Source organism: Microtus oregoni, unplaced genomic scaffold, assembly GCF_018167655.1.
Source record: "Microtus oregoni isolate MIOR12 unplaced genomic scaffold, Mior012 000011F_ref0000422, whole genome shotgun sequence".
Classification (NCBI taxonomy): Eukaryota; Metazoa; Chordata; class Mammalia; order Rodentia; family Cricetidae; genus Microtus; species Microtus oregoni.
This window is the reverse complement of record NW_024543070.1, coordinates 16123181-16194888: the sequence shown is the minus strand read 5'-3', so window position 1 is coordinate 16194888 and position 71708 is coordinate 16123181. Positions and strand designations below refer to the sequence as shown.

General features: G+C 50.6%; 1 long non-coding RNA gene across 1 annotated transcript; it reads right to left on the bottom strand.

Moving 5' to 3' along the window:
- Window positions 1-53532: 53532 nt before the first annotated feature.
- Window positions 53533-64396, bottom strand: LOC121453655. The gene is made up of 3 exons (XR_005975039.1): window positions 63854-64396; window positions 56231-56575; window positions 53533-54607 (listed from the first exon to the last, which is right to left on the bottom strand). It is a non-coding gene; the product is annotated as an uncharacterized LOC121453655 (long non-coding RNA).
- Between the last annotated feature and the right edge of the window lie 7312 nt (window positions 64397-71708).

The following is a 71708-nucleotide window of genomic DNA, read 5'->3' as shown; positions in this document are numbered from 1 at the left end:
GGAAGTGGAGCAGATGGGGCCTGGGATTCCAGCAGGGGCAGGGGAGGAGGGAGGCAGCTGGAGGCTGTGCTGGGGCATGTGTTAGAGACAAGGTTGGCACAGAGTGCCAGGGCATGTCCTACAGTGTGAGCCCAGGATGCTGAACTTGGTTAAAGATCAGGTAAAATCAGGTGGCCCCGGGAACCTTCCCTGGACCAGCCACTAAGGTCTGAGCTGCCTCTAGTAGTGCCAGGGCCCAAAGAGTGTACCCTGTGTCAGAAGTGTGACAGAATACAAGTGAACATGACAGACCTGGCCCCTGCATCTGCACAGGGAGCTTAGTCTGTCTGCCAATCATTAAGCCTTTGATTTGGACCCTGGGAATACATCTGCCACTCAGTACCCAGGGTGGCCACTCCTTCTATGCTTGGGGTAAAAAGTTTTGCCCAGAGAAGGCCCACGTTTTTTCCTTCCTTTCTACCCCAGGAGACAACTCATTTTCCCATGCAGAGCCTTGATCCATGTCCATGCCCTCCCTGTCCTGTGGTTCTCAGGAGGCTGTGGAGCAAGGATGTGGAGACCTACAGCGAGACTCTAGAACTCTTATCATCCTGCCTCCAGCATGGACTTGAGGTCCAGAGGGGTTTTTCCTCCCCACCCCGACTTTGCTTCACCCAGCTTATTTTAGCTCCTTGTGCTCATACAGGTGTGAGAGAGGGGCCATGAGTCCACCTGGGTGAAGAGTAAACTCAGGGGCATTGGAGCAAAATTGTGCATGGAAGACGTAGTTCTGTCCCGAGGTAGGATTGAAAGCTGTCTACAAGGCTTTGGGGCAATTGGCCATCAGAAAGACGTGGAACCCTGGGCATGACTCTCCCCACCCACTGAATGAGAAGGTCTGAACAGGTTGATCTCCAAGGCCTCTTTGTTCCACCTAGCTCTGGGAATGGAATGGCGTGGGTCGGCTGTGTCGATCGTACCCCAGCTGAGGGCAAGGCAGGCATCAATCTCCCTCACTTTCTAGGCCTCCTAGGAGATCGAGATATCTGGCAGGGGTGGGGGATCTATAGGTTATCAAGATGGCATGGGGTAGAGAACAAAGTTAACTGGGCAGGCCAGCGCCAGACAGGCAGAGCCAGGAGAGCAAAGCCAGGAGAGCAGAGCCAGGCGAGGAGAACAGAACGAGGCTCAAAGCTCTGGGGCTTTACAAATGGATTTTGCTAAAATGGAAATTTCCACCCATCCCTGAAATGGAGCCTAGCAGTATGGCCAGATCTGGTGAGGGCTGCAGCAACTGGGGGACATAGGCTGGGACAGAAACCTCAAGCCAATCCATCTCTCCCCCAGCACCCTCCTTCTTCCTCTCCTCAGGGCCCCCAAGAATCCTCACACCTTTTAGAAGCCTTCACACTGTTCCCCTGACCTCTGTGTGCCTCACACATCCTCCTCCTCATCTTCAGGCTGCCTCTACCCCAAACAGCTCTCACACCTCCTCCTCCCTCCCACCCCCACCCCTGTCCCCCAAGACTGACCTGAGCAACTTCCCACGTCTACCTTTTCAGCCTTTTACCCGCCTCTTCTCACCCTCCCCCCTCACATACCCTCTCACACTCTCCCCTCAGCTCACCCCAACCCCATTCACACTGCACCCTCCTCACCCCGCTTTCTGGAATCCTCTGCTGCTCCCAACACTCTCACCCTCGTCTCCCTCCTCCTGCCACTCCATATGACGCTGCCTTCCCATCTTGAACCCTGTCTCCTACACGCTTACTTATAACCTATTAATAGTTCTAAGGGGTTGCTTTTTGGAGACTAGGTCTTGGCCCTGAAGCCCAGGCTGGCCTTGAATTTGAAATCTTGCTACCTCAGACTACTGAGTGCGCGGTGGGGGTAGGGGAGTGTTACAGGGGTGTGCTCCCACTGTCAAGTCTTTAGAGCTAAGTAGCTCCTGGAAAGGGAAGGGTTCTAGTATTGCATTCCTAACACACCCCTGACTGTTGGGTGAACCAGGAAATTGTCTGATGCCTCTGAGTTCATTCCCTTACCTGTACGTAGTGGAGTTGACAATTTACCGCCCCTGAGGTGGGGCTACTTCCTGGTGCAACACTTGCCTAGCATGCAGGAGCCTTAATCAGGTCCATTTGCTGTTTTGTAATTAATTGATCCTTAGGGGGAGGGGAAGGATGGAGCTGATTGTGCAAGCCCAGAGGGCCAGAGTGAAGGAAAACAGTGAACTGGCTCCTGGGAAATACAGATAGCCCAGACCTTAAAGAGACTTATCCAGACACTCGCCCTGGGGCATTCCAGAGAATGAAGAACCCTTTCCTTCCCAGGCCACTGCTCAACACAGCCTCCCAAAAGCTAACCTAGGAGGAGCTGGAATTGGGGATGGAGCCTGGGACATTCCAGGCTCCTTGGTGAGTGTTGCTGGACTAAAAAAAATATAGGAACCAAGAGAGCAGGCAGGAGAGGTGAGGAGTGGGTTGCCACAGGTTTCCTTGGGGATTTTTTTGCTCCAAGCATACAGCTTAAGGTCTAAGTAAAGATAGGGGACTAGCCAGCCCCTTATATGGGGTCTTCTATCAGGAGACATGTTAGAACTTCAGGGCTCCAGGGAACAGGCTTCTGCTCCTAGGTAGGGGGAGGGCAGAGTATGGAGACTGGGCAGGACTGAGCCTGGGGACTGCACAAATGCGATGGCAGTCAGAGCAGATCAAAACACTGCATTTAACCTGAGCAGGTAGGGCATTGAGGGGCACCTGGTAGGCCTTGGGAGTCCGGAGGGGCATTGAGGAGTACTTGGTAGGCCATAGGGGTGTAATATGGAGTCCACCTTCTTCTTCAGCTTCACTGAGACTTAGCAGGTGAGTTAGCATCTCTCTGACTTTTTCTAATTCTTGCCTCAGGTGTTGGGTACCAATCTCAGAGCCTGGCCTGAGCTGGGCCAATGGGTGGAAAACCAGGTTGTTACAGGGGAAAGACAGGGCCATGGGTGAAAGGTGATAACATAAAGACAAGCGAATAGTCACTTGGAGAAGTAGCCTTGGGGTCTGGGGCCTGGGAGAAAGGACAAGTAGGGAGATGGGAAAAGGGGAAAGAATACATCCTCAGAATGGCCCAGGAACAGAAACCTGGAGAAAATTGGGACACTAGCCAGGCCAAAGAAGTCTGGGGGGCTTTGGTGGGTGAGTGGACCAAGGTGGACTGTGTCTCCAGTTACTGTCTGTGAGTGAGAATGAGCATTCTCAGGACTTGTGGGTCTTGTTCATCAGAAACTGAGTTTATGCCTCTGAACACTCAAAGCTGTGGGGGAGGGGAGGGCAGGGGAGAGGAAGAGAAGGAAGTACCAGAAGATAGAATTACCTTCAAGTCTAAGGCCTAGACTTCTCCAGGCTTGGCAGGTGGACTTACACAGACATTTTGCAGAGCATTGTGGGATACTGGTTATCACTAGAGCCCAGAGGCTTGTCTCAGTTCCTCCAGCTCCATTTGCCTTTCCGTAGGAAGAGAAAAGAGGAGGTGCATCCTTGGAAATGGGGGGGAGCGAGAGTGGATTTTGACCAGGCTAAGCCTGCAGCCCCTTCATCCAGACTAAGCAGGTACAAGCCAGAATCCTGACGCTACCACACTCTAGTCTATGTGGCTTTGGCACGGGTTTAAGAGCTCTAGTACCCTCATTTTAAAAGAAGGATAATAATAGCGATAACAGCTACGTTTGTGAGGCACGGTGCTCAGCACTCTACCCTTTCGAGATGCTGAGGACCAAACCTTGTTTATTCTCACTAGGCAGGCAAGCACTCTCATTAGCTACACCCCTACCTTTGGCTTTTTGTTTTATTTGTTTTTTGAAAAGAGGTCTTACTGTGTAGCCCAGGTTACCTGGAACATGAGATCCTCCTGCCTCAGCCTTCTGAGTGCTGAGATTACAGATGTATGAAACTAATTCAGCCCTTAACCCTTTGTTACTGTCCTCACAGAACTTTATAACCCGGAGGTTTAGCAGGTGAGAAAACAGGAAGTCTGAAAGGTTAAGTGATTTCTTTTTCCTGTGGTTCAAGCACGATTAATAAAAACTCAGGGGTTCAACCTGAAGATCGGAAAAGTAAAACAGCCCACCACTGACTCTCATTTCAACCTCAGTCTGAAATGGTGATCCTGCCTCCAGGAATCTCAGAATGAAACTGTGTTGAGAGCTGTTTCCTCTTGTTTTATAATATTCTCTAGGGCTGGGATTAAAGGCATGCACCGCCCCATTTCTATGGCAACTAGTGTGGCTACTGGGATTAAGATGTATGTCACTGTGGTTACTGGGATTAAAGGTGCGCGTTACCATAACCTGATCTGTCAGGCTGACCAGTGGGACTGTTTTACTCTCAGACCTTCAGGCAGGCTTTATTAAAATACAATTGAAATGCCACTACATGTGGTCACCTGGCAAATGGGAAGGTGGGGACCCCAGCCCCAGAGCCCTGGCCTTCACACTGTCTGGTATCTTTGTCTCCGAGTCGCTGTGAGGGGTAAATGAGATAATGCACATAAAGAAGTCTTTAGCTACTGCCTGGCACACAGCAAGTGCTCAGGAACTAATGTTGTCATTACTTATTCATTGGCACGGGTGCTCCGGGTTTTTGGTTTATGGCTGGGCAGATAGCAGGGGGCTTGGGAAAGGATGGAGAAACTTTTGAGGGTGGAGTAAGTAACATAACTGTAGGAAGACTTACAGGTGCAGGGGCCTGGGCGAGGAAAGGGTGAGCCGGTGAGGCCAGCAGAGCGGAGGAAACGGAAGTGAATGGCTGTGTATTTACTTAAAGATCACTCCTGTGATCTCACTGGCCAGACATCTGGTTCTCCTGGGCATCCCCAGGGAGTGGAAGTCAGACAGCATTACTTCAGCGGCTCTGATGCCATTCACCTCAGGTCTGCTTGAACTGGCTTGACAGCTTGAGGGATCAGGCCATTTCACTACAAACTGAGGCGAAGCTCTAGGTCTGGCCCTGGAGCTTGCTGGGAGTGGCAGTCCTTTCTGGATTGGTCATGCTCTGCTCAGAGCTGGAAAACACAGTCTGCCTCCCTGTCCAGGTCTGTCCTATTATGGAAGTCGGAGGCTGCAAGGCGATGAGATGGTCACTGGGTGAATCCCCACACCTCTCCCCTCCCTGACTACCTGGAGAAGCCCCTAGGGGCGTCACTAGTTGAGAAAAGAGTATGATAATAATGGACAAGAAGGAGAGCTGCTGGGAGAGTTTTAGAAGATGTGGTTATCAGGTGAGACCCTCGCAGGGTCCAGCAGCCACAGGATGGTTCATTACTTCTTTTCTCAGGTGGGCGTCCTGGGGAACCAAACAACTCCTTGAAACTCAGTGGGATAAGCCAGGTTAGGGCCAGACAGGGACTGCCTAGCTGAAGGGGAGGGCTGCAGACAGCCTTGTTTGCCCAGTCCTTGCCCAGCGTCTCCTCTGATAAACACAGGACAAGGACTACATGAATGTTAGTTGGTTAGAAGAGGTACCAAATTGCTCCTTTGTCCTGGGCCCTAAGCCTCGGTTCTGCCCATCGTAAAAACACCATAGTAATGGTTTTCATGACCCCTTCCCGTCTTGGGTCACGATTGTTCACTCAATCCGATTCGTTCATTCTCCTCTTCCTTCATTCAACAGGCATCTCTAAGCACCTGCCTTGACTTGGCCCTGTCTTAGAACTCCTGAGACAATATTTCCTTCCTGTTTATTTTATTCCTATCAGCCACTGAACCTGTAGGTGTTTAGAGAGCTTTGTATGCCAAGCCTAGGTTAGGGAGGGGTGGGTCAGAGCAGTCCACCGCCTGGCCTCTGCTGGAATAACAAGAAACTCCTGTTGGAATAACAAGGAATCTTGGTTATTGAGACATCATTTGGGGCCTGTCTGCTGCCCAGTCCAGCTTCCCTAGTTTTTCTAGTTTTATATCCTCAGCTTTCCACACACCCAGGACTTCATGAGATCCAGTAAATTCACGCTGTTCCTTGTTGTATGTGTCTTCATGTGAATCTATATGAGTATTCATGTGCGTATTCATGCAAGTGTGTGTATGTTCATATGAATATATGTATTTGTGTGTGTATGAGTGAGTAAATGTTCCTGTGTGTGAGTGTTACTATATGTGAGCGTTCCTCTGTGTGTGTGTGTGAACCTTCCTGTGTAAGAGTGTGCCTGTGAGTATGTGTATATGTGTATGAGTGTTTCTGTGAGTGTTGCTGTGTGTGTGTTGCTGTGTGTGTGTGTGTGTGAGCCTTCCTGTGTGTGTGTTCCTATGAGTGTGAGTGTGTGAGTGTTCCTGTGTGTGTATGTGTGTGTGTTCCTGTGAATGTGTGTACCTGTGAGTGTGCATATGTGTATGTGTCTGTGAGTATGTGAGTATTCCTGAGTGTGTGTCTGTGAGTGTATGTATATGTGTGCGAGTGTTCCTCTGTGTGTGTGTGTGTGTGTGTGTGTGTGTGTGTGTGTGTGTGTGTACCTCAAGCAGGGACTGTCCAGAGGTGCATTCTCTCCGAGCAGCCGCCCAGCTGGACAGCTGGAGCGGAGAGCAGGTGATTCCAGATTCCACCCTTAGGCCTTTCTGCCAAGACCCAAAGTAGGCTGACAGTGGTTTCTGAGTCCCCGAGGGAGAACCTGTGGGAAGACCAGGAAGCAAGAGGGAGCAAAGGCAACAAGGCACCTCAGAGTGCATGACCTCACTACCAGCCCCGTCCCGGGGGTTTCATTCCCTGTCTGGGCTTCTGGGCCCTTTTCCAACCCTGAAGGTGCCTGACCCAGCAGCCTTGTCCCACAGGCCCCATTTGACTTGCAGAAGAGGCAGAAACAACCCTGGGAGGTTAGGTCTTTGTCTGCATTCGGTGGCCCTGCCTCTGCCTCTCTCCAAAATGTTCTCTGAGGAAGTGGAGTCTAAGCAACAGCTGGCCCAGCAGAGGGAGGCTGTGAGCAGCAGGGGCATGTGTGGGGGAAACTGGGGGTTGGGTATCACGTGCCCAGAAATGGGGGGCCTGTGTCTGCACAGGCGCCCCCCCAACACTGTCTGACAAAACGAGATGCGTCCTTGCCGTCTCTATTTTTAGTTGGAACTGGAAGGAAAGGAAATTCGGGGGCCAAGCCACCAGCCCCTGCTGCTGCTGCCAGCACCCACTCCACGTGGTGCGGGGGCACAGGAGGAGCCCCAAGTACCAGAGCCTTAGGGAGGAGGCACATTGCTCCCTCCCACCTGTCAACCCAGATACAGGAGCCCGATGGAGCCTGGAGTTGGGGGACAAGCTCTGGGTCACCAAATGGGGAGGCAGCGCCTCCTTCCTGCCTGACCCCTAGGCCCAGCTGAAGGTGTCCTGTCAGAGAGAATGGTAGGGGAGGATCTGGACCCAGCTTGCTGTCCTGAAAACAGAAATTTCGTAGCTCTATTTGCGGGCTCTTTGGGTGGAGCCCCTGCTGCCTTCTACAGGCATAAACAGCTTAGAAGGAGTTGGGGCTGGCTCTTCCTCAACGGGAGAATTGAATCAATAATCCCCTCCAATCGCCAGCAACAGAGTTAGGGGCAAAGGGAGGAGTGTTTCAGTGTCTCCACTAGGCAGAAGACCAACCTGGCAGAAGCCCACAACTGTCACAGTCATGACTTCTGAGTTCAGAAAATGACAGTCCAGGAGACAGTAGAGTACAGTGGTTAGAGCCTGGCCTCCACTCTGCAGACAGATAAGGGTCCAAACCTGACTCCACCGACTAGCTGTATGACCCTGAGGAGGTAAACAAACCTCTCTGAAGTTCTCTTTCCCTATTTGTAGACAAGCCACACCTTTCTTGTAGGGAGATTAAGTGGGAAAATGTGATAAAATTTAACTGTTGGCTAATGCAATTTAAAAAGCAGATCCAGAGGCTGGAGAGTTGGCTCAACAGTTAAAACCTCCAGTTGCTTTTCCAGAGGATGTGGGTTCAATTCCCAGCACCCATGTGGCCACTAACAACTATTTTAGCTCCAGTCCCAGGGGTAGGTACACGGTGCATAGAGACACAAGTAGACAAAACACCCAGACACCTTAAATAAGTAATACACAAATCTTTAAACCTTTAAAAGGAAGATCCAGGACAATCCTGGGTCTGAACCCATAGCGTAGCTAATTTCAGGTCCACATTGCAGATCCATAGCACTGGGCAGATCCCCCAAGTGACATAGGATTCCTCACACACAGAACGTTTAAGGACCTTTAAAGACCTTGACCCCAAAGTTAAGATCGTGGTGGCTGGCCGAGTGGTGGTGGTGCACGCCTTTAATCCTCGCATTTGGGAGGCAGAGGCAGGTGGATCTCTGAGTTTGAAGCCAGCCTGGTCTACAGAATGAATTCCAGGATAGTCAGGCCTGCTTCACAGAGAAATCCTGTCTTGAAAGACACAAACAAAAAAGAAAAAAGAAAAATGAGCCTGGTGGCTTCTCACTTCCTAGGAAGCTTGCTTCTCAGCTTCCCCGTTTCCTTTTTGAGAGGTTATACTCAGCTTTGTGGTCCAGCTGGGATATCCACCCTAAGGCTATGAAGTATAGCTTTCTTATTTGTTTATTTTTGAAGTAGGGTCTCTGTGTAACCAGGCTGATGTCTAACTCTGGATCCTCTTGTCTCAGCCTCCCAGGTGCAGGGATTGATAGACATGTGCCACCATGCCGTTCTTCATGTGAAGTCTAGTGAGCAATGATGAAGAGTGTGTGGAGTTGGACTGGGGGCAGGCTTGAAGACATCGGGGGAGGGCCCCTGCCTACTCCTTCCCAAGAGCTAGTATGGTCCATCAGCCAACATGTCAGCCAGCCAGCCGACAGAAACTGAGCTGCATCCCTCCACCAACCCGGGAGGCTGTTGCCATGGCAACTTCATATTTATCCACTTTAGCTCCTAATTAAGGGGAAAAGCATATAACATATTGGATGTCAAGGAGGCTTTGTGAGCCTCAATTTAGCGGCCGTGCCTGGATGTCAAACTCAAGCGTGATTGCTGTTAATCACCTCCCAAATTACCAAGACAGGTCACAACGGGAGAGGGCCCCCCAGTGGTGGGGCAGCAGGGCCCAGGGGAGATGAGGTAGGGGGCAGGAAGGGTGATCTCAGTCTCCTGACCTGGGAGACTGCTGGGCAAATGCTGATCCGATTATAAGGTATGTGGGACAGTGGCCAGGTCTGTTTTCACTGACCCTATGTCAGAGAGCTTCACCCTACAGAGTCACAAATAAAGGTCCCTGAACCGTAGATAGGAACTGGTCAACTGATGAACCAAGAGGCAAGAAAGGACCATCTGGTATGGGAAGGAAGATGAAAAGATGACTGGGAATGGTAAATGCAGGCTAACCTATCATCAGGTGGAATGATGGCCACTACATGGCAGATGGGTAATCCAATAGGGGTCCACTTAGGATGGACTGGCAGATGGGCTGGCCAATGAGAATCTGCTTAGGATGGACAGGCTGGGTGACTGCATTTACCAGTTCACTCATGCTCTCCAAAGTCATTGGCTCTTTTTTTTTTTTTAAAAAAAAAAAGATTTATTTATTTATTATTATGTACGCAACATTCTGCCTCCATGTATGCCCACACACCAGAACAGGGCACCAGATCTCATTACAGATGGCTGTGAGCCACCACGTGGTTGCTGGGAATTGAACTAAGGATCTTTGAAAGAGCCTCCAGTGCTCTTAACCACTGAGCCATCTCTCCTAAGTCATTGGTTCTTGAGCGCCAGTTAGGTCAGCTCCTGCTGTGGTGATGCTGGCCTGTGTCGTTGGGTAGTTCCTCAAAGCTATGCTCCTTGAAGCTTTGGGTAGTCCCTGGGGCCCTGTACAGGCTGGCGGCTGTGCTGGGAGCTGAGGGTACCGATAGGAGGACATTAGCAAAGACGGTAAGGGCAGAGTTTGTGTAGTCATCCTAACTATTTATAGCTGTGTGACTTTGACCACATCACATAACCTCTCTGATTCTGTGTCATCACCTGTCGGGGGGGATTGTGGCAATTCCTGTGACGTGTGTCCTATGAGGCTCTCCAAGAAAATGTCCAGAAGACACCCTGCACGTGGTATGCCCTCAGTAACTGTTTAGAGTATTATTACCTGAAGAGGCAGGCTTGGGAAGAAGGCCCAAGCGTGTGGGGATTGAGGACTGGGCTTTGAGGAGCAGAGGAACATTTCTTTGTGCCCCTTTTTGACCGACTCAGAAAGAAAAAACTCAGAAGGGAGCCTTGTTGGAAACAGGTGGAGGACGCTGGGAGTGAGAGGGAATGGGACCACTGACATTTGTGTGACCTACACGGGTGTTTCTCAGCCTACGAGAAGGCCATAGGAAGGAGGCCCTGGGCTTGCGTGCCAGCCAGTCTAGGTAGATTGATGAGTTCTAGACTCAATGAGACCTTGTTTCAAAATAGGGAGTGGAGAGCAACAATTAAGGAAAACACTCCACATTGACCTCTGGTCTCCACATGTGTATGAGCACACACATGTGCACACACACACACAATACCTGGACTGATTCTACTCTATGCTCACCACAGACCTCCTGAATAAGAATCAAGGGGTGTGGCCTTGTAACTGTTTTCAACACTCCCTGGAGTCTCTGAGACTCAGCAATGCCTGCAACTTACTGCTCAGAACTGAGAGGCCCCTGCATATCAGAGCTCGGAGTAGAGACAGACAAATCCTCCCCATGCCTGACTTTGGCAGATAGTGCCCCAGGTTCTGCCTGAAAACTTGTCGCTGGAAAAGATTCACAACAAAAACATCTGAAGCCACTGTTAGTACTGATAACCCACCTAATGGATCAGCCAGGAAAAAGCATTTAAAAAATATCTATGACGAGGATGGTGAGGATGAGGAGGAAGAGGAGACCGTGAACCAGGGCATCTCATGAATCATCTCTTTGACCATTGGGTAGGTCAACCCATTTATACCGAAGAGAAAGTGTAGGTTCAGAGGGCATGTCAAAGGTCACAGAGCTCGTCCACGTGATTCAAACCTTGGTCATCTGAATCTGTAGCTAACATGACTTCCTCTTTCTGGTCATACAGTTCAGGAAACAGGGAACCCAGAGAGCTGCAGCGACTGTCTCCAAAGCACACAGCAAACGGGTGGAAGGAGGAGGACTAGAACTCCTCCTCTTCCTCCTCTCCATTCTTCAGACTCGGTTTGCAGACAAAGATGGCCCAAAGGGAGCATTCTCAGGTCTGTACTTCCACTCTAGGTAGAGAAAGAGCAAGCAAAGTGATAGAGGGTGACACACAGGGAGAAGGAGCAACTTGGGACAAGGTGACCATGGTGGCTGTGGCAGCCTCACTGGCCTGGTAGGAGGAGTTGCGTGGCCTGGTTTCCACAGATGTGGGCTGCAGCCGCCCGCTGAATGGGAGGCTATTAAGGGAAACTGCTTTGCAAGGAGCTGAGCAGCCGGGTGCACAGACCATCGGGTGCTGAATGGGGGCTTTGTCTCTTTAGCCTCCAGCAGACGTCTGCTGCCTGGGTCTGTGTCTGGGAGGCTGGCTGGTCATGAGGCCAGAGGGTCATTCTGAGAAGGCTCTGTGGCCTCCACTTCCTTCATGTCCCTCTCCCCTGGGTGGCTCTGGGGACCAGTCCGAGGGCACATGCTATAGTTTACTGAAAAGTCCTCGGGCCTCAGTTTTGTTGTTTGTGCAATGGAACTAGGAAAGCATCGTCTTATAACCTGGAGGCTGAGCCCGAAAGGAGCCTCACTTCAGTGGTGCTGGGCGGTGGCTACAGTAGGTGTGCAGGGCCCGAGCCTTCCCCTTGATCTCGTTCCACCTGACTTATCTGAAAACTTATTTAAAGTCTCCTCACTGTTCCTCCCCACAGCAGACAGGCAGCAGCTCATGATGACCGTCTCATGTGAAGTGAGCCTGTGTGTGAAGAAAGATCAACCCCACGGGAAGAGCTGTGAAGAACACCCAGGTTCCAGGCTCCATTCCCCCGTGACTTTGGCCACCCTCAAAGGCTGAAATATACGTGGCTGTCAGCACCACAAGGCTTTAAAGATGCTGCATCCTTCATTTGAATGCCTCCCTTTGGACCCTTTGCCAAGCAGCTCTTCCCTGTGCTTTGGATGTTACAAGCTGCCTCCAAGAAACCACCCTTCAGACCCCGAGGCTCCCCTACCCCGACAAGCACCCACCCCTCTCTTTGGGGCCTGAGGTTAGAGATGTATGGCCCATGGAACAGAGCTTGGGGCACAGTAACCCACATGGAGATGTCTGCCAGAGGAAGGAGTGAATGAGAAGTGAAGAAATGATTTGACTTCTTGGTTTAGGGGCGAAATAAAGGGGAATGTCTGGTGGGATGGAGAGAAAGCCGAGGGGCTTCAGGAGATACTCTGAGCATGCCAGGCTGGGGCCTCTCCCAGGTGAGGGACCGAGCTGACCTCCTCTCCTGGGACCTGTCTTGAAGTTAGACTATCATCATAGCTGGTGATTGCTGAGGACCTTCTGCATGTCAGCCGCCATGTTCAGCATGCCGTATGTCTGTGTGTGTGTGTGTGTGTGTGTGTGTGTGTGTGTGTGTGTTGCTTCATTGAATCTTCCCCACTCCCCATACCAGGACTGGAACCCATGGCCTCAGGCATGCCCTCTTCCTGAGCATGCCCTCTTCCTGAGCACCATTGCTAGCCCGTTCCGTGCACTCCTAAAGCATCTCTGTGAAAACAGGTGCCATAATGGCCTTCAGTGTGTAGAGCAGAAGGCAGAGGTGAGAGAACTGAAGACCCTGCACCCAAGGCCACATAGTCAGCGATGGTGGAGGCACAGGTGGGGTTAGCACTCCAACCCCTGTGTCTGCAGGGTAGAGCTGAAGTCATCCCTCCACCTCCCAGGAAACAGAAATTGATGAGAGATGAAGCTGGCTAAAGCTCAGCCATTCAGTCAACTTCTGGTGAGCAACCAGAGCGCCGGGCCTGGCAGGGAACGCAGAGTTGGCAGGTAGCCCAACCAGCCAACTCTCCATCTGAGCAGACAGACAGACCGACTGACCTCAGAAAGGGGGTTGGATGATGACAGCACACTGTGTGTTGGGGGTGGGGGGGCTGTGTCAACCCATGTGGTGGCAGCAGGTGGCTTTTGTTCTTGAGGATGGACAGCGGTGAGCCCTGGGTGCAGAGTTGATTGTAGAGAAGCTGTTTGAAGCCTTTGCTAGAGACTTCATTGTGCATCGCTTGCTGAGCTCAGCCCCGTGGCTCCTTGGCACTCCAGGCACCAACAGGGCCAACTTCTTTGCCATCTCGAGAGAGGAAGTTTCCCTGCTTCTCGGGGCTTGGCAGAGCACTCCACGGCAGGCACTCTCTCCCCCACCCCCAGCCATGGGATGCCAAGCATTGCAGTAGTCTTCTCTCCTGATGAATGCCAACAACATCCTTTTAGCGAGGCAGAGCCCCTGGGTCTGGCCTGCTGGAGACCCTAGCGTCTGCAGCCTCTGATTGTCTGCTGTGCTGGAAGCACAGGCCCATTAGGCTTGGCCTCTGCCATGTGGAAATAACCCACCGAGAGGCGAGGAGCACCGTGGTGGGATGTCTTAGCCAAGGGCTGATTTCTCGCCATTCCGCAGGAAAAGCATAGCCTCTCAGCTCCGTCCTGGCAGCTGGACGCCTGTCACATGCCTCTTGCCCAAGCCCTGGTTGTTAAGATGCTAGGCACAGTGGGAGAGACCCAGGCTTGACTGTGAAGAGCCGGGAACTCGAGCATTCTCATCAACAGGAGGCATCATCCTGAGGCCTTGACTTTGCATGGCGGGCTGCAAACATGCATCCAGCCTCTCTCAGCCACCACAGAACCAAGGCAGATGCTGGCTGCAGCGCTAAGATGAGGGGCTGTTGCAGCGAGGAGGTCAAACTGGGGTTGGAGAAAGAACTGGATCAGATGAGAAATGAGGACTGGGGGTGGGGTCAAGGGCACGGCTAGGGATCAGTTGAGATGAAATATGTATGGAGATACTGGAGGTGTGCCTTGGCAGTAGAACACATCTTCAGTATGCAGAAGATGCTGAGTTCAATTGACAGATGACAAAAGGTTTATACATATATGTATATACACATATAAAGGTCTACACATACATTGGCACTGAGGTGGGAAATGGTGTTGGGATTATTGCTGTTAGCTATGGATTTGAAGGTGAATCCATTTTGATTTTAAAATCACGGGTGGAATTAGGGATTAAAGCGGAAATTGTAGTTATAACAAAGGTTGTATATAGGGCTAGAGATGCAGAGAGTCTCAAGCTGGTTGTGGGAAGGTTGCAGGCCTGCTGTTAGCACAAAGTCAGGTTTGATTGTCAGGTTTGATTGGATTCAGAATTGGGCCTGAGAGTGATTGGGAAATGGTAGGAGTTTTCTTTTTTTTTCTTTTTTTTTAAAAAATATTTATTTATTTATTATGTATACAATATTCTGTCTGTATGCAGGCCTGAAGAGGGCACCAGACCTCATTACAGATGGTTGTCAGCCACCATGTGGTTGCTAGGAATTGAACTCAGGACCTTTGGAAGAGCAGGCAATGCTCTTAACCGCTGAGCCATCTCTCCAGCCCCGAGTTTTCTTTTTTTTTTAATTAATTAATTTATTTATTATGTGTACAACATTCTGCTTCCCTCATACCAGAAGAGGGCGCCAGATCTCATAGATGGTTGTGAGCCATCATGTGGTTGCTGGGAATTGAACTCAGGACCTCTGGAAGAGCAGTCAGTGCTCTTAACCTCTGAGCCATCTCTCCAGCCCGGTAGGAGTTTTCTTGTCATCTACTAAGGTGAACACTTTCTCAGCAGGTGAAAAACGCAAAACAAGACCACAGGGATCCTCTCAAGAGTCCTCTCCCACTCCCCGCCATCACTGCTTGCCTTCCCATCCCTATCCCATCCAGCTCAGATTCTATCTCCTAGTCTTAGGTAAAGTCTGGGTTCAGAGGTTGTTTCCTTACTGCCCTCGGCAGAACTGTCTGGGTTGTGCCTTTTCTAGCCAGCTGCATTATGTAGTGTCCTCCAGGGAGGAGCAGAGTGGGAACCAAGACGTACTGGGTAGGGTCCCTCAGCTGCGCTTCATCCTAGGGGTGAGTGGGGACACGGGTGCATGATGTCCACCCTCTTCCTGCCCCCTTACCACTGTCCTGACCTCTTGCCATCATTCTGCAGAGGCCCCAGTCCCTGCCTGCCCCTTCTCGCTTCTCAGGGTGACAACCTGACATCCTCCTGCACTCAGCACTGGGGTCAGGCTTTTAAAGCTGCCATTGGGAAGACTGTGGCCCCTCTCCCCCCTCCCCTGCTCCTCCGCCTGAGTGTCCCTTCATGCGGAAGCGTGCATCAGGGCATGAAGCAGAGGACGACAGTGCCACTCTGATGCCTTTTAATGCAGGCAATTAGTGGCCGAATAAAACAGAGAATAAAATACAGAATAAGCACCTCTGCTTGCTCTTGGCACAGCCTCACTGAAGACTGCAGGATGAGGGACTCGGCACTGGTGGGGGCACAGGGAATGGTGGCCCTGCTCCTGGCCAGGGGCCCTTTGCTGGGCCCATGCTACAGAGAGAGTTAAATTTTCTCTGTAGGCTTCTCGTCTCTCCAGAGTTGGGGATGTTTAATCTATCTGGGTTTCATATAACAAAATACTACAAGCTGGGTGGCTTTAGTTCTCACACTCCGTGATTAAGACAAGAGCAGATTTGATGACGAGAGGGCCAGCTTCCTCCTTGGAAGACCTCTGGCTGTCACCACATAGGAAAGGGGCAAAGGAGTTTCCTAGATCCAGTTTACAAAGATACAGATCTCATTTCTGAGTCTTCAGGGACCTAAGGACCTTCCTTGGGCCTTGCCTCCTAAGACTTAAGGATTGCTTCAGCATATGAATTTGGGGTAGCGTAAATACTCAGGCCATCGCAAGGGAACACAGAGAGGCTGTGGGGGATCTTAAGGAATCTGGGAGACAGAAAAAGCACCAAGCAGAGGGCAGTGGCCTTGGTATATGACAGACTTGGGTTAGCACCTTGGTTAGTCATCGTGTTTGGTCTCCTTTCTACTGCTATGACAAAACACCCCAAATAGGAACTTAGAAGAGAGATGATTTTGCCTGTGGTTTCAGTCTGTAGTCACTCATTACTTTGGACACCATAGTGAGAGAAGACGTGAGAGGGAGAAGGAAAACAAGGAGAAGAGGGAGAGATTCCATTATCCCCAGGTCCCGTTTATTCCCTTCAAAGATATACAGGCCCCCAATGATCATACTTCCTTCCACTGAGCCCTTCTTTCTAAAGAGTCACTCCTATCTCAGGCCAAAGGCTGAGATGTGACGATTCCCTGCTTTTCTATAGTGCCCCAGGCTGACAGCCAAGCCTGTAACCTGTGGCCATTGGGAGGCATTCGAGATCCCAACCGTAACAGCCACTCACCACCAGCTGCCTGACTTGGGTGGCTGCCTCCTCTGTAAAAGGGAAACAGTCAACAGTGCCGCCCTCTGAGTGACTTCATATTTAAATGAGGTACTTGGTGAGCCACACCCCAAATGAGGACCCCCAGGAAGGAATGAGGCCGAGGTGTGCAGGCGTTGAGGGCTGTGCTGGGAAATCCTGGAGTGGTTAGGGGCTAGGTCATGGACATGGAGGCACCAGGGAAGCTGAGCCTACCTGCCCCCGGGCTCAGGATTCTTTCTGCTTCCCTCAGTGATGCATGCTCCTCTTGGTGTCCCAAAGAGAAACAGGTGGTCAGGCTAGCTCCTAAAGGATGCCAGAGAAAGAACAGAGACCTAATGAGCCCAGGGGCATGTTTCCCATCTGTTTTCCCCTTTGTCACCCTCTGCTGGGATGCCAGGCAGAGATACCCTCACTCCTTGGATGACTATCTTGAGGCTCCTAAATCCTAAACTCATGGAAGCTGAGAGCATCCTCACAGACCTCGGCTTTGCTGTTTTCCTGCTAATCCGCGAGTCCCTCCCACACTGTTCCCAATATAAGAAGGGCCCATGAGGGTGCTTCTCAGGGGACGGGGCTGTCTCATGAAGCAGCTACACAGATCACAGCTGGGGAACAGAAAAGGGCAGGTACTTGGCTCCTGCTCCCAGAAGGACCCCCATCCTCTCTCTAGCTCAGCCCCTGTCTTTAAATAAAAGCAATGACATCATCCTTGTGCTCAGTGGCTGAGCCAAAAAAGAGGTGATCTGAGATACTGTGGAGGAAAAACAAAAGGAGCTTGGGGTGGAAAGGCTTTGGCCAGAGGAAGGACAAACTCCCAGTCCCCTTCAGTGCTCTTGTATGTATCTCTGGAGTCCACCCACGCGTGTGTTGGTGAGTGAGAGGGAAAACTGCTGAGTCACAAATGGTAGAGCAAGGATGGAGCTCCCCAGGGCTTCTGGGAAAGCAGAGGCTCACACACAGCAAGGCAAAGTCCAAGGGATCAGGACAAGCTTCCTAGTGGGTATGCATGTCCGTTCCCTCTTCTATAAAATGGGGGGGGGGGGGGGGGACGACGCAGAACTGGGCTTGGAGGTGAAGGCCTGGCTACTTGAGAGGCGAAAGCAGGAGAGAATACAAGACTGCTGAGTGACACCCTATCTCGAAACAAAAGTTTCAAGAATGCTAAGAATATAGCTGAGTGCTTACAGTGTTCAATAGCATTCCAGAGATGCTGGGTTCAATCACCAGGACCATGCTTGTATAAGCCTCCACACACCCAAAGAAGGGAGCGACAACCTTATTGGCCCTGCAAGCACTTTGTGTGAAGGCCTGGGACATAATGGCAGCAAGCTTCCGGTTCCTAGGAAGGCTCTAGTCAGTGGTGACCACTGGGGGTGAATTAGCAAAACAACAATCATGAGCTGTGGGACTGGCACTCTGGGACCTGCTCTACAAGAGGCAATGCACAGCATAGTAAACTGTCTCCATTTGCACTCCAAGAGTCCTCCACCCCGTCACCTTTTGGCAGGGCTTCCCTTGGCCCCCTTGCCCTCCCTCCCTGCCGTAGTCCAGGTCTTATGGTCATAGCCAAAAAGCCCTCTAGCTAAATAATGCTTGACTAACAATGGGAGGGGGCCTCCGTTCCTATTCCTGTGCAACATCTAGGCCTGCCTAGCAGGAGTCTTGGGTTCCGGTTCTTAAGGGTGTGTCCCCAGAAGTTGCTTTTGGCTCACCTGCCAGCAGCTCCTGTCAGAGTTCTAGGAAGAGTTTCTGCTCTCCCCTCCAGGCATAGCACGGGATCCTTCTGTATTTTTCTGTAGAAGCCCTGGGTTTTATTTTTCTTCTGCATTTCTAGGTCTCTCCCTTCAGGGCCCGGTGGGGCTCCTGATGGTTTCTCCTCAGCTGGGCATTTGCCATCATTCTGCTCAGTGTTCCTTTTATCTCCTCCCTGTCTCATGTGTCTCTCTTTTTCTGTCTGTCATTCCTCATCCTTGTCTCTGGTTTATCTCATGATCTGTCTCACTTTGGTTCCAAGGCTTGCCTCTCCTTCCCTGTCCCCCTGTCTTGCCTTCCCCACCCCTTTGCCTCCTGTTTATAAACCCCTGTGGCCTCTCTCACTGGTCCACACAGTGTTTTGCTACATCCCATGTGGCTTTCTCCCCCCACCCTCTGCTTTCTAAAAGTTGAATCCCAAGCTTTGAATGGAAAAGACCAAAGGGCAAAGACCAGGTTTGCTATCCAAAGAGGGAAGGGCCTCTCCTCCACCCGGCTCTTTTCTTCCTCAATGTGGGGTGCAGCCCTGGCTCTCTGTGCTTCCTGAGCACGGGTGTGTGTGGGCTGAGGGCAGAAGGCCCATCTTGCCTGTCATCTGGAGAGACGTGTGTGCAAAATGTTAGTTCTATGGCTCTGATTCAGCTTCCAGGCGGCTGGCTGCAGAACACAATGATGGAAGGGGGTGATGGGGACCCAGAAGAAGGAGCTCGTGGGAATGAAGACAGAGTCCTGGGCTTTGGCCCAGATCTAAGCCTGCCAGGCCAGGACTCCAGGTGGTCTCATGAGGGTGTGGGTGGGGTCATAATACCACCAATGCAACAATATTTGTTAAGAGTCCTCGGAAGGAAGCATGGGGGAGGCGGAAGCATTGGGGTGTCATAAAGAGGTCCCAGGCTGGGACAGAAGGGACCCGTGGTGAAGATGTGGGATATCGTGTAGTGAACGTGAGTGAAAGGAATAGGTCAGACAAAGGCGGCTCACGGATGTAGACATATATGAGCGGTCAGAGGCCATTGGCTGACCTCCTTGGGCCCTCCCTCTGCTTGTCACTCACTAGTCTCCCTGCTGTCCTTCTGGCCAGCTCTCTCCCCTAGCAGTCCCAAGCCACACCCTCTCTCTTCTCCCTGTGTAGTTTATGGTTTTTGTTTTGTTTGAGTCATCTCATTTAAAGACCATTTTATTTATATAGCCATTTGTATAGCCCAGATTGGCCTGGAATTCTGGTGTTCCTGCCTCGGCCTCCCAAGTGCTGGGTTACAGGCTTCCTGTGCCGTTCTGAGTCGCTAGTGGCCTTCTACATTGATGTAGGATATTCCCCCGACATGATCTGGCCCCCACAGGTGACTTGGTAGCTCAGGATTGAGCCTGAGTTCTTACCTGGGAAGTGGCTGTTAGATGCTCCTCACATTTGACCAGGGACCCAGCGTGGAGCCAGCCACTGATAACTCAGACAGGCTACAGAAGGCGAAATTCATCACTGATTCCCATTCCCACAATCCTTTGTCGACAGGCACAGAGTCAGGAGAGGGGCACAATGACCTCTTGGTTTGGGGGGGTAGGAGCCCGATTTTTAAATATATGTTAATGATGCTGATGGAGGGTAACCCTCACTGAGAGCTCAGACTATATAGAGGATCCTTACGTTTTTATTTAAAACAGAATCATCGACTAGCTGAGATGGATCTCATTTTTATCATCACATCACAGAGAGGGAAACCGAGGCTCAGAAAGCTAACATCGTGGGCCTGGATTTGCCAGGCTGGGGCTGACTCAGAAACCAGAACAAATAACTCAGAGCTTGGGTCCTTGGGAGGTTAGTGATGGAGACACCCAAGGGTGGAGGGGTATGGAATAGAGAACGCTAGTTAGTTTATGGGTACAGCTTTGGCAGGGCTGGGCTTCCAGCTCCTACCCCAAGGCCTGAGACAGCGTCCCAAGTTCAAGAAGCATTTCCAGACCCACATGGGCCTCAGATTCCCCTGCCTCCACTGACACCCTGAAAAGTCGTTAATTGGTTACACTTGTGGCCATTGGGGGAGGGGTAGCCTATATTTAGTTCTTCTCTGGGGTGTAAATGAAAACAAGAGGTGAGGCAAGAGCCCATTCAGGGTCCGTTCCTGTTTCCCAGCCGGGTCCCACAAGCAGCATAAGCCCCTGGCACGAGAGAGATGCTTGGAGACCCTCCCCACGTGTCTCTGTGTGGGTGCACTGGGCTGCTGTGTTCCTGAGGCGCCGGTGGGTGCGTGACGATGGCAGCTCCCACCCGGCAGAGCCGTGAACAGAAGGGGCGAGCTGCCGGCAGCTTTAAATAGCTTCTTGCAGTATCTCACTTGCGGAAGCCCCATCCCCCCCTCCAGTCTGCTGCCCTAGGGAGGGGCCGTGTGAGCCCCAGAAATGAGGCCAAGATAGAGGGGCTCAGCCCCCACCTGAGAAACATCCTAGTCACGAAGCACCTGCCCATGCTGAAGAGGCCGAGCTCACTTTTTTTTTTTTTTTTTTTGAACCCACTTTTTTCAGAAGGAACAGGATCCAGGAGAATTCCCAAGACCAGTGCTGAGCAAGATGTGTTTCTGCCTGGGCATGTGTTAGGGATGTAGACCTTCCTTTCAAGGGGACAGCTTTCGCAAAGCCCAAGTACAGCCAGCCATTGCCACAGTGAGAGGCCCACCAATGCACTCCCAGGGCAGTCACTTGGGGGTCAGCTCCCACCCTCCCTTTCTGTGACCTTTGACCTCTTTCCTCTCACTGCCTCCAACCTACAGACCTCACCTGATGATTTTTTTTTTAAATACTTCCCAAATATGCCTGGCTGCTTGTCACCTGGGGACCTTTGTATTATTCCTTCTATCTGAAATGCTTCCTCGCACTTATAAGACAGGACCACATTGTAGGTTCCAGACACCTTTGCCTTTCTGTGTCCCTCTCTATTAAAAGATACACAAAGTTGGGCGGTGGTGGCGCACGCCTTTAATCCCAGCATTTAAGCAAAGGCAGGCGGATCTCTATGAGTTCGAGGCCAGCCTGGTCTACAAGAGATCGTTCTAGGACAGGTTCCAAAGCCACAGAGAAACCCTGTCTCAAATAAATAAATAAAATAAAACCTCAAATATTAGTTTATGGCCTTTTATATTACTATTACATATTAAAATATTTTCTTCAATCCCAAAGTTCATTGTTTTCTTCTCATTTTATAGGACACGAACACCTTGACAAAACTTCCCAAAGTGGGGTACCTCAGGCGCTGTGCTGTAGTCTTTTTTTTTTTTTTTTTTTTGGTTTTTCGAGACAGGGTTTCTCTGTGGTTTTGGAGCCTGTCCTGGAACTCGCTCTGTAGACCAGGCTGGTCTCGAACTCACAGAGATCCACCTGCCTCTGCCTCCCGAGTGCTGGGATTAAAGGCGTGCGCCACCATTGCCCGGCTGTGCTGTAGTCTTTAACGGTGAGTTTAAGACCAGAAAGTTCAGGGACTGCTGCCCACAAGAAAGCAAGATTCATCTGAGATCTCTACACAAGTTGGAGTTCATGAAGCAAGGATCCCGACTGGAAAGAGAAGCAGTCTAAGCAATGGGAACGTCATATACAAATAACAGGCAGCTGGAGCTGTGCTAGCCAATGACCAGGGACGTGGATGGTCACGTGAGATGAGGAGCTGGAAGTAGGCCTTGTTCACACAGCAGAGGTACCTTGGAGTCCTCACCGTGGTACATTTTCTTTTCCTGGGGAGGTCCGCCAGTGATTTTAACATATATTAAGCTTGTATTACTCTGGTGGCCTATGAAATCCCCTACTTGTCCCAACCCCCTCCTGGCATGCTGCAGCAGACAGCACTAATCAATTACAGCAGAGGTTCTCGAAGTGTGGTCTGAGACCCAAGGCATCAGCACCACCCGGGGGTCTGTTAGAAATGCAGATGGTCGGACCTCACACCAGAGCCCTCGAATAGGGAACTCTGAGGGTGGAAGCCGGCAAGCGGTGTTTAACAAGCCCTTCAGGTGATTCTGATGCAAGATGAAATTTAAGAACCATTGAACTATAACACTTTCCTGCCCTTCCCTCCACGTGGCCCTATAGGCAGTCACTACTAACCTAGCTAACTGCACAGAGCCCTGGCCTGGCGGGGAGGGCAGGGAGCTCTGAGGGGGCAGCTGCGTAGAGCATAAGAAGCTAAGGTCCTGGCTAGCCAGCAAATGGGCCAGGAGCAAGATATGGAGCTGGACTATGCTGCTGAGTATCACACAACCTCTGAGCATCTTCTCCCTTTGAGCCTCAGTTTCCTTCCCTGGGCATTGAAGAAAGTGTTACTGAGTGGAATTGTTTTCCCCGTCCCCTGGATGCCTGGTTGCCCCCCTCCCCCTGGGGAAATCCCTATAAATCCGCCTTTCCACTGCCGGGAGTGGAGCAAGGACAGAGCAGTGGCAGGGAGGTTGCCTGGAGGGTGTAAGAGGCAACACATGACTCAGCCCTGGAAGGAGACATCCATCACCCTGGGCAGCGGAAGGCAGGGGAGCACCCAGTCTGCTTCTGCTTAGGCTTCTGAGCCATTAAACTACAGGAGAGCCCTAAGCCCAGGGATGGGAAAACCCAAGATTCAGGGGAAATAGAAAGGGAGTGTCAAGTTATACCAAAGCATCCAGGATACAAAATGCATGACCCAGAACTTCCAACAGATTCTAATTCAAGGGAAATTCCTTCCCCAACCCCCATTTTCCTGGCTGCCTCTCTTCTCAAATGTCACTTCAAGAGAGTGGGCCTCCCTGATGAGCCATTTGATCACTGCCTGCTTCTCAGGGGCCTCTGAGCTTGTGTCACTCTTCAGAGTCACAGTGAGATCTGCTCACTGGCCTGTGGCATCTCCCTGCATGGCTGTAATGAAGCTCCCTGAGAGGCCAGGTCTCTCTCCTCGATGGCCGTTCACGCGCGCGTGGTACACACGCCTGGGACAGGGCCCGGTACACGGTGAGCCCTCCACACAGCTGTCTCAGTGAGCTGGGAGCCGCTGCTGCAGATGACCTACTGCATTATGTCACCTTGTCCCTGCCATCTCTAATAGGGAATGTGATCGCTATTGTTTCCATTGTGCAGATGGAAACACGGGACAGAAAGCTAAGAGTCACAGGAATAAGCGGTAGGGGAGCCCTGATTTAGGCCTCCCCTCTCTGACTCTAACGCTCAGAATATTGGAACATGAGAGCAGATGAGCTGCTGGGACGCCCCCCTCCGTGTATCTGTCTGTCTGTCTGTCTGCCTGAGACCTCCTAAGATCCTGATAAGGAAACCTCAGCACAAAGAAGGCCCTTTTCCAACTGGAATGCTTCAGCTGAGGATTTCTCGGGGGAGGGGTCCTGCTTTAACAGCTGCTGTCCACGTTCTGGAATTTGTTACCCACGCGGGGTCTTCCCAGCTAAAAATAGAAAGGAGTTCAGGAAGAGCTATGCGAAGTTAACGGATGGCAGGTCCCCAGTGGTAATTAAAGGAAGCCAGCAATGCTGCTGGGGTTGGGCCTACAGGCTGCAGGTCAGCATCATGCTGGGGCTGCCACGGTGTCACTGTAATAGATCCCAGGTGCCCCAAGCAAAAGCCATGGGACCTGGAAACGTGGAAGACACTTGGTCTCACGGTCCCAGGCTATCGCTGCCAGAATTCCTGCCTCCTCCCAGTCCCAGACTCAGATGGCCCCCTGGGCTGCGTATCTTGTCAGGGTAACTTAGTCAACTGCTTAGGTTAATTTGTATAGGATAGATGGGTAAATTGGGAAAATAGGCATATATATATATATAATTTTTTTTGGTTTGGGTTTTTTTTTTTTTTGGTTTTGGTTTTCCAAGTAGCCCTGGCTGTCCTGGAACTTACTCTGTAGACCAGGCTGACCTTGAACTCACAGAGATCCACGTGCCTCTGCTTCCTGAGTGCTGAAATTAAAGGCATGTGCCATCATCGCCTGGCTACATATATGTTTTTTTTAAAGATTTTATTTATTATGTATACAACATTCTGCCTTCATGTATGCCTGCACACCAAAAGAGGGCGCCAGATCTCATTACAGATGGGTGTGAGCCACCATGTGGTTGCTGGGAATTGAACTCAGGTCCTCTGGAAGGACAGTCAGTGCTCTTAACTGCTGAACCATCTCTCCAGCCCTACATATATGTTTTTAATGTTTTATTACGTTTTGTGTGTGTGTGTGCATATGCAAGTGTGCATGCATATGCACACACACACATACACACATGTACACAAGCGCGCACACCATGGTATACAAGTGGAGAGCAGGAACAGCTTGTGGAGCTGGTTCTCTCCACTGTACAGTTCCCATGGAGTGAACGCCAGTCCTCAGCAGGAGCCTTTCTCCCTGCACCATCTCACTGGCACCAGGTACAAGCTTCTGTAGCCCAGGCTAGCCTCAAACTCACTACGTACCCGAGGGATGACCTTGAGCTCTAACTACCTCTACTTCCCAAGCTCTAGGATTACAGACATGAATTACCATACTGGGCCTTGTTCTGTGTGCTGGCTGGTCTTAGTCAACTTGACACACAAACTAGAGTTATCTGAAAGAAGAGAACCTTAATTGAGAAAATGCCTCCATAGGATCATTTTATTAATTAGTTATTGATGGGGGAGGGTTCAACCCACTGTGCTGCCATCCCTGGCTGGTGGTCCTGGGTTCTATAAGAAAGCAGTCTGAGCCGGGCAGCAGTGGCACACACCTTTAATACCAGTACTCGGGAGGCAGAGGTAGGCAGATCTCTGTGAGTTTAAGGCCAGCCTGGTCTACAGAGTGAGTTCCAGAAGAGCCAGGGCTACACTTAGAAAAACACTGTCTGTGGGGGAGGGAGAGAGAGGAAGGAAAGAAGGGAGGGAGGGAGGGAGGGAGGGAGGGAGGGAGGGAGGGAGGAAGGGAGGGAGTCTGAGCAAGCCAGTTAAGCAGTGCCCTTCCTGGCTTCTGTATCAGCTCCTGTGTCCAGGTTCCTTCTCTGCTTGAGTTCCTGTCCGGATTCCTTTTAATGATGAACAGTGCTGTGGAAGTGTGAGCTGTTTTTTGGTCATGGTATTTTTAGCAGCAACAGAAACCCTAACTAAGACATTCTGGTATTTTCTTTGCTGCTTTTTGTTTTGGTTTTGTTTTTTTTCGTTTTGTTTTGTTTTTGTTAACATAATGGCTTTTTTGTGGGTGTTTTGGAGTTGACTTTTTATATGTGGTTTTGTTTGTTTGTTAGTTTGTTCAGTTATGTGTTGAGACAGAGCCTACCTATATAGCCCTGACTGGACTCAAACCCCTGGAAGTCTTTAGTTTTAGTCTCCAAAGTTCTAGGATTACAAGTATGAGCCATCATGGCCAATAGAAAACTTTGTGTGTGTGTGTGTGTGTGTGTGTGTGTGTGTGTGTGTGTGTGTGTGTGTTGATCACTATTTCATTTGTTTTATTTCTGCTCTTCCTTTCTTTCTTCCTTCCTTTCTGTTTCTTTATCTTTGAGACATTCGTAAATGTATCAATGAGATTTATACATTCTTCATCATCCCTTCCAAGGCCCCTATTACCTCCAAAACATCCCCTCCTAACACCAAAGCTTTCCTTTTGCTCACCCACTAAGTCCCGTCAGTATTGCCCATATGTGCACAGGTATGAGGCCATCGCTAGAGTTCAGGAGACCTACCAGTTGTCATACATTCAGAGAAGAGTGATTTGGCTGGTTTGATATTGTGGAGGTCTCATGCAAATAACCACAGTTGGTTTGGGTTCATGCATGCAATAGCCAAGCCATGCCTAGAAGGCAGACAGGCCCTCACAGCTCTCCTCCACATCCCCAGCTCTTACATTCTTTCATCCCACCTTTCTGTCATCTGAAATGTTCCCAAGCCATGGGGCTGTGGATCAGGGATGGGGTGGCTGGGTGGCAGGTTGGTGAAGATGTCCGTGGTCCTGTAGATCAAGGATGGGGTGAGTGGGTGGCAGGTTGGTGAAGATGTCCGTGGTCCTGTGGATCAGGGATGGGGTGGCTGGGTGGCAGGTTGGTGAAGATGTCCGTGGTCCTATGGATCAGGGATGGGGTGGCTGGGTGGCAGGTTGGTGAAGATGTCCGTGGTCCTGTAGATCAGGGATGGGGTGAGTGGGTGACAGGTTGGTGAAGATGTCCGTGGTCCTGTAGATCAAGGATGGGGTGAGTGGGTGGCAGGTTGGTGAAGATATCCGTGGTCCTGTGGATCAGGGATGGGGTGAGTGGGTAGCAGGTTGGTAAAGATGTCCTATTTAGGTATGAGCGCTTAGGCACTTTGACCAGCTGCACAGTTCTGCACTGACTGCTCTGCACTGCACAGACAAGCTTCTCTGACCAAGGCTGAGAAGAGCCCTGGTTCTGGGTCAGATCTGGTTCCCATCTTGGGTCAGTAGTTTCCTATGAACTTTTCAGGGGAGGGGGCAAAGCCTTCGTTTTTTCCTTATGGTTTATATTCCTTTCATTTATTTTTATATTTATTATACAAAATTCAGTCAGCAGCTCTCTTTCTCACCAGATCCAGACTCATGAATTTCAGGCCAGGGCCTCTTGTGTATAGTAAAGCTAAAACAGGAACCTGCACCCCCTCCCATGACCTCCCTCCCACTAGCGTCCCACAGACACTGTGGATCATCCCTCCCATTGTCTTCCTGCCATGGCCTTCACCTTTCCCTTTGTCTCTCCCCTCCCTCATCCTCTTCCCCTCTGCTTCCCCTGGTATCCACCTGCATCCTCGCCTCTCCTGTCCACTTAGCCAATGTCTTTCTCCTCATCCTTCCCCAGACTCCCCCATCCCTCTCTCGTGCAGTACCCAGCCCCCTCACACTTCACAGTCACCCTCCGAGCATCTAAGTCTCTCTTATCCCGGTCCCATCCACTCTCTGAAACATACACAGGCTCAAGTTGTCTGTGTTCTCAGAAGCAGTCTCTGCTGGCCCTATCCCTGCCCAGTCCTCCTCACTACCTGAAAATTCACTGGCTCCAAATCACCGGCCATGAGGAGGGGCAGGAGCTGACAGTGCCTTTGATCACTGGGGCCAACATACAGTCCCTTCTGTCAATGTTAGGATGTCAAGGCTGAGGCTGGAGCACAGAGCAGACCGTGTTTGCTATCTCAGGCTCACTTTATGAAATCCCAGGCAAGGGCAGTAATCCTCCTCACACCCCTAGACACCCCGTGTGAGGGTCTGATGGCCACCCAGGAACAAATGGCCACTGGAAGAAGCTGGCCTGAGCCTTTCTCCACCAGCTGCAGGCCGGGGCATCTGAGGGCCCAGCTTCTGCCTGGGCCTTTCTAGCTTTCACTGCTGCAGCGTTTATTTTGCTGATAATGAAGGTTCCGAGTCTCAGATATGCACACGCAGTACAGGTACCCCTTCCCACGTCATGGCACACATGCGTTACAGCAGGGCTTCCCAAACTTGAACACCAGAATCACCTGGGAATCTTGGGGAGTGCAAGGCTCCACTCTTGGCAGTTTGTAATTTGGCAGAATTCTGGTGGGGCCGGGCGGCTGCATTCAGCGACGCCCAAACCCAGTTCCTGCTGCTCCCGCCGATCTGGTTCCAGACTCTGAGAACCACTGCTCTAGAGATGCTCACTTGGGCACACGCAGGAGGGGACACAACCATGCAAAGCTTTGGCAACTGGGGAGGACTGGAAGCAATGGATCGAGGTTGAGGATTCCGCCACCGCCTAAGAACAATCTCCAAACGTCTTTCTCTCATTCTGTTTCTAAGCACAAGTCTCTGAGCTCTCGGTCACCCTTCTCCCGTCAGTGTCTGGTCCCAGCCAAGCCCCGCAGCCTCCAGGTGGCCTCCCAGCTCCTCTGCACACAGCAACTCATTTATCGCCATCACCTTATGAGTGGCAGGCAGGTGCGAGGGAAAGGTTACAGAACAGGCTCAGTTTCCAGCTAACAGGGAGCACCTTCGCCACAAGAATGCAGCCAATTATTTCCCCTGTTTAGGGGGTGGTAATCATTAATGCCACAGGAAATTCTAAACAAGCGATTAAATCATTACTGGGGAAGGCTCAGCCACCCTGTGCCTCCATTAAGTTCACTGTGTCTCAGTCTGAGGAGAGTTCACCTGAGAGATAAGGAAAGGACGGGGAGAGGGGGTGTGCCCAGCCATGCAGCGTCACCAGCAAGCAGCCAGTCTGAGAGGTGCTGGCCCCAGATCCACCAGCCCTTCTCCGAACTGCAAGGCTGACTTTACTTCTGACTCACCAGCAGCCCTCCACAATCACATCCACTTGAGGGGTCGATGCTTTCATTCAATCGACAACTATTTCCTAAGCACCTACTATGTGCCAGAGGTATCCTAAGGCGCTCCCTGGGGAGACCATGTGACGATGACAGGCAGGCCCCTATCCTCAGGAGCTCACAATTCAGTAGGAAGGGCAGATAATCGAGAGGTAAACACATAACTAAGAAATAATTACAACTGGGGCAAGTGCCCAGGAGGGAGTAAACAAGGGACTAGGTGTTCTGCGTGGAGCAGCCTGTGGGAAGAGCATAGAGGCACCACAATCAGCCCTCCCGGGGCTGGTCAGCAGTCTGTGCCCAGCTCTCAGGCCCGCAGATGATGTTCTGTATGAACATCTGCAACTCGTGAGCCTACCCCCGAGTCTCCTGCACACTATCTTTGGAAAGATAATGAGTATCTGTAACAGCTTACTGTTGCTTAGCACTTACTGTGTGCCAGGGACTGCACTGAGCAATTTATGGTCATGACGCCGTTTCATCCACAGAACAATAATAACATGATGAGCTAGGTGTTTCTGAATCCCCATTTTACAGAGGAGGAAACGGAGACTGAAACATTCGAGCCATGTGTCCAAGTCACGGTGTCAGAGGTCTGCCTCAAGCTCCAGGCACCACTTTGTTTGGACTCCCAGGAGGCCCACGACAGGCCTCTGTAGACGCCTCAGCGTTTACCGCAAAGCTGAGAGGTGTGTGGCTTGGCTTCCCTGTGGAGGTGGAACACTTTTAGTACTGGACAATGAGGGCTGGTGTGGCCAGTATAATAACAACTAGAGGCTGTCTGTGCTTTGGGCCTCCAAAATGAAGCCCCAAGAGGACAGGCAATTTGCCACGGTCAGCTGTAGAGAGCCCCACACACTCTAGATTCTCTAGGTCAGCCGCTCTGGTTCCCCAAGACAGAATAGAACCCACAGATCTCTCCAGTTCACTGCTGCACCCCAGGGAGCTCTCCAAGTGTCCCTATGTGTCCTCCATCCACCTCCTGCCCCTGTGGCCAGGCTGCACTCCCCAGGGCCCGTGGGACAGCCAGAGGCAGACAGGACCGGAGCCTGGGTCTGCGGTGACTAATCGCCTGGTGCTTGGGAGGCCATGGTGAATTATTCACACGGATTCTGTGAATTATTCAAGTTGTTATTATTTATTTTTCAGATATGCCTGCGGCAGAGCCTCCAGGCCCATGTTCAAAGGATGACATAACTCCTGACTCCTGGTCTCCTCTGTCTGTGGAAGGAACCCAACCAATCCTCAGCCTCCACAGCAGTCCCTAAACGCAGGCCCAGACACAGGCTGTTCTATGGGACAGGTTTCTGCAGAAGCCCTACCCTGGCACCAATTACTTACGGGGGCTTTGCTATGCCTCCCCCCGCAGGGCTTTCCCCAGACAGGCTCAATTGACTATCACAGCAGCTAGAGTAAAGAATACTACTAAACCCATTTTATAGATGGGAGAACTGAGGCTACGAGATGTCATATTCCCTGTCCAGGTCTACCAGTTAGAAATTGGGATCAAGTCCGGAAGTGCAGACCCTAATGCCAGTGTCAGTCATGTCATGTGTGCCCATGGCTGTTACCTTGCACAGTATCTCACCAAATCCCTCTGCTGCCCCGACTGCATCCCACCTCCACCCTCAGCTTCAAACCATGCTGAGGGCAGGCCACGCCCCTCGGCTTAACACTCTCAGAGGAGCTTGGCTCCACATCTCTATGGCAACAGTATCCAGAACAGCCAGTGCTGAGTTTGCTAAGGCCTCTGAGGAACGGAGGTGGCCTTTGCCAACAGAGGCCCCCAGGTGTCCCAGGCTCTGAGCAAACGTGATTCGGGGCTCCCTCAGGCACACCAGCCTCACACACTTCTCCATCTCCCCGACACCAGAGAGAGAGAGACATGGTACCATTCCTCCCTCGGCAGGCAGGGCAGCCATCCCTGCCCCCATTCCTCAGCCCCTCTCACAGCTCACTAGCCATCTAACTTCCATCCCTCTGAGCGCAGCTTCTTCTGGGATAGAGCCTCCTCTCCCCTCCCCACACTGCCATCAGAAGGGGGGGTCCCGAGATCAAGGTGATCAGAGATCTGTGTCCCACAGACGCTTTCTCATCCTGGAAAAACACTTGTCTTCCTGGCAGCTCATTCATTCATTCATTCATTCATTCATTCACCACTCACCCATTCATTCACGAACTCCTAGTTGGGTGCCTCCTATGTGTCAGGCACTGTTCCAGGGGCTAAAGGGAGTTTCCAGAAACAGAAGCATCCCCTTGCCAGGGACCCCTCTCTCCAGGGACCAGCACCTCCTGACCTTGGAAGCAAAATAACAGGCAGGCTGGGTTAGAGCCTGATTTTTCCAGCTCCCCTGACTCTGGATGACCTTGAACTAGCAGCCCCCTGCTCTCTGTTTTAAAAGAAGGCTGTGGGGTGTAACTCTACGTCCTAAACCCTCAGAGTCTCTCCTTTCTCCTGTGCCAGGAACTTAAGAACAGGAACAACACAATCATTTCCGTCTTACAGCTGTGAGAACCAGCACTGTGCACATGCTCCACCTCAGGTAGACTAACAACTGTCCCTCTGTCTGTGCGCTCCAAAGAGGGGTCTGGGGATGACATTATTAAAAAGCCATGGGAAAAAGGAACCAATTCCTGAATGGTGTCCTCTGACCATGACAGGAGCACCATGGCACGAGTGTACCTACACACCCATACACACACACAGACACCCTACACACACACACACACACACACACACACACACACACAGATACCCTACACAGACACACATACACAGAGACACCCTACACAGATACACATACACATACACAGAGACACCCTACACAGACACACATAGACATACACAGAGATACCCTACACAGACACACATACACACAGACACCCTACACACACACAGACACAGATACCCTACACAGACACACATACACATACACAGAGACACCCTACACACACACACACACACATACACATACACAGAGACACCCTACACACACACACACACATACACATACACAGAGACACCCTACACACACACACACACACACACATACACAGAGACACCCTACACACACACACATACACAGAGACACCATACACAGACACACATACACGCAAATATTGGATACCTATGTGCAAATATAATATTAATTTTAAAAATTTAAAGCCTTTGCATGGTGCCTGTGCTTGCCTCACAAACGACTTTTTTAAGTTTCTGCAGAGGTAGATCCTGTTCATCCCATTTGATGGACAGGGACACTGGGGCTCTGGCTAGAGAGCTGGGAAGTAGCAGAGTTGGACTTTGAATCTGGGCACCCAATAGCCCAAGCTGCTACCAGGATGGAGTGATGGGGTGTGGTTCCCTCTCCCAAACCTATGACAGAGGTGGGTATGGATGACCAGATTAGCCGCTCTGCTGGGAATTTGAAGGCTCTTGTTTTCCGCTTTCGCCGACAACTTCAGTGGGGACATTTTGGGTGAAGCCATACTGAGTCATAGGGTCTAGGAAATCCAGGTTTCTAGTTACCAGCCACTCAACATGCTGGGGTTCTGCCAGCTCTTTATCTCAAAGCACCTGGACTTGATGAGAGGTAGAGAGGTGGGAAGGAAGCACAGAGCAGACATGGACATAGAAACTGGGCGTGGGAGCATTCACCGGCCCTGCCAGTGACATTGTATTCATAGAGCCCAGTCTGATTTTCATATTTCTTCCCATCCTGGAACACTGGAGGAGATCTTGCAGGACTATGAGAAAAAAAAAAAAAACATTCCTAAACTCCCCAAGCCCAGCAATGGGGCCTCCTCTTCAGAGCCCAGGCACTAGGAAACCTAAGCCTGCATCCTAGGGCTGTTCCTCCTGAGTCAGGCGTCCTTGGATCGGCATGTCATCTATTGAACCTTCTGCGAAACTGGGATCCCTGCACCCCTCTCCTGGACTCGTGTGACAGATACAAAGGGCTCAGCAAAGACCAGGCCCAGTGAGCTGGCTCCTCCCTCCAAACTCTTCCTGTTGGCCATGAAGTGACCCAGTAAGTCTTATGCTCCTCACAATAGCATGCTGTCGAACTGCCCTTGAACAATTCCTTGTTCCCATGGCCCTGCTTGAGGCTCTGCAGAAAGTCAGCTCCAGGTTAAGAGTGCTTGCTGCTCTTGCACAGAATAGGAGCCTGGGTTCCCAGCTCCCAGATGGGGCAGCTCCCAATATTCTGTAACTATAGCTCTTGGGGATCTGAGGCCCTCTCCTGGTCTCCATGGGCACACACACAGATCTGCAAACACACACTACATTTCTTTTTAAAGAAAGAAAACTCAGTCAGGTGTGGTGGTACACACCCATAATCCCAGCACTTGGGAGGCAGAAGTAGGCAGATCTCTGTGAGTTTAAGGCCAGACTGGTTTACAAGGTGAGTTGCAGGACAACCAGGGCTACACAGAGAAACCCTATCTTGAAAAACCAAAAATGGGAAAGAAAACTCTACAGACTTGTCTCCTGCAGCCTGGGACCGGAAGGCCTTTGTGGATGGAGCCTCTGAGCTTCAGAAAGGTCTACCTACCTGTAGGATCAGGGGCTAAATGACAGAGAGATAGCTGAGGACGAGGTTGTGATTAGGAGACCCACTGGGGGCAGCAATGTTTAGGCAGAACTGGAAGCCCATCCCACCTCATTCCTCTTGCCCATGCTTGGGAAAGGACTGGTATTGGTTCTGTTTACAGGTGACAAAACCAATCAGTGCTCCATGTTTGGGGATGAAGGGATGGATCTGGTCAGAAGACAGGCTGGAACTGGAACCAAACCTTCAGAAGTCCGAGGTCAGAGTTGGAGCCTAAGCTGTCCGTGGTGATAGTACTTTTCTGAGCTCTGGTGGGTCCAGGGCCTCTCTCTGAACACTGTTCATCTATGTTCTCACCCTTGCTTCTCTTTTGAGCCCTCCTCATTCTCCTCTGCCTTCATCCTGGCATCTCAATAAGACTCAGGACTGAAGAGGTAACCCCCACCTCCAACTCCAACCTAGTAACTGTCCTTCCCACTGCCTGCAGGCCCCTGGGAACCAGCCCCTAATTGCATCTCAGGCTGGGAGGCTATTAGCCTGTGATTGAATCCCTGATGTCTCCCATGCCCCCTGGGTGTCAGTTCTCAGCTTCCATGGGGGTTTGAGATGACATTGAGCTCTAATTTAGGACCCAGCTAGCTTGACTCCCCAGTGCTCTCTCCCCAAGCCCTGGGCTGGCTCCTTCAAGGAGCTGGGTCCCCTACTGTGAGGCAGTCAAAGGCTCTGATCATAAGAGAGGGTCCTTGGCCTGTCAAACACAGAACACATCTCCACGCTGACACACATCTCATGCCCTGCTGCTGTGGGACTCTCGTGGCTGGCATCTCCTTCTCCCTTTTTCGGCCTGGGATGCCTTCTATCATGGGAGGACAAGAGCCTGGAGTGAGAGTCCCAGTTGCTTTTCCTCTGCCTGGTCGCCCACTGCCTGAGCCTTAAAAATGGGGTTGGGGGAGGGGTACTTCTGCTTTGTCTAATCTGCTTCTAGCAGGAATGATTGGCATTTTGATATGTCCTGGGGTTTCCTCCACCAATGTCTCCTGAAAGCTGGGCATGGTGCCAGGCCATGTGCGAGCCAGCGAGGCAAGGTCTTGCCTTCCCAGCGGCAGTACAGCTACTAGGGCTGGTCTAGGGGACTCACAGAGAGCGTGGAGGATGGGATGGGTGGTCTGGAAAGCCAGAAGAGGAATGTGTCCTCGCTGAGAGGTGTGGAATGAGAAAGCTTCCCAGTAAGGAATGAGAATGACTTTTCCATTTACTCAAGGGTAAGGTGTTTCTAGACATGGAAACTGGTCCAAGCAGAGGGAACAGCAGAGGCGAGAGGCCTCGGAGGGGAGGAATGGTCAAGTGTAGAGGCTGGAGGCTGGCTAAAGCCCTGTTTGAGGATTTGTACTTCATCCAGAGGGCACAGAAGAGTCATAGGAAGTATTGGGACAGGAGCACGATACGGTGCCATACGGAGGAAAGATTGGGGGCCAGAGGGGTGAAGGCGGGAGACCTTCACGCAGACTCCCCACCATCTGTCTTTCCTCCCCCACAAGTGGGAACAGCCCCGTATGTCCCCATTAGAACGGGAGGGGGGACTTCTCCAGTTCTCCTTCCCTCTTCTTCCACAGAGCCCGACTTGCATGTGTGCACACAGGCACAGAGCAAGACCTGCTGGAGAGAGCCTCTGTTGGGGGAAGGGCAGAGATGGCTTGGGGGAGGACGACACAGAGCCATCTGCCCTTTCAGAGCTGGAAGGGAAGAGGTCTGGAGGTTTCATGCCTGGGTGAAGCTCCAGTCAGGAGAGCCACTCCGTGTCACTTGGCACAGCAACACTCTTGTTCACTAAACGGTTAATCTCTGCCAGAGTCAAGGAGACTGGAGTTCAGCAGCTCCAGCAGCCTTGGGATCCACCCTCTCCACGAAAGTCCCACACTGGGGCTCAGAGAGACAGAGTCCCTCAGGGGTGGGTGCCATCATCAGATACCGAGCAGCTGTCACCAGACTACAGCTCTACCTGTGAGGACCTCCAGAAAGCATCTGTCCATTTCTGTCAACTCTACAACATCCTCCTCCTTGTCTTTCTCTCATCTTCCTGCTGCCATCCAGCCCCCAAGGCTGAGGCCACACCAGTGTCCTGTAAGAAAACTCCAGTCAACTGCTCTTCTTGATGCCTTTCTGTGGCTCTCACTGTGCTCACAGTGAGAATCAAATCCCTCCTGTAGACTACAAGGTTAGTCTGACCGCCATACCTGACTACAGCATCTTCACTAGTACTGCTAGTACTGCATAGGGATAGCCCTCATCCGGGTCTTCCTGGAGAGCTGGGCCCTCGGGGTCTACCAGTTGTCCCTCTAGGCTTTGCCCAGCGCACTCAGACTCCATTACCCATTTGTTTATCATGTCTCTACTTGGAAGTCCACATGAGGAGCCTCTGACCACCATGTAGGTACCCCTTTAGACCTGAGGGTTCACTTTTTGTTGTTGTGTTTGTTTGTTTTGTTGTTGCTTTGAGGCAGGGTTTCTCTGCACAGCCCTGGCTGTTCTGGAACTCAAACCATAGACCAGGCTGACCTTGAACTTAAAGATCTGCCTGCTTCTGACTACCAAGTACTTATATTAAAGGTGTACTCCACCAACTTGAGTGGAGCAGGGTTCCTAAAACCCTGGAACCTTGCCGACCACAGCACTGACTGCACTGCGCTCCCAATGCCTGACTAATAGTGCCCTGGATCTGGACTGTGAGAACTCAATGATGAGCTGCAAACGATCTGTCTGTGACCCCAGCTCTTGGGAGACAGAGGCAGAGGATCAGTTCAGAACCTAGAGTGGATACATATGGTTCTGTCTCAAAACAAACAAGCAAAATGCTAAACAGGCTGCTGGGTATCTTCATCCACATGGCCTGTTGTTTCTTACAGTATATTCTGAGTTTTCTATTTCTTTGTCTTAAGTAAAATTTTCTCGATGCTTTAAAAACAAACAAACCTGAGGGGCAGTGATGGTGCACTCCTTTAAACCCAGCAATGGGAGTCAGAGGCAAGTGGATCTCTGAGTTCAAGGCCAGCCTGGTCTACAGAGATAGTTCCAGGACAGCCATAGTGCTACACAGAGAAGCACTTTCTTGAAAAAAAATCAATAAATAAATAAATAATAAAAATAAACAAACCCAATAACTGTATGCCAAGCACATGAGAGGAAAGAGAATGCTACCATCATGCTACAGAAGTCAAGGGCCAAGACATTACTACTGTGCTCGGGGTAACGTGGCAGCTCTCAGCAACTGTGCCCACTTCATGCCAGGCACTCTCCAAGCATTCCCTCATTGCATGCCCATGGATCTTAAGAAGGGAGGTAGTTGTTGCTATTATCCTCATTGGATAAGCAAGGAAATCAGTTTGGTGCCATGAACTAGATAGTCCCCGCCAAAATTCATGCCAAGGCTTAATTCCCCTTGTGAAAGGTTAGAATGTGGGACTTTTTAGAGGTAATTAGACCATGAAGACTCTGTGTTAATGAATGAATGAGCCCATTGATAGATTTTTAAAAATCTCTCTCTGATGGAGGAAGGTCATTGGCTAATAAAGGCACTGCCCTGGCCCATTTTATTGGTTAGAGGATAGGTGGGAGGAGTAAACAGAACAAAATGCTGGGAGGAAGAGGAAGTGAGCTCGGAGACTCGACCGCTTTCCTCGCGGGAGCAGACGCCTGAGAGAGACGCCATGCCCTGCTCCCGGGATGAAGCTCGGACCCAGGATGGACTAGGCTAGAATCTCCCCGGTAAGCGCACCTTGGGGTGCTACACACAGATGATTAGGAATGGGCTAAATTAATATGTGAGAATTAGCCTAGAAGAGAATGGGCCAAGCAGTGATTAAAAGAATACAGTTTGTGTGTTGTTATTTCGGAGCATAAGCTAGCCATGTGGGCGGCCGGGTGTGGGGGACGCAGCCCTGCCGCCCCATATTACTACATCTCTCCCCCCCCTTGTGTGTGTGTGTGTGTGTGTGTGTGTGTGTGTGTGCGTTCAAGTACTAGGAGACAAACCCATTCTCTCTCACATGCTCAGTCAGGCTGTAACTCGTCCGCACCCCCATTCATGTGTTTACAGGATCAAGGGTAAATGGGTTATCTGCAGAGTGGGTCTTATACAGAGGGCATTTGGCTCTGTCTTCTGTATGTGTCTCTCTCACCAGGCAGTGTCCATACTTGTAGAGTCCTGCCAGCAAGAAGGTCCTCACCATAAACAGGCTCAGAAAGCTTAATACCCAAGGTTGCATAGCCAGAACATGACATAGGCTAGGTCTTCCCAATGGCTAGGGTAGGGACTTTGACAGGAAGCCCTTGAGCAATGTGAAATGTATCTGGTACTTGGAAAAAAAAAAAACTCTTCGATGTTCTGGAACATTCTTCAGGCCAGATAACTCACTGGAACACCCTGTGTCTCAATCAGGAGAAGTCCCACTTCTCTGGCCAAGGGGCCAAGGTCCCTGGGTCCTTAAAGAAGTATACCATGTGTGGACTGCAAAACCATGCAGGAGGTAGGAAGAGGCCAGCCTCTGGGGACTCCCTTGTTAACACTTGTGTCCTTCTGAGGCAGAACTCTGGGAGGTGGGAAGAACATCTTTCAACATCATGCCAGAAGGTAAGGTCCTGAATCTAATAGCAAAGCAAATTTGACTGGAAAGGAAATGAGATTTCTTTGTCAAGGTGAGGATGTCTAGGAGAGCAGGGAACAGGATGGAGTGGGGGGGACAGGGTGCTGGAGGGGCTACAAAAGAGGGAGTGTGGATATGGAATTATTAGAATGTTGATTATGTCCTCTTGATTGTTAATGAAATTCTTCACCTTGGGTTTCTGGACCAGGGGGAAAGCTCCCAGAGCTCATTTTCCAGCTGATGAGAGCAAGAGAGAGGGCAGGAGGGGGCAGAAGGCTCTCGGCTTAGGGAGAAATTAAATTCCACCTCAACAAATGGGACTGGACAAGCCTGGCCACTGCCATTGGAGGCAGAGCCCCTGGCTGACCTGAAGTCCCTGTGGAAATGTGATGGAGACCCCGGAGAGGGAAAAGCCCAAGACCCATGACTCAGGCAGCAGCGTGAACTCTGATAACAACATAACCCAGGCACAAGACTGCTCGGGAGCCTCCTGCTGAAGCACCGATAGCCCCAGGTGGCCAAAACAGCTATCGCTCCCATCCTGCAAATCTGAACACTGAGGCACAGCCAGGACCAAGTGTACCTACTCTCCCATACCTGGGACACACAAAGGCTAGTACTCTCAACCAGGTAGGATCAGTTTGTGTCCTCTGAGGTTTAGAAGATGACCAACTCTACACTGCCTCCCGGAGCCTCAGCGGTCTCCAGAACATGGAGCCAATGACATTTGTTGCCATGGAGGGCTGTTAAGAGTCAAGGGAACAAACAATAATAACAAAAGTTCATTTCAAATAAAAGTAGTATTCCTTTAGGCTGGGGGTGCGGCTCAATTGGTAGAGTGCTTGGTTAGCATGCCTGAAGCCCTGGGTTTGAGTCTAGCATCACATAAACCAGTCGTGGGTGCACATCTGTAATCCTAGCACTTTGGAGGTGGAGACAGGGAAATAAATTCAAGTTCATCCTCACCTATATCTTCGGTGAATCTGGGACCAGGCCAGAATAATAAGACCCTGTCTCAAAAATAGTATTAGGGCTAGAGAGATGGCCCAGAGGTTAAGAGAATAGGCTGTTCTTGCAGAGGACCAGGTCAAGTCCCAGCACCCATACAATGACCCATAGCTGCCTGTAACACTTGTTTCAGGGGATCTGATGCCCTCCTCTGACCTCCACAGGGACCAGGCACCCACATGTTCAACAGACATACATGCAGGCAAAACATTTATACAAAAATAAAGAAAGAAAGAAAAAATTTAATTTAATGTAAAAACTTAACATTCCCCTTTGCAGCGACCCCTCTTAGCTGATTGAGTGAGCTACTGTGACGACAACACAGAGCAGCAAGACCAAGATCCCCATCTGTGTGACCACAAGCAAGATAAACAAGTCAATTATAGCACAGCTGTAATGGTTTCACTGAGGATGTCCCTATAGACTCATAGATTTAAATGCTTGGTCCCCTGATGGTGGAAATGTTTGGGAAGAATTGGGAGGTGTGGCCTTGCAGCATGAGGTATGTCGCTGGGGGTGGGTTTGGAGATTTCAAAAGACCACACATTCCTAATTACTGCTGTCTCCATCTCTGTCTCCATCTCTCTTCTCCCCCCCCCCACCTCTCTCTGTGTGCCTCCTGTGGAGCGGATGAAACCCCTCAGCCACTGCTCCAGCACCAAGTCTGACTGCTGCTGCCTTGCTCCCTGGCATGAGAGCCATGGACTCCCCCTCTGAAACCGTGAGCCCCATTAAATCCTTTCTTCTACAATTGCCTTGGTCATGGTGTTTTGCCATGGCAATAGAAAAGTGACTATAATACCTACAGATGACGAATACAAGAGAACATGATCAAGTGGCAGAGGAGAGGAATCGTTGATGAGAAAGGTGACAATTAAGATAAGATAATTTAAGAAAAGAAAGGGGAAAAATGGAACCGAGGATCAAGTAGGTGCAAAGTCCCTGAGGTGGGCCACACCCAGGAAATCATAAGAAAGAGTAATAAAAAGAACGGGGAGTGCGGAGTACATGGCAGCTTGTTGGCCTTTGAAGGGACCCTGAGCATCTATCTTCGTGAGACAATGATGCTGCAGAGGGTTTTAGGAATCATACTCATAACTAAAGGTACCTCTCTGATGTAGCATTGAGAATGGACCACAGGGAGCCCAGCTCAGATGCAAAGGAGAGCTAGAAGGCTGTGGGCGATAATCCGGGTGACCATAAATGGCTGCTTATGCAGGGAAGCAGTGATGGAGGTGGTACTAAGCTCCCATTCTGGATGTGTCCCATGGCGAAGGTAAACCCACAGGATGAGCTGATAACACTACAGGAGAGATAAAAGGAAAAAATCTCTGGTGGGTTTCCCCCCTCCCTTTTCCACCTCTCAAACTCCTGAAGACCTGTCTCGCATAACCCCGTGGAAGACCCATAGCCTCTCACCTGTCTGCTTCCACTATCCGGCAGACCCAAGACCTAAGGCAGAAATCTGTCTGGTGGCTTTCAGGAGCTCCCTGGGTCCCTCCCCTACAGAGACCCCATTGCAGCCTGCAGCTGCACCAGGCCTGTGCTCCTGCAGCCCTTCCTGCTTCTGCTCTGGGACCTTCTAGTCATCGCTCTTGCCTGCTGCCAGCCCCTTGTCATCTCAGCAGAGCATCCATATGGCCAGAAGACCTTCTCTGGCCTCCCAGAGTGTCTGGGTACCGCCACTATCCCAGCTCTGTAACTCTCAGCTTCCTCGCAGGGGAGAGTCCCTCTTTCCTTTTGTGTTTGATAAAAGCCTGCCCTCAACTCACTGAGGGCAATCTCTTCCGTGGCAGGGGCCACCTGTGTCCTCCCTCACATCATCTGTGGCCACACCCAGAGAGACCTTAGATCTGCTGCGAATCCTTAGGCTTCTGGTAAATTAACTTTGGCGGGTGTTGAGACAGGGTGTCACGCGGCCCAGGCTGGCCAAATGTGACCTTGATCTCCTGAGCCTCCTACCTCCACTATCCTAAGTGCTGGGATTACAGCTGTTCCTCACCATGCCCAGCTGGTAAATTAACTTCACTGACCTAATATCTCTGGCTACCAGGCAAACACCTGGCACAGAGCAGGCGCTCCGCACACACTTACCGAAGGAACGAGCCAGATTCTTATAAGACCTTGTGCATGAGGCAGGTCTGAGCGTCAGTCTTTCCGTAGGTAAGGGTGGGAATAAGGATGCCAACTCCACGTGTTGTATGGGGATTGAAAACGTGAGTCATGATCAGTGCCCACGCTAGACGCTACACAATAATTGTCCCTCGAACACATTCTCATACAATTACACCTTACTATTCCCCTGTTCATCCCTGGGCCCTCCCCACCCCGTTCCATACCACCCACCCCTCCCCCACAGCCTCCCCATCCCCTCCAAAGGACTCCCAAGGGTGGAATCACCAAGGCCTCCAAACGCACCCCTTCTCCCCCAAGGTCCCCCCAAGTCGCCACTGGTTACATATTGATCCCGTTTAACTTTCCCGATGGATGATAAACATGAAATTAAAATGACTTCCTGGAATATTAATGTAGTAAATGGCCCTATTAAAAGAAAGAAAATACAGCGGAGAAAATCTGCTTTGATGTAGCAGTTCTGCAGGAGGCTCGTTTATCGCAGCTCAGATTCTCCAAATGAGATTCTGAAGGTTTCTCTGATGTCTCTTATTTTTCCCTCACCAGAATTTCAACAGAAAATAGAATTACAAGCTGGTGTCATAAAAACGCGGGACTTTTCCCTTCTCAACCAAGAAGCAACTGAAAACAGGGCAGGTAGGTGTCTGTTTCTGCAAACACAGGCTGAGGGCTCTCTCCTCCTCCTCCTCCCCTTTCCCCAGCATCTTGCTGATGGAGTCCTGATCTTGGCTGCAGCAGCAGCCTCTAAAGATCAGGGCTGCCTCAGAGATTTGCACTACCTTGAAACGAGGAAGAGGACTCAGCTCCTCCCAGACCATGTCCTGGTGTGGATGGGCAGTTCAACTCATGTACACGAAACCTTGGCTGTCACTTGTTAAGTGCATGGTCTTTGGCAAAGCGTTCAGGACAGGTAGAGCGGTGACTACCTGCAGTTCCAGCCCTTGGGGAGAAAAACGTAGAAATATCACCACAAATTCAAGGTCAACCTGGTCCACAGCAAGTTCTAAGACAACCGGTTCTACATAAAACCTTGTTTCAGGTTTTTAAACCAAGGGCATGGTGGCACACACCTCTAATCCCAGCACTCAGGTAGCAGAGGCCAGAGCTTGATGTACTTACTGAGTTCCAGGACAGCCAGGGCTACACAGAGAAACCGAAAAAACAAAAAGCAAAATCAGGTATGAATCTAGAGAGTTGGTTCAGTGGTTAAGAGTCCTGACTGTTCTTCCAAAGGACCCAGGTTCAGTTCCCAGCACCCACAAATGGTTCACAACCATCTATAACTCCAGTTCCAGATGCCCTTTTCTGACCTCTACAGGCATCAGATGGTACACATGTGGTGCACATACATATAGGCAAAACAGTCATACACATAAAAATAAGAAAAATAAGCCTAAACATTTTTAATTAATTAATCAATCAATCAATTACCTGGGCTGGAGAGATGGCTCAGAGGTTAAGAGCATTGCCTGCTCTTCCAAAGGTCCTGAGTTCAATTCCCAGCAACCACATGGTGGCTCACAACCATCTATAATGGGGTCTGGTGCCCTCTGCTGGCCTGCAGGCATGCACACAGACAGAATATTGTATACATAATAAATAAATAAATAAATATTTAAAAAAAAATCAATCAATTACCTATAGTGGTCCGAATGAGAATAACCCCCTCTGTGGGCTCATATATTTGACTACTTGGCTTCCAGTTGGTGGAACTGTTTGGGAAGGATTAGGAGGTGTGGCCTTGTTGGAGGAGGTGTGTATTACTGGGCCGACTTTGAGGTTTCAAAAGACTTGTGCCATTCTCAGGGCCTCCCTCCCTGCCTCCTGGCTGTACATTGAGATGTGAGCTCTCAGCTGTCCCTTTGCTCCAACCTCATGGACTCCAGCCCTCTAAACGCATAAGCCAAACTAAATGCTTCCTTTAGCTGCCTTGGATCATGATGTTCTATCACAGCAAAAGAAAAGTAACTAAGACATTCTGTAGTGTGGGGACATTTGGTTCTTTGAGACAGGGTTTCGCTGTAGCTTTGAACCTGTCCTGGAACTAGCTCTTGTAGACCAGGCTGGTCTCAAACTCACAGAGACCCTCCTGCCTCTGCCTCCTGAGCGCTGGGATTAAAGGCGTGCTAAGGGACATTAGTATCTTACTTGTAGGCAGCAGTCGAGATTAAGGAAGACTCCTGATGTCAGCAAGTTCTCAGTATTGTTGTCTATCACTACTGTTACTATAAATACTAATTTGTTGTTACTGCAATCATGCATCCTCCATTGAGGTGTCACCTACTCCAAGCAGATGCCCCTAAGCTGAGTTCTCCCCTGCCTGTGGGATTGTGTGTGTGGTGTGTATATGTATCTGTGTGTGCAAGTACATGTATACACATGTACACACATGTTTACAGAAGCCAGAGGTGGTGGTTGTAGTCAGTCACTGAGCATCAATCGCTCTCCATCTTCTGCTTTGAGGCAGAGTCCTTTCATGAACTTGGAGCTCACCATTTTGATGAGACTGACCTTTCAGAAAGCCCTAGGATCATCCTGTCTAAAGATATGCACCAGCGGTCCCTGCTTTTTACATTGGTGCTGGGGATGTGAACTTAGGTCTTCAAGCTTACACAAGAAGCACTTTAACAAAGGAGCCATCTCCTCAGCCTCCCCTCACTCTGGTGGTTGGCACCTCGGTCCACGTAGCAGGGCCTTTGTGTTGTAAAGGGGCTGTCATGTGGGTCTACAAGCTCTGAGTGCCCAGCACAAAGAGGGTGCTCCTGGCTTCCTTGTCTACATCTTGCCTGAGTCTCCCCTTATGTGAAGAAGCCTCTTCCTTCCTCCTGTTCTCAGAGAGGCAGCTCTGCTAGGCCCTCTAGCATAGCTCATCCCCCCCTTCTTTATCCCCTCTTACTTCCTCTGCAGAGATCTCAGGTTTCCACCCCCCACCCCCACCAGGATTTGGTTCTATGGGTCAGTAAAGAAGTGTTACCACCATCTGCCTAGGTGACCCTCTGCGATGACCTGAAAAAGCCCAAGGTATCTCACAGCCTCCCAGCTTGACAAGGCCTATCTTTGCCACCTACAAGTTCAAGGTTCTTCTGATCCTTCCCAGGCTACCAGAGAAGCCCTCTGCTGGGATCCAGAACAGTCCTATGCTGGGACCCAGAGCAGCCCTATGCTGGGACCCAGAGCATCCCTATACTGAGATCCAGAGCAGCCCTATGCTGGGATCCAGAACAGTCCTATGCTAGGACCCAGAGCAGCCCTATGCTGGGATCCAGAACAGTCCTATGCTAGGACCCAGAGCAGCCCTATGCTGGGATCCAGAACAGTCCTATGCTAGGACCCAGAGCAGCCCTATGCTGGGACCCAGAGCATCCCTATACTGAGATCCAGAGCAGCCCTATGCTGGGACCCAGAGCAGCCCTATACTGAGATCCAGAGCAGCCCTATGCTAGGACCCAGAGCAGCCCTATGCTGGGATCCAGAGAGCATCCCCATCCCTGCCTGCCTCCATGCTTCATCCAGACACAGTCACATCCAAGGAAGGCTCAGATGCTCAATCTGATAATCCCCGTGGTCACAGCCCCAGGAATCAAAAAAGAAGAAGAACTCCTGGGGACCATGCATGGGTCTGGGGCTGTGTAACATCAGCTTTCCTGCTGGAGCTACACTCCTTTGTGACCCCTGCCCAGCCAGCCGTGGACCCCTAGCAGGAAAATGAAGGACTGGAACATAGGGGTTAATTTAGGGAAAGCAGCAGCTGCTTCGATGACTGAGGGCAGCCGGAGGGCAAGAGCTGTTCTGACTGTGATAATGACCGTGGAGTACACCCCAAGTGCCTCCCCTTATGCACAGCACAGGCAAGCTGTGTATACACACACACACACACACACACACACACAGAGAGAGAGAGAGAGAGAGAGAGAGAGAGAGAGAGAGAGAGAGAGAGAGAGCTTTTTCTAGTCACTGTGTGGCTGGGGTCTCACGGCGTGCCGAGATGACCCTCTCATCACTGCACACAAACAGGATCCCTCCCTGTGAGACTGAGCAAAGACACTGACAGAAGAGCCCCAGGACTGGCTGGAGCTGTCTTTAGACCCGCTGGCCTCTCCTTACTTCTGAGGATACTCTCAAATCACACCAACTGTGTTAACCACGCCCAGTTTCACACTCCATCCCATTACCTAACGGGGCCGCCGCCGCTGGATGAGCTGGGTAGCTGGGCCTTAGGCACGGTGTGCCGCTTGGCTGGCAGTTCATTACGCATTTGTTGTTCGTGATTTCTTCTTGTGGGTTTTTCCCAACGCTGAGGCCGTTGATCATCTTCAGTGGCAGAGCCCTCAAAAGCCTTTGGCCCGGGGCTCAAGTCCTTGGTGATAGATGATAGAGACTTAGGGAAAAAGGTGGTGGGCACGGGGAGCCAGCACGATTGCCACTGGGAATCCAGCCGTACTTTAACGATCAGTCAGAAACAGCAGGCAGAGACTCTCTGAGGACCAGCTGGCTCACCAGTTGCCTACCATCTTCAGAGCCAAAGAGAAAGCCGAAGATTGTGGACCCAGGAGACTCCATGTTGAAAACTCAGACTCCACACTTGCCCTACTCAGCTGGTCCATAAATACTCCACAGACCACATACAGACATCGACATAATGTGTGGGCCCTCACACAAGCATTCTGAAAGCCTCACACCCATGTCCCCTGCACACATGCCCCAGCTGATAAGCATTACCATGTTACCTGCACACACATCTGACAAACATACTCTCCTAACTAAGTGGCCCCAAGCAGACTCAGGCGCATCTAACTCTGCCTCTAATGGAAAGCTACACCATACGGCACGGAGGCCCCCCTGAAAAAATTTGCCTGGCCCTGGCCCTTGAGTCCACACTGCAACCCACAACCAGGCACGTGGCTGCAGATGCTCATATCTGAACATCCTGCCTGCCCCCTTCCTCTCGCCCCAGCTACCACACTGCCTGTCCTGTCATGAGGAGACAGAGCATCCCAGTCCCACAGAGCCCAAGGGGCCTGATTAACAGGAAATTCTACGAATGCCAATTAGAGCCAAGTTTACTGAACAAATTGTTTGCAGTTGTGCCCCGGAACCATCATGAATTTTAATTTTGCATTGATTTGCACTGATGCGAGGCTCACAGATACCAGGGTCTGTGGCACCTCCCACCTCTCTCCCAATCCCCAGTGAGGTGTTATTATCCAACCTCAGACCCTGGTGCCCTGGGACAGGCTTCAGTCTCAAGGTCAGTGCTACCAGTTCAGGTTTGAGAGACCTACTGTGCCCAGGAGGTGGGTGTGGGTTTTAGAAACACACACATTGTTGATGAGGAAAACTCTAGGCTTTCAAGAATCCTGGAAGTCTACAGACGACACTGGGGCCCTGTCATGAACCTGAAATCATCCGTGAATATGAATACCAATGTAGGAGAGACACAGTCACAGGCAGAGCTGTAATAATTTTATTTAATAGTCAACTAAGAGGATTTCCAGCATCATACAACCTCAGTCCAAAAGATACTTCAAAAATAAATCTAGTCGTATCTCCCTGTCCTTTATATCAAAGTCTCTTCCCAAACGCCTCCATCATTTCCCACCACTTAAAAAAGTATCCTTGAGTCTGGGCCTGCTGGGACCCAACTGTGATCTCAGTAGCTACTTGAGAGGCTGAGGCAAGACAAGTCTCAAGTTCAAGATCAGCAAAGACTACAGAGCAAGCTTGAAGTCAGCCTGGGCAACTTGGTGAAACCCCATCTCTAATTAAAATATTAAAAAGTAGTAGTGTACTAGCCAGTCAGGCTGTGGCGGCACACGCCTTTAATCCCAGCACTCAGAGGCCACGGTCAGATAGCCTGCAAAGCAAGTCCCAGGACAAACAGGGCTATAAAGAGAAACACTGTTTTAGAGGCAGGCGGATCTCTGTGAGTTCGAGACCAGCCTGGTCTACAGAGCTAGTTCCAGAGAAACACTGTCTGGAAAACAAAACAAAACAAAAGCTATTCATTTCTACTTAAGTGTCACTCAGAATTTTTCTTGGCCCCTCCCCTTTCAAAATTCACCCTCTGCCCTTCCCTGCCTTTAAATGATCATGTCTGGCTTTGCCCATTATTGCGTGCTCAGTGCTTAGCCAAGGGTCTTGCATGTAACCATTACTCTGCACGCCTCAGCCTTTTGCTCGAGGAACACTGTGCCACAAACCACCTCAAAGCAAGTACTTCTTTCCTTCCGGTTGACTGGGTTTTGGTCCGTCTGGCCTGGGCCCAGCTGGGCCTTGTTCTAACCTGAGGTTGGGTGCAGCCACCTGAGGTGTGTTGAGCAGAAGGGAGGAATTCAAGAAAGCCTGTGCAGCCAAGCGGGCACACCCTTGGCTAAGGCAAGCCCTGAGGCCACAGCAAGGGTGTGCATTCAGGATGCCAGGCATTCCAAGCAGGCCGTTAAACACCCCGAGACTCCAATACCTGTCTATTCTGTGCTCCGTGGTGCTAAGCACCTTCCATGTGTGAATTCTTCTAGTCCTCTGGCGTTGACAGCCCTGTACGTGGTGTCCCATTGGCCCTGCTTCCATAAAAACGTAGTTTAATTAGGAAGTCAGACTTATGTAAACAGCTACAGTCACATCAGTTTTATTATTCTTCCTGCGATCTCAGCCTGACCCCGTTATTTTGTGCACTTTCTAGTAGTTTACACATACATTGCCTCTGTTACATGCACGCACGCGCACACACACTCTAAACCTTTGAAAGTGTGACTTGCAGACTGGGGAGCTGCCTAACTTGAAGACTGCCTGCCTTAAAAATATGAGGACCTAAATTCTAGTCCCAAAACTTACTTGAAAAAAAAAGTCTGGCATGGAGGTACATGCTTTTAATCTCAGCACTCAAGAGGCAGAGGTAGGTGGATCTCTGTGAGTTCAAGGCCAACGTGGTCTACAAAGTGAGTTCCAGGACTGCTAGGACTGTAACACAGACGCCTTTAAACCCAGCACTCAGGAGGCAGAGGCAGGCGGATCTCTATGAGTCGAGACCAGCCTGGTCTACAAGAGCTAGTTCCAGGACAGGCTCCAAAGCCACAGAGAAACCCTGTCTCAAAAAAAAAAAAAAAAAAGAAAAGAAAAGAAAAACAAAAACAAACAAAACAATAAATAAAGAAATCTGAGCAGTGTTTTTAATCAGAGTACTTAGAAAATGGAGATAGGTGAGTCTGGGGGAGGGCTCACTGGCCGGTCAGCCTAGTCTAGCCTATTTAGTAAGTAAGCCAGACCCAGTGAGAGGACCTGTCTCAGGTCTGAGGAACAATGCCTGAGGTCGGCTTGCACTATACTCCCCACACACATTCAAATGCATGCATATACACACATTCAAATGCATGCATATACACACATTCAAATGCGCAGGCGCACACACACACACACAATGTGGCAGCTGTGGATGTAACTCAGATTCTAATGGCAGAATACTTTCCTAGTATGCATAAATCCCTGATTCAGTCCCCCACATTGCCGAAACTGGCTGTGGTGGCAGGCACATACCTATGATCCTAGCCCTCAACCGAGAGAGACAGGAAGGACATTCAATTAAAGATCTGAGTTTGAGACCATGTCTCAAACAAACAAACGAATAAACTGAAATAAACTGAAATGTGATTAGAACATGAAAGCTTTTGATTTCACTTTGTTTTTAGCCGGGGTCTCGCTGCACAGTCCAGGCCCCCCTTGAACTCTCAGTCCTTCTGCTTCAGTCTCCCAAGTGCTGGGATTACAGGCATGCACTACCAGGACCAGGTCTCCTTGTTTTCTTGTTTTAGGTTTATTTTTATTTTGTGTGTATGGGTGTTTTGTCTGCATATAGTCTGTATACCACAAGTATGCAGTGCCCTCAGGGCCCAGAAGCTGGTGGCAGATACGGGGGAACTGGAACTACAGACACTTGTTAGTGATGGTGTGGGTGCTGGGAACAGAAGCCAGGTCCTCTGCAAGAGCAGCCATTGCTCTTAGCCACTGAGCCATCCCTCCAGCCCCTCCTTTGGTTTTTGAAGGAAGTCCCTGGCCCCTGACCTCACTCCATCATGTCCTTCTCTGGTTCTGCTTTTGACTGCTTATCTTTTCCCTCCTGAGTCACTCGCTTTTGCAATTGCCCTGAGTTCCAAGAACAGCAGGACTGATCAATAAACATCTTTATGACAAGGGACTGAAACTACCCCTTAGCAACAGCCAGCCTTGTAGGACAGATTACCCTATGATGAGATCATTCCCCAAATAGTGAGACTGTACCCTGGAGCAGGGACACCACGTGGCTCTCAAGCGACAATTATGCTATCAACTCCTTTAGACCCTCTCTCTCACAGAACTAGAATTGAGACAGTAAGCAAAGAAATCTACCTGACCATAGTCAGCTGCCCAGTAGCCGGGTCTTGTCCCTTCCCTTTTATATAAAAACCTCAGAGGTCAGGGAGATGTTTAGCTGGTAAAGACACTTGCTCTCAAGCTGATTTCTGTCCCCAGACTCACATGGTAGAAAGAGAGAACCAACGCCCCCATGTTGTCTCTGGCTGTCACAGATCATGGCCTGCACAAGCATGTGCGCACATGTGCGCACACACACACACACACACACACATACACACACACAAAAGCACATCTCAGAGTAGATCAGACCCTGGAATACAGACTTAGGAGTCACTGAACTGTCGTTTGTCATCACGTGTCCCTGCTAATGGAAGCTCCTGTGTCTGCCTGGTATTTGCTAGGTGGGATCAGGATCTGTGGCAGAGCCCAGTCCCTTGGAACTCCAGAGCCAGGACATTTGCCCTCAAACTCTGGTAACCTGTTCCGTGAGTCATGCATCCAGCAGCTCTTCCGTAGGACTCAAGTTGACCTACATTATTTTTCACTTTCTTAGATTTGGCAGGTGAGAAAACAGAGACTTAAGAGTCAGGCATAAAGCAAACACTAATTCCTGTGCGTTCAGCTGCTCTGTTCTACTGATACGGGGAAATGGAATGACACACAACGCCCCTGGCCTGAGCAGAGAAGTCCAGTCCAGATCTCAGGACTCCAGCAGAGGGCTCTCCCTTGGGACAAGGAATGACAATGGGAACCTGAGGGCAGGTTCCACCAATGCCTGCTAGCACTCCCAATTCCAGGACTGAGGATTTGGGCCCCTGCACCAGCCTCTGCCCTCAGGCCCCCCTCCCTTCCTAGAGCAAAGCTTGGGTTTCAGGCAGCTTCTCTCCACCCTCTGTCCAGGCTCATCTTCCCCTCTGCTCCTCCGAGAGAAAGCAAAGTCCCTTAAAAAGAGAAGCAGAAAATGTGCTACCTTTTTTTCCCAATTTTGTGGTACTAGGGTTTGAATCTAGGCTCTACCACTGAGTTACATCCCCAGCCCTCTTTCTACTTTTCCTTTTGAGACAGGGTGTCTCTATGTTACCCAAACTGGCCTTCAATTTGTGGTCCTGCTGCCTCCGCCTCCCAAATAGCCAGGATTACAGACCTCTGTCTTCAGGACTGACCTTCCTATCCTAACAGAGACTTTTCACAGGACTTCTTGCTGGGCAGTGGTGGCACACACCTTCAATCCCAGCACTGGGGAGGCAGAAGCAGGTGGATTTCTATGAGTTCAAGGCCAGCCTGGTCACAGAGTGAGTTTCAAGACAGTCAGGGCTACACAGAGAAACCCTGTCCTGAAAAACAAAAATGTAAAGATTTAAAAAAAAAAAAAAAGAAAGAGAGAAAAGGAAAGTCTTTTCAGAGGAAAGAGACTATAAACCCAGATATGGGAATGGGGGGTGGGAGGAGGGGCAAAGGGTGATAAGAATGGGTACCAACTATAAGACTATTAGGGAAGGTGCTCTAAATCTTTTGATTGGGCTGAGAACCCCACTAACTCCCCCCACACACACACTGACTGGGCTGAGAACCCCACTAACTCCCCACACACCCACACTGACTGAGCTGAGAACCCCACTAACTCCCCACACACCCACACTGACTAGGCTGAGAACCCCACTAACTCCCCACACACCCACACTGACTGGGCTGAGAACCCCACTAACTCCCCACACACCCACACTGACTGGGCTGAGAGCCCCACTAACTCCCCACACACCCACACTGACTGGGCTGAGAGCCCCACTAACTCCCCACACACCCACACTGACTGGGCTGAGAGCCCCACTAACTCTCCCCACACTCAGAATGCAGCCTCTCTCCTGGAAGCAGTGCCTGTGTGGAGTGGCTCACAGTCTGCCTCTGCCTGAGGACCCGGGCTCTGTCAGTCAGTTGTCATAGGGCCCACTCTCAGAATGTTCCAGATGTGGATGATCTTGCCTCAAGCAATCCACCAAACAGTTCTGGGGAGCAGATATTGTCCTGAGCAGAATTCGAGTCACAGAAAGACTGGCTCAGAGCCAAGAAGTAGAGAAGGGAAGTGTTTTGTTTTCTGAGTCTTGGGTTCCTCCTCTATTCAGAGGGTGCAACAAACTAAATCAGCAGGGCTGCAGGCACAGTGGGTGCTCAGTAAACACGATTCTCTGCCCAACTTGATGGAGTCAAACACGGACAGTTTGAATCACCTCAGAGCTTTGTTTCAGTTGATTTTCAGACAGTCCTGGGGCTGGCTTGGAACTTGGTGCGTAGAACAGACTGGCCACAGGGCTAGAGAGATGGCTCAGCAGTTAAGAGCACTGGCTCCTCACCCAAAGGATCTGGGTTTGATTCCCAGACCCCACTTGGAGGCTCATAACGGCCTGTAACTCCAAGCCTCAGGCGATCAGACACCCTCTTCTGGCCTCCGTGAATACTTTGTCAAAAAACAAAAACAAACACCAGAAAACTGAAAACAACCAAAAAGGACTTAGTCGGGGCCTGGGTCAGGGCCTAGGGAGGGTTCTGTGGTTCAGTGGATGCCACACAAGTGTGAAGACTGAGTTTGGACCTCCAGAACCCATGTAAATGCTAGTTGGGTACAGTGGCTCACCTATAATTCCAGCCTCCATAAACACCGGCAGAGAACAGCCAGAACAAGCTGGCTGGTAGACTGGCCATATCGGTAAGCTCTGGGTGCAACTGAGAGGCTCTGCCTCCTTGACCGACATAGAAACATCAAAGATGAATCCAGATATCAGCCTTGGGTTTCCATATGCATATGAACCCACATGTCTGTGCACACATACTTGCAAATATGCATACATCCATGCATACCACACATACACACACATACTCACACATAAAATGGAAAAAGAAAAAACATCATAAGGAACAATTTGGTAGTGTGTGCCTATAAACCTTACATGGAGGAGGCAGAGGCAGACTGGAAGGAAGAGAACTCAGGCTGTTGTGCGTGTTACAAAAGCATGCTACCAAAGGCATGCTTAGCTCTTTCACAATGCATTTAGTAGATTTCTGGTTTTAATTTTGTTTTTGTTTGTTTGTTAGTCAGTTTGGTTTTTTTTTTTTTTTTTTCAAGATAGCATTTCTCTCTGTAGCCCTGGCTGTCCTGGAACTCGTTCTGTAGACCAGGTTAGCCTTGAATTCAGAGATCTGCCTGCCTCTGCCTCCTGAGTGCTCATTGCTCCTATGCCCTATTGCCAATATATACCTGAACAGTTCCTGCTGCGCACGCCCACCGAAAAGCTTCCCTGGCCAGTGATCTGGAGCTGGCGCTTTGGCTTTGCTCTCTTAGATACTGTTAAATGCATGGTGGGCTGGATGTGTCATATTTAAAACCATTGCTTTCTGTGTTCGAGTGTCAGCTCCACGTCTCTCCTTCCTTTCGCTCTCAGCATCAGGACAGGGTCCCTGTCTGCTGTCACGGCAGCTAGCACACCCGCTGGACAGAGACGGCGCTTGCTGGGGCTTGGATGTAGTTCAGTGGCTGAGTGCCTGTCTGGTGTGGACAAAGCCTGGGTTCCATCCCAGCACCACAGAGAGAGAGGAGGAGGAATTGGATGGTAGCTTAGTTGGTAAAGCACCTACCATGCACATGTAAGGATGTGAGTCTGACTCCCAGAAGACATTTTTTAAAAGCACTGGGGAGGTGGAGACAGGTGAATCCCTGGAGCCAGCCTTGCCTAATTGATATGTTCAAAGCCAGTCTCACAAGGTGTGGGCTGGGTGGATGCCTCGCTGGATAAAGCATTTTCTGTGCAAGCGTGTGGACCAGGGGTGGGATCTCCAAGCACCAGGTAGATGTGGGACAGGTGTGGAGGCTAAGTGCAATCCCAAAATTTAGGCGGCAGAGAGAGAGAACATTCTGGAGCAGACTAGACATATACATTATCCAGAGTTGGTGGGTTCTAGGTTCAGCAAGAGACACTGCCTCAATAAATAAAGTAGAAAGCAACTAAGGAGGACATCTGTCATTAATTTGGAGCCTCCAGACACATGTATGGCCACACAAAGAACATGCATATACATACATGTCACACACATATGCAAAATGATAATGATGCATTTTTTTTTAAATATTTATTTTATTTATTTATTATGTATACAATATTCTGTCTGTGTGTATGCCTGCAGGCCGGAAGAGGGCACCAGACCTCTTTACAGATGGTTGTGAGCCACCATGTGGTTGCCGGGAATTGAACTCAGGACCTTTGGAAGAGCAGGCAATGCTCTTAACCACTGAGCCATCTCTCCAGCCCCAATGATGCATTTTTAAAAGTGTTCCCAAAGCAGGGTTTTGGTGGAGCATGCCTTTAAATCCAGCACTGGGGAGGCGGGGGGGGGGGGGGGGGGGGGGGCGGCGGGGGCGGGGTGCCAGAGGCAGGCATATCTCTGTGAGTTAGAGGCCAGTCTGGTCTACAAAGCGAGTTCCAGGACAGCCAGAGCTAAATGGTGAAACCTTGTCTCAACAAAAAAAGGTGTTCCCCAAAAGCTCCAGGTAGGTAGCACCCAAGAAATGACATCTCTAAGGTTGATTTCTGTCTTCCACATGCAAGTAGACATACAAACTCACAAAGTAAATAAGTAAACAAATAAACATTTGTTGAATGAATGAGTGAATCCAAGTCCACAGTAGGTCTGGAAGTCTCAGAATCTCTTCATTACGTTCAATATAATATGTGTGTATGTGTGTATACACATTTGTGTGTGTATAGCTATACACACATATACATACATAGAAAGAGAGAAAAATAACAGGGAGTACAGCCAGCCCTCTATGCCCATGGGTTGCACATCTGTGGATTCAACAATCTTTGATTAGAAAATCTTTGTGGGGGAGATTACATCTATACTGAACATGTTGAGACGATTTCCCTTGCTATTATTCCCTAAACAACACAGTGCAGCAACTCTTTACACAGCATTTACATTGTATTAGGCATTATAAGTCATCTGGGCATGATTTAAAATATGCTGCAGGACTGCTAGAGCTCTATGCAAATTCTACAGCATTTTATACAAAGGATTGGACAGCCATAGATTTAAGCAACCAGTGGTGAAGCAGTCCCGGCACAGATCCCTCCAAGGATCCAAGGTTGACTATACTCATTTCTCTGAGACAAATGGAGAGTCGTGCAAAAGCCTCCTTCATCTCCTCTCTACGCCCACAAGAGCCCCTCTGCTTGCTCCAGCTCCCTGTCCTAACTGATGCTCCTTCTGTGGTCCGTCTCTGTGGAACATCCAGGTCAGATGGGCCCTTTCTGGAGCCAGGCTCACCTCACCAGGCAGCAGCTTCGGCCTGGTGAGATAACATCACCAAAAGCCCCATGCATACTCAGGAGAAGTGCTTTCTGGGGGGAGCAGAATGAGGAAGAGTGTCGCTGGCAGTGACCCAACACCAGTCAAGGTGAGGGAGATGATGATGATGATGGCCATGGTGACAGGGTGGGACTAAGAGCTGTGGCCCGTGGTCCTGGGTGGAAAGAGGATGAAAAGGAGACAGCTAAGAGAATATCATCGCCTGCTGCCAGCCCCTGCTTCATTGTCCCACCCAAACCCCAGCCTGCTACCTTCCTCTGAATATCCCCAAGCTTTCCCAGCACTTGAGCGAGGGCAAGTATCTCAGCAGAAGCCGGGTCTCATCCTCACCTTTGCTCTCTTCGTGGCTAAGGGGCCGGGCACTAAGCTAAGATATTTACACACACCCTTCCAGTCCATCTTGACTCACAGCACTCACAGAAGGTCACACTCGCACTATGTTGTGACAAATGAGAAAACAGAGGGTCATTTGTCTGTTATGCCATTTGCCTAACTGTCATAAACAGCAGTTATGGCATTGGCCCGTATCCAAGCCTAGATCTCAGCGGCATTGCTACGCCTGTTCCCCAAAGGGTACTGCTTAGAACCATCATAAACCCCTAATCCTGACAAGGAGCGCCTCAACAGCTGCACCACCCTTCCATCATTTTGATGGTAGCTTCCCCTTCATGCTTAGGAGAGGTGCTGCAATTACTGACACCACCTCTGGCATGAGGGAGCTGAAAGAAAGGCGGAATCATAGGATGTCAGGCTGGCAGAGACCTAATGTCACATGTTCAGCTGGCAGGTGAAAAACCAGAGGCCCACAGAGGCTTCCCATAACCATCTAACAGTAGCCATTGAGATCTGGGATGGGGGCTTCTAGGTATTTCTGCTCAGGTCCCTGCTCTGATAGATATCCATTTTGATTTGAGGGTAGGTTGTGGGGCTTGAATCTAGAGACTCCTGCTCGCTAGGCAAGTACTCCGCCACTGAGCTATAATCCCCAGCTCATACATTTCCATTTTGAATTTCAGCTCTCTTACCAGAAAGCCCCTGGGAGCTTTCTGCTTCTTCTCATTTTGTGTATCTTTAAAGAAAACTGTGCACAACTCATCTCCCTCCCATTGGATTTTGTCCTTTGGAGCCAGGGCCCCTCTCCCCCTTCCTCCTCTTCACACCCCCAGATCATCTTCCTCCTCTTCCTTCTCTTGCAGCTAGAACAGGATCCTGAGGCATCCGGGTCCCACTGTGGTCATGTGCTGGCCAGCAGGGGCTATCGGGTCTTCTGACTGCCGCAAAGAGCTGCTCTCTGCTGCTTCTCTCCTCTCTCAGGGTTGCTGGGAGATTATTAGATAATTTTCAAATTTGTAAAGTGCCTTAAGCTCCTCGGAGGCAAGGTGGTATATGAGTGTAATAACAATAACAATCCTATCTGTCAGAGCCATTGAGAAAATGAATCTTGTTATCCTCAGGAACCAGCCTAGAAACCGCAGCAAGGAGCACCTAAGCAATGTATGCGGCTCGGTTTCCTGACCAATCAGGGACAGGTAAAGTGCCACCCCAGCCAAAGTGTCATTGCACACACACACACACACACACACACACACACACACACACACGGCCCAGGGCTAGCAGTAAAGGGCTCTCAGAAAGTTATCCAAATTGCCTCTGACGCTTCACCAATTAAAATGACTTTAGGACAAGTTGAAATCAACTTAGGGAGCAAAGCATTCTGATTTCTGAACCTCTCAGAAGGCAGCCGGGAAGGCAGGTGTCTGAGCAGGTTGTCACTCACTCAGGAGTAATGACGGGAAATCCATCAGGGACAGCGATTGAGTCTGGAGAATTAGTAAGGCTGTTTACACCGTAGCTGGGAGTCGGCGGGGCTGGCCAAGGCTGGGCTCTTGACGGCTGTGGCAGCTTCTCTGCTAATGAGCTTCTCCAACTCCACACTCCCCCGCTGGACTCACTGCTGCAGACTTCAAGTCTGGCTGTGTCTGACCTTTTGGTGAGGACCTCAGGGCAGGGTGACTACAGACAGGCAGAACTGTATTCAAGTTCTGGCTCTGTCACTGCCAGTCTTCCAGTGTTGGGCAAAGCTCTGTACTTCTCCAAGCCTCGGTTTCCCCAGGGCTAACATCTGCTTGAAGAGACAGGTGCATATTTGTCATCCTGGGAGGATCAAAAGTTCAAGGCCTGCTCAGGTTACTTAGGCAGTTCTAGGCTAGCCTTTGGTACCTGAGATCCTGTCTCAAAAACACAAAAAGCAAAGTAAAATCTACAGTGATAGCACAATTTACAGTTGTCTGGTGAGGACGGAAGCAGGCTGAGATGCCTTCTGCTTGGTGGGCACAGAACAGAAAGGAAGTCAGTTTACCTCCTTAGCCCTAGGGCATCCATCTCTTCGGAGATTGGGAGACACAAGGAGACAGAAACCATTGGGAAAATAAAACCACATTTCAAGCCACAGCCCTGCCCCACCCTGGCGGTGTGATTATGCCTTAGCTTCATCATCTGCAAAATAAAAGAAGCATGTAATCCCTCTCTAAGCCCATCAGAAACTCGCTAGGAGAAATTACAGAAAACTGCACTGGGACCAGCTGCAGTCAGATTAGAACCAGACTTCCCGGCAATGGCAGCAATAAGCCCACTCCTTCCTAGGATCCTCGGCTGTGTTGGAGGGAAGGCAGACATGAGAGCCCCAGAGCTGCTCTACAGACATGAGGAGGAACACTGTGGCCTAGCAGTCCCAAGGGCTTTCTTTGATCCTCGTTGTCCAAGGCTTTGTAGAACCTAGAGTGACCCTGAAGGGAAATCTCTGGTCCTGTCCAGGAGCAAAGGTCACATCCTCACCGACAAGCCCCAGTCAGCCATGGGCCATGACCCTATTATTTAAGCTTTTCATGAAAGGGCAACCCCTGAGGCTGGAAGAATGGCCGGGACTGACTTTTCCGGACAGGAAGTAGGAGCAGCTGGACCTAAGGCCTGGGTTGACCTGTGCAGCACTCTGGGCTGGACTGAAGACTTCCAGACTAAACCAAGTGCTTCGGTGGCTGAGAAGAAAGCCCTGGATGGCACAGGGGCCTCTCTTCTGCCTTAGCCTGGCCCACCGGCATCTCCACGCTGCTCGTGGACTCTGCTGACTTTATTGTAATTTCCGACTTGTCATGGTTAATAGCAGCCCTTTGTTAATCACTGTGTGTTTTTAAAGGAAAAGGAAAAGAAATTCCCACAGGAGACTCTCACTTGGCTAAAGCAATGGGAGGTGAGGAAGGGAGAGGGTCTGGGGTAGTGAGGTTGCCTGCCTGGATTCTGGTCAGCCAACATTTGAGGCTATGGACTGCCAAAGTGAGGGACATCATGTCTCTTCCTGCCTTCTTTTGGGACAGCTCCTCACCCCGACCCATACTTATGCCAGAGGCCCTACCTACTCACCAACCTCATACTTTTAACAGGAGAAGCCTAAGAAGAAAGTCTGTATATACACCAGAAGACCTGGGACCTAGGGAACAGCTCCCAGGGGCCTGTCAGAGTAAAGATCTTTCAGTTAGGAAACAGCTAGAATTCAGGGCTCATATATTAAAATTTAGCCATAAAGCTCAGTGATAGCACGCTTGCCTAGCAAACATAAAGCCCTGGGTTCAATCCCCAGGAACGCATTTTTTAAAAAATAATAAATAGGAGCCGGGTGGTGGTGGTGCACGCCTTTAATCCCAGCACTCGGGAGGCAGCTCTTGGTGAGTTTGAGGACAGCTTGGTCTACAGAATGAGTTCCAGGACAGCCAAGGCTACACAGAAAAACCCTGTCTGGAAAAAAAAACTAAGAAAAAAGGGGGGGAAAGGTTCCGAGGAAATGGCTCATCCCGTAAAGTATTTGCCTAGCAATCACGAAGACCTAAGTTCTATCCCTAACACACATGTGAAAAGCCAAACACAGCGATATGCACTGTAATCCTGACACTGGGAAGGCAGAGACAGTGCAGGTGACTGACGCTGGGGCTCAGTGACCATTCAGCTTAGCCTGTGGGTGAGTTCTAGGTTAATGAGACATCCTGGCTCAAAAAAAAAGCTGTTGGGGGAGTTGGATGGTGCCTGAGAAACCATACTTCTGGACCCAGCCTGTCCATGCACACACACACACACTCACATACACACACATATACACACACTTACATACACACACATACACACACTCACATACACACACACGCACACTCACACACACACACACTCACATACATACACACACGCACACTCACATACACACACACTCACGTATACATACACACACACTCACATACACACACATATACACACACTCACATACACACACGCACACTCCCATACACACGCTCACACACACACACACATACACACACTCACATACACACACGCACACTCACACACACATACACACACTCACATACACACACGCACACTCACATACACACACACTCACATATATACACTCACATGCACACACACACTCACATAACACACTCACATATATATATACACACACACATACTACAACACCAAGAGAAAGAGAATGGGTATGGGGTCCAGGTCCCACCAGAGGCGACTGTGGTTGGCCACTAAGAACTGTAGGTTGTAGGGCAACTCAGCAGGCCACAGGCCATTCCATGCAGTGGAGGGGGCCAGGATTTTCAAGGGGCTCCAAAAGCTAGCCTGTCATGTTCTTATCCAGAGTCATCCGGAGTCCCAGACTCGGGAAGCATTGGTAAAGAGTAGGGGCAGGGAGAGAAGGGAGCCAGGGGGAAAGGGAGCTGGGGACACAGACTCCCCAGACAGAGAAGGATGGAGACGGAGAAAGAAGTTCATACAATCTAGAGGCACTGATTAAAATCCTAGCAGAAAATGTAACGGAGGGACTTTCTATCTTTCTATTGAGACATTTAACCTAAAAGAAATGAGTTAAATAATTTATACAGAGAACAAGTGAAATTTGCTTTGATCAAATTAAAAAATATGACTGTGGAAATAAAGTGTCCGCCGCATCCTTCTCAGGCGGCGGAAAGGGCTGCCGAGAAACAAAATGACAGAGACATAAAAATAACTAACCCTAACCCGGCGAATATTAGCACCATATTTTTTGGGAGATTACACGGCGTCACTGTAGGCCACGCAGAGAAATCCTCGCTAAGCACCAACAGGAGAGGTCTCTCTCATTGTGGAAGCTCCATAAAACCCAGAAAATGGATAAAATTTTCCTTTGTAAAAGCAATCTGACTTCACTCAGGGGTTGGCCCAAAAGCCACAAGGGATCAAATCAAATTTCCCACTTGTGCCTTTCCGAAAAGGAAGAAAACTGCTTAGCTTCCCACCCCATCTCTGTGCTTCTTGAAGACACCTCCCCTTCTCCCATTTATCCTGCACACACCACACACACACACATGGGCTCATACACTCGGCTATGACTTTTTTCTTTGTCTTTTTTTTGGGGGGGGTAGCATTTGAAACAGGGAGTCACTTTGTTACTATAGCTGACCTGGAACTCATCATTTAGCCTGGACTGACCTCAAATTTGTAATTCTCCAGCCTTTACCTTCAAGTACTGGGATTCTGTATAGGTCCGGACCTCCACACCAGACATTCAAACTTCCTACATACTTTCTCCCCCTTTGCTTGCTTCTACCTCTCCAGGCCTGGGATTACAGCCATGCATCACTGAGCCTATCTGGTATGGGGATAGATCCTAGGGCTTTTAGCACAATAGGCATACTCTAAAAAGTGAACTACATCCCCAGCCTCCCTCATTTGATCCTTTGGGGAGGGGGGGTGCGTGCGCGCACCATATGCATTCAGTACTTGTGGAGGCCAGAAGAGGGCGTCAGTGCCCCTGGGACTGCAGTTACAGATGACTTCTGGAACTGGAGCTACTTAGAGATGGTTGTTAGCTGCAGTATGGTGCTGGGAACGAAACCTGGGTCCTCTGGAAGAGCAGCCAGGGCTCTTAATGCCTGAGCTGTCTCTCTACCCCTGATCTGCTCTTAGGAAACATCTCAGACCAGTTCTGAGAGTCCTGAGCAAGATGAACATGGATACCACTCACTGACTTAACCACTCAGCCTCAGCCAGTCACCCTGTACGGTGGACTTGCCTGGCTCCCCTGGCTAGCACATGCCTGTAATCACAGCACTCTGGGAGCAGAAAGTCAGGATGATGGACGAAAGCCACAGTCAGCCTGATCTACATTGTGAAATCTGGTCAAAAGGAGGAGGAGAGGGAACAGAATAAACAAGCTGCCATAGTACAAAGGGAACCCCTCTGGCTGCTTGGGGTGTATCTTCCTCTTCTACTGGGGGGAGACCAGTAAGTAAAACAGAGAAGCCATGATCTACCTTCATCCACATCCACTCCATCTTCATACCTCCTCCTGGAGAGTCTGCTGGGCACCTGTAATCCAATCTAGGAGTGAGAGTTCAGCTTGGCTTGTACCAGTCCTACTGGCTTTGGGGGTTCAGATGACCCAAAAAACTCTTAACTCTGAGGAGAGGTTAAAAGCCAGACAGTGGGGGCTGGAGAGATGGCACAGGGGCTATAATAAGCACTGGCTGCTTTTCCAGATGACCAGGGTTCAATTCCCAGGACCCATAGGGCATCTCACAACTGCCTGTAATTCCAGTTCCAGGGACTCGACACCCATGGCAAAGCACCAATGCACATAAAAATTTTAAAAAATCATACAGTAACTGCTTCAAGTTCTGGCTTCACCACTTGTGTACTTGTGTGCCCACAACCAAGCTAACTCCTCCTCACCTGCAGAAAGAGCAGAAACACTTTCCAAGAATGGAATTGAGTACGGGCATGCAACAGGGTATCCAGAATTTGCAAAAGTTCCATAAATGTAGATTTTTTTTGCAGTGACCTTGATCAAGGCATCAAAGGTCACAGTAGATTTTCTCCCCAACTCCTTAGTTATGGTTTCTGACTCTCCACAGAGAGAATGTCTAACTGGCCTCTGTTCTGCCTGCACCATGGAGAGGGCTGTGGTTTGCAGCCCTGGCTGCACAGATGAAGGGCATCAAGATAAAGGCACAGTTCAACCCGAGGTCACATGGACGTGTGCTTTCTCCAGAGAGTGAACCCCTGGCAGCTGTTCCCTTCCCAAAGACCCACCATGTGCCAGAGAGAACCTGAAGCCAAGATTGGCTTCTCCTGAGGAAGCTTTGTGTTGTCTGTCTGTCTGTACTTTGATTTTTTTTTTTTTTTTTTTGGTTTTTCGAGACAGGGTTTCTCTGTGATTTTGGAGCTTGTCCTGGAACTAGCTCTTGTAGACCAGGCTGGTCTCGAACTCACAGAGATCCGCCTGCCTCTGCCTCCCGAGTGCTGGGATTAAAGGCGTGCGCCACCACGGCCCGGCCTGTACTTTGATTTTTGAGACAAGGTCTCCTGTAGCTCAGGCGGGTCTCTAACTCGCTATGTAGCAGAGGGTGGCTTTGAACGTCTAGTCCTCCTGCCTCCACCTCCCAGGTGCTGGAACTTTAGGCGTGCACCACCAAGCCTGGCTTCTAGAACACTGCAGCAATGCAGGCGCTGTCTCTAGTGAGACTGAGCTTTCTGTCCCAGAGGGTGTGTGAGCAGAACCCAAGGGACATACAGAGGGGTGTGTGTGTTCAGTGGGGGCCACTCTGCAGGAACCCTGTGCAATTTTCAGCATGTCGAGACGACTTGCGCTCAGAAGCTGCCGGCCTTTGTGGGCTCGAGATGTTGGCTTTCTTCTTTTCTGTGCACCTCCTCTTTTTCCTCTCCCTATGATTGATCTTCTCCTCTCTCCACCCCCTCCCCAGGACCCTTGAGAAATGCAAAACCCATATGAGAATAGAATCTCATATTATGTGCATATTATGATTGTGTGTGGTGGAATGCTGTGAAGATAAAGGAGGGAGAGGTAGAGAATGGAAAGGCAGGCTCTCTCTCTCTCTCTCTCTCTCTGTGTGTGTGTGTGTGTGTGTGTGTGTGTGTGTGTGTGTGTGTGTAAGAGGGGGAGGGATTGAGGCATGCGATATCCACAGCAGGTGTGCTGATGTCGTCCAGGAACCGGGCTGTGGGTGAGCCCAGGGCACACGAGTGTGTGCATCCGGGCAAAGCTGCTGAGCCACGGTGCCAGTGCAAGTGTGTCAACCCTGGGATGGGGTTGAGCCTGCTTTTATCTCCTCTGGCTGTGCAGGATTTACAAGCTTTTGAAATGCAGGATTAATAAGAAGAGGCCGGTGTTTTAATCTATAATGGAACAGAAAGTATCATTATTGTTAAATAATGCACAGCCTGTCGTTTATTAAGAATTAATGGTTTATCGAGTGTTCAGGTTGCAGCAGCCGCCTGTGCCCTCCCTGGCCTGGGATTCTAGCTGGTGGCCTGTCCCTCAGTCTTGTCCCCCAGGCCCGCAGGCTGTAGGGACAGCAGCCACCAGTGGGTGGCCTGAGAAGCTCAGAGCTTCTGCTGAGAGGTTTAGCCTCTCTTAGTGGTGTCCCCCCCCCCCCACCCGGTGGGTCAGAAACAGGGAGGCAGACTCTGGGGAGACATGACACAGTGATCCCGTTCACTGACTCAGCCTGGATCCTCTGTCCATCCCATTTTAGAGAGAGGAAGATTCCTGCCCCACCATATTTCAGGCTAGGAGGCTGTCTCCATTCTTGGAAGTCGGGACAGTAGAGACCCAACTATTCGGGAAGTTCCTTCCTCCTGGGCCTGGAGTGTGGTGCTACAATTTTCTCAGGGGAATTGGCATCTAAAGAGACCTCTTGGCTGGAAAGAAGGAAGCCACAATAACCAAGGACTTTCTACAGGCCAGGCATTTCCCAGGCATCATTCCATTGTGACCTGTGTCACCAACTAGTGCAGGTGTTCCCATCCTTTAGATGGGGAAACTGAAGCTCAGAACTTACAATATTCATCCAAGGCCACATCACAGATGGACCGAGAGCCAAGCCATTCTTTTTTAAAGACCTATAGTTCATGGTGGCCTTGAACTACCACGCAGCCACAGCCACGCACCCGTGACCTTGAACTCCTGATCTTCCTTCCTGACTCCACCTCCTGCATGCTGGGATTGCACATCTGTGCCTTCACATTTAACTTAGAGCCAAGCTGCTTTCCCCCTCCCCAATGTTTTTCCAGTTCAGGCCTTGGGGCAATAGCTCTAGGCTTCCCCGACGCTTTAAAACAGTTGATTTTCAAGGACAGTGTCTGAGAACCTCTACCGGGCCTCTATGCCTGCCCCGTGATGCTTCAACTGTAACAATGCATAAACAAAACAACAAAAACCTCAGCAAATCTAGCATCTCCCCCAGCAGAGAGCACTGAGGGCAGAGCCAGGTGATGCTACAGATGGCAGCCAGGGTCCTGATCCCCAGTCAGATCCATCCTTGAACGCCTTGCTTACCCCATCACCCACCTGTTTGTATGGTTTGACTCTCTAGCCAGAAAGACTCGACTCCAGATCCAGCTTCTGATTGCGTGTCCTCTACATCTGTGGCAGAATCAGCACCCTGTGACCTTGAATAAGTTCCTCAACCTCTCTGAATCTCTGGTGGATGTCGTAATAGGCCTGCCTCAAAGGATTATTGTAAGTGCTCAATGAGGTCATCCCTGTCAGCCTGCAGCACAGACTTGACAGTAAACACTGGGTTGATACTGGGGAGGAGTGGTGCTGCTGGGGCTGCTGACTCCAGCAGATATTCGCAGCAACCATAGGCCACCAGTTCCCGCCCCATTCCTCCCCTGCTGTGCTTATGCAGTGGGCACATACTCGGCACCTATTCCCCAGGCTCTGGGCTGGGCACCTGTGGTCAGCCTGAGGCCGTGCTGAACAATGTCTGCCCTTATCAAACCTTCAAGCCCTCTTCCCCTCCTTCCTATAGTCCCAGCTCCAATCCCTCTCCTCTCGGCCTTCAACCTTGCACCTTCTGAAGCCCCTCTCTGTACCTACCCCACCTCATCTCTGCGCCCCATGCTCCACTCTTCTTCTATTCCAAACAACGCAGTGTTTGCCAGCTGCCTCCTTCCTACTTCTTTCCTCTTCCCCCCTTGTCTCCTTCCCCCTCGTCAAGAGCGACACCACTCTTGTCTCAACAGCAACTCGCTCTACTCTTCCTTCCCATCCCCAGCCTTCTCCCATCTCAGTTACTGGGGTCCTGAGGTTCTGTTGGGGGTGGTGACACTGCCCCTAGAGGCCATTGTGGGAAGGCGCACTATGAGAAAATGAACCCCCAATATCCCAGAGCGGGCACAACCCCAGCACCTGCAGTGGGTGGAGCCCCTGATTGGCTGGAGTGGGGCGGGCACTAACTGCGCTCCAGCGAGCTCCTCACTCCCCACCCCCACTGTCCTCTCTCCTCTGGGCGGGCCACCACGCTGGGACCTCGGCCCACAGCCGGGCTCCTCACGCGGATCCTGTTTTATTAACCTGCCTGTCGCTGCTCTCACCACTGAATAGGGCCTAGGGGGGGGGGGGGAGGGAGGGAGCTGCGAGGTGGGGGCCGGGCTTTGCGGGAGATCACCATGGAAACAGCAGCTCGGCCAATCAGTGGGCAGGCAGGCCGAGTGCAGCGGGCAGCTCGGTCTCTGAAGCCTCGTGCAGCCACCGGCTGACTCCTGCCTGACAGGCGGTCTGCAACCCCTGCGAGGCAGAGGATGAAAGGGGGGACAAGACCCTAGGGGAAGTGGCACCGGCAATTGAGTGGCGGAGCGGCCGTGAGGCTAGAGGCACTGGGGTGTGTGTGTGTGGAGGGGGCTAGAATAGAAGATAAAGAGACTGGGGGGAGCAATGCTGGCGACGAGCCCTGGCGTTGAGTGACAGTGACAGGACTACAGGAGCCCGACACAGGAAGCCCAGTCTCTCCCTGGTGGAAGTGTTCCATCGAAGCCAAGGTTCCTCGCTGGTTGGGATCACTCCATTCTTTGTGTGGGAAAGGACCGACTTTGCACCTACGGCCAGCCAATAGCACTCCCTACCCACCCCCCCAGTTATGACAAGCAAAGATGACAGCACACATTGTTGAATGCCGGGGTGGGGGGGCAGGTCTGTCTCTAGTCAGGAACCGCTGAGCAGCACTATTAGGCAGTGGTCACTATTCATGAAATTTGTTGCCCTTGAACTGGCTTCCCTGCGAGAAAGGAGGAGGACAAGGAGGGGAAGTGGAACAGGAGAAGGAGGAGCCAGAGGGAGCCAGGCTAGGGTCCAGGTGGGTGGAAGGGGAGCGGGACTCCAGTTTGGGCTGCGAGGAGCAAACAAAGCAAGCTCTCTAAATTCCTTCCTCCCTGCCCAGCCTTGCCCAGCTGTCCTGCAGACTCACTCCAGACACCACATCCAGGAAGTCCTCCCTGGTTGTCTCATGCCGTCACTGGATTTCCTTTCCTTCGGAACAGTCACTCGCCCCTGCCTCCACCACATCCCTCTGACTCACTGCTAAGAGTTGTCACCCCTGCTGAGGGAGAGCCTTCCCTCTGCCAGGCCCTGACAGACTTCATTCCCATTTCCTCATCTCATTGTCACAGCTCCACGCGCTGAGTACCATTATCATCACCGTTTTGCAGGTGAGAAAGGCGAGGCTCCCATTAGCAAGCTCGCTCAGGACGGATCACAGAGACAGCGGCGAGGATTCAAAGCAGGTGGTCAGGTCTGAGGGCTTGCCTGTCTAACCTCAGACGTGTAGTGCGAAGCTCGCGGCTCCTGGGTGGGTCTGAAGCCCCTTGCAATGCCCAGCACGCACTGGTGAGTAGCAGACACTGCCGAACTGCTCTGAATAGTATGGTGGTTCTGTGTGAACAGCCAGGCACCGAGCCCAAGAAGTCTAAGACTGAAGCAACTCATGGCGCTGGTCCCCAGAATGCCAGCAGGGTTTGCTGTGGCATGGTCTAGTGGGGTCGGTCCCGCGAAAGGAAGTAGTACCACTGAGACTATTTTTTCAGCCACACTACCTCACCAGTTCTCCGATGGAGGCTGGGCCATGGCCCCCCCCTAGTGGCCAGAAGGTCACTCTGATGACGGGGGCGTCCCCCAGTGTACCTGAAGATCTCCAACACAATGGTCTTCTCACCTGGCTAAATTCTCAGACTTCAGGGCATGCCCTCGGGAGTTAGAGCTAAACACCTCAAGGGACTGGACTTGCCCCAAACTGAGCTTGACAGGACAAACCTCCACCCCTTCCCCTCTCCCCACAGAAAGTGTCCCTTCCCTCCACCCCTAACACATTTGAAAAGGTGTTGCCCTCAAAGGACTCAATCAGAGCCCTCCTTCACAATGGCCAGAATGATTCCACCCCCGTCCCAGCAAGAGGGGGCTTGAGGCTGCGGGGGCATCGCTAGGAAATATTGAATAACGCCACCTCCCATTCAGGTTAGGGTTTTGGTCTGGAATCCAGGAGCTGGAGTCCCAACGGGCTCCCATCATAACCGCTACCCCCACACACCATGCACCACCCGCCTCCCTCAGGAACCTGCCACACACGCACAGCACCTCGGCTTTGAAGGCAGGGCTCCTGGCAGGCTGCTGTTCCCATGGCAACTCCATCCCAGGCTGCCCTACCCAGTACTTTCCTCCACCCCCTTCCTCCACCCTGAATCCATATCACCTTCATTCACAGAACAAGTACAGCATCACATCATCAAAGTGGACACCCCTTCCTCCCAGGCCTTTCTCCATCCTTGTTTTCTTCCCCTTCTCATTCAGTGGGAAGCCACAAGCTGGGAAGGGGAGGGGTGGAGAGAGTGGAGGTGGCAAGAGGCTGAGCTGCGGTGGGTGAAAGGAGAGGGGAGAAACCGGAGGGAGCCATGGCTCAGCTCCCCTTCACAGTGCTGTGGTCCCCAAGGTTTGGCCTTCTGTTCTCATTCCCAGAGTTATTTCATCTCGGTGCATGGGTCTGTACCTTTCCTGGATGAAAGTCCAAAGCACAGACAGGCTCCCCATGATCCCCAAGACTCACATTGGGGCTCAACCTCAGAGCCCTGGTGCTGCCTCCAGCCCCCAACCCCAAGGCTGCTCCCCATTCTGAGCTGGTGCCCCTTGCTTGGGAAAGACACTCCTTGTCAGAGTCAATGGGAGCACTGAAATCTCGGGTGGGTCAGTGGGCAGAGCTGGTGGAACCTCAACCCCCATTGTTGCTTAGGCAATGTGACTCCTCCGACTAGGGAACCTTGACTTTGGCGGGTGCTGTTGGAAAGTCCAGAGAAGCCTGCTCCGGCCAGCATCAGTCCTCTGTCTTCAGGAGGTCCAGGGGCGATGGTCACAACACAGCTTTAGAGCTGGCAGCCGGGACTTGAATTGCAATGCTCTCATTTGTCCTCCACAGGAAGCTTGTCTCCTCTGCCTTGATTCCCATGTCTGAACAACGGAGGCAGCAATGGCACACAGGCCTTGAGTTGCAGTATTTCATTTACTCCTTGCGGCAGCTCAGCGGGGTAGAATGATTGTTGTCTGATCTACAGAAGGGAAACTGAGGCTGGGATAGTCAGCGGCACAGCGGGACTTTAATCAGGCAATAGAAGGTATTGGTGGCCCAGAGTCCATACACAGCAGCTAAGTCTGAAGGGGGAGGGCTCAGGGCTGCAGCACTTGCCTCACACTGGGTAACCCAAGCTGCCATGTAGTCCTATTGCGGTTCTGTGACCTAAGCTCAGGCCTCCTGTGTCGCTGGCCTTTGCTCTGGGGATGAACAGATTCCATTGGGGACCCAGACTGTGCATTCGCCAGCCAAGATCAAGGTCAAGAAAGGACTTGTTGAGACCGACTGATGTTGTCCAGGAGGGGAGCAAGCTCTGGCCCAAGGAGTGCCTGAGCCAACAAGTTGTGAGCATCTCTGTTTAGCCAAACACTTGACCATGCACACTGAAGACGGTGAGGCCTCAGGATGAAGGGACTTGGCCAGCTGATAGCTATTTGGTCCACCCTTCCTTCATAGGATGCTGCCTGTGGAAAACAGACCAAGGTCAGGGGCTCTGGGCTTAGAATCATCCAGAAAGGGAGCAGAAATCCCTAAGGAAGCAAGGCTTGAACCTAAAGGACAGGTTGTGGGACTCAGTCTCTCCCCTGCCAGCCCACAGCTTCCCATCTTCCTATAGCCCACCCCCAGTTTTTTAGGGATCCTCCAACCCCTAAGCAGCTTAGCCACTCTGGGAATTTCAGTGTGCTGGAACACACACACACACACACACACACACACACACACAGCCCCAATCCCCTACCTTGAGTGAACAAGCCAAACAAACAGCATTGTTCTCCTACACAATGGACACAAAGAACTTGGGAATTCACAGAATGGTCCAGAATTTCAGCTTCCTTCCCCTCCAAGCCCTAGAGAGCTCCATTGTCTGCAAACTCCACTTAGAATACACACCACTGCTCCAGCTGTGGAGCCACTTAAGACTCAAGGAAGCACCCCCTCCTTCCCTCCCAGTACCCTGCCCAGCTAGGGGAGGAGGGGAGCAGCCTACAGTCCCTGCACCGGTGACAAGCTAGAAATGACTCTGCCCTCAGTGCCACTCGGGGGCGCCCATTTTACAGCTGAAAAGCCTGACAGACCATGATCATGGGACCTGCGGAAATGAAAGTTCCCAGGGTCCCCCTCCTCTGCTCCACGGTGTGTTTATAGACCTCTAAGGACAGAGGACTCCCTGAGTTCCTAAGGCACCTGTTCTACTGAAAGGTCCCACCAAGGACAAAACAATCCTTGAAGGAATGCCATCTAGGTCTCCTAAGGCCCAAATGACTGACCCTCCGCTGGGATGTGGCTCCTGGAATCTGAGTCTTCTAGAAAGCCAGGCGGTAGTGGTGCACAACATCAATCCCAGCACTCAGGAGGCAGAAGTGGGGTGGATCTCTGAGTTCAAGGCCAGCCTGGTGTACAGAGTGAGTCCCAGGATACCCAGGACTACACAGAGAAGAGGAGTATCTTCCAGAGATCAGGCCGTGTGCCTGGGGGTAGACATCAGAGAAGACTGCAGCTCTCCAGATAAGCACTGTAAATTAATGCATAATTACCAAGTAAGATAGGGATCTGACTATATGAATTTGGGGAAAGCGGCTAACACAGGATTCTTGATTAGTGGAACAGAGCTAAGTAGCCACCAACTAGCTGTGCAAAGGTCCTGTGGCAAGAGGAAGTTGTTTTATTCATAATATTTATGTAATAGATGAAGTTGGTCATTAAATTTGCAGGCACTGATGGGACGGGAATGAAGTGTTTGAGCAACAGTGAGGGATGTGATCTGATTCTAGAGCAATGGAAACACACATCAATGTGTGCAAGAACAGCTGGTTGACTTTTCTGATTGTTTGGTAAAAAGAGGGCTTCATATCGCCCAGATGTTCTGGAACTCACTATGTAGTCAAGGCCTTGAACTGCTCATCCTCCTGCCTCTGCCTCCCGAGTGCTGGCATCACACGCATAAGCCACCCCACCCAGCAAGACTGGTTGATCTTTGCCTCAGAAAGCCATGGAGCCAAGTGGCACTGAGGATTGCGCTCAGCTGGTATGCTTGTCTAGCGTGCACAGCACCCCGAGTCTAATCTCCAGCACCACCTAAGGCAGACCAGGGCCATGCACACCTGTAACCCAGCACTTGGGAGGCAGAGGAAAGAGACTCAGAAACTCAAGGTCAATATCAGCAAGTTCTAGGCCAGCTTGGGCTACATGAACCCTGTCTCTAGAAAGGAAAAGAGAAGCAGGGGAAGGAAGGTGGAAAGGAAGGAAAGAAGGAAGGAAGGAAGGAAGGAAGGAAGGAAGGAAGGGCAGGCCACAGATCTCAAAGTCCCTGCTCCCGATGTAGGTCCTCTATACCCTTGCACACAGCTTTCCCTCTACCCAGGATGCTCTGCTTTCAGAACCTTCATTCCAGTCTGTGCCCAATACTCTCCCCTCCCCGAACAGAAGAGCAGCTCTTCCTACACATACTGACATGCTACCTACTTAGATAGCTTGGTCCTTTTCGTAGTATTCACAGGGCCTAAAAACAAATTATTTGATTTCTTTGCCTGCTTACTGCTGCTTCCTCCTTCCAAAACATAGTTTTGCCTAGTCATTAAATTTGCATGCTTCAGCTCCCATTGGTTGGAAGGGGATGAGTGGAGAGAATGCTGTGCAGTTGGCCAGAAGGCCAGCATGGTGCAGAGTGTCCTCAAGTGGCCACCATCGCCATCCAGGCCAGGGTTGAGAGGAGACTAATTCACCTCAAGCTATTCTACTCTCTATCCCCATCATCTGAGTTCTCGAGAGTGCGTGACGCTCAGCAAGGGCTAGTACGTAGTAGGGCCTCAGTAAGTAGTAGATGAAATCGGTCATTATGGTAGACACCTGGAATCCCAGCATTTGGAAGGGGAAAGTAGTAAGATCAGGACCTGTAGGCTCTCCTTAGCTACACAGCAAGTTGGAGGTTAGCCCAGGTTATGTGTGAGAGACTGTCTCACAAAAACTAAAACACCTCCCCTCAAAATGAACAGGTGAATGGATGACTGATGCTCTTTACGATAAAAGAACCAGGGTTTACCCTCAAATATACAGATATAAATGGATATACGAATAGGAAATGTGTGGGCACTCAATCACACAGGCCAGTCTATTGCTCCGGTCTAGCTAAGCCATACCCACAACCTCTGGCTGGCCAAGGAGGACAAGGACAAAGACCCTGCCCTCATCATCTAGTTTATCAGCAATCACTGTAGACTTTTAAGCACCACACCAGAGAAGCGGCAGAGGCTAAATCACGAGTCTCTCACAGGCTCCATCTATTGCCTACCTCCTATGTCCCTCCCCCACCACAGCCCACTGAGCTCATGGCTTCCTGAGCCCTACTCTTCTGGGAATAGCTGATACAGTCACCAAATGGGAGTTACAAAAGAGAGTAGAAACTCGATGGAATATCTCCAGGACTTAAAATTTGGCTACTTGGGCAATATGTTATTACAGGGATTTTTGTCTATTTGCTTGTACCAGAGATTGAATTTATTAATCCCAGCACAAAGGAAGACAGAGGCAGGCAGATCTCTGTGAGTTTGAGGCCAGCATGGTCTACATACTGAGTTCCAGTTCTCTGTTACACAGAGAAACCCTGTCTTGAAAAAAATAAAAAACAAAAAAAAAAACAAAAAAAAACAAACAACAAAAAAATCTAGGCAATGGGGCTAGAGAGATGGCTCAGTGGTTAAGAGCACTGGTTGCTCTTGCAGGGGCCCCAGGCTTGATTCCCAGCACCCATAAGGTAGCTCACAACCATCTATGACTCTAGTTCAAGTGGATCCAATGCTCTCTTTCTGA